This window comes from Microtus oregoni, unplaced genomic scaffold (assembly GCF_018167655.1).
Source record: "Microtus oregoni isolate MIOR12 unplaced genomic scaffold, Mior012 000044F_ref0000062, whole genome shotgun sequence".
In the NCBI taxonomy this organism is placed as follows: domain Eukaryota; kingdom Metazoa; phylum Chordata; class Mammalia; order Rodentia; family Cricetidae; genus Microtus; species Microtus oregoni.
The window spans coordinates 3,594,925-3,654,452 of record NW_024543218.1 but is presented as its reverse complement, the minus strand read 5'-3'; the positions used below and the strand labels follow the sequence as shown (position 1 = coordinate 3,654,452).

Here is a 59,528-nt window from a genome sequence, read left to right as displayed (position 1 = left end):
GAGTTATTTTTTTCCTCAACAAAGGAAGAATGGGGATTTTCCTTAGGATGTCTGCACACACTCATGTAATGTTCTCCCTTTTCTTAAGCATGCTAAATTAACAAATCCACTAGTGAACATGATTACAATGTAAAAACAGATATTTAGGGACATTCTTACCACGAAGTCTTGCAGGAACATATCTAAATTGGACAAGTTAAGGAAAGAAATGTCTCTGGCATGTTCATATTTTACCATAAGGTCTTACTTGAAAATCAAGTAGATGACATTGTGAAAAGTTGATTGTCAATCTTGATGATCAATCTAAAAGATAACTGTACCAACATCATATATCTCACAGACACAAAATATAGAGAACACAAAACCAGAAAACTTCAAGAAAAAGTCACCTAAAAGCCCTCTATACGGTGCTCCTGGATGAACGGTTATGATGATCTCTGTTACTCTCAGAGCAAAGCTGGTTTTGCTCTGAGCAGGGTGGCAAGACAGAAGGCCACAGCTGCTTCCATGCAAGGTAAAGAGTCCATTTTAACTAGACCTGGCTTGCTGTCTGTCTCGGGGTCAGGATATCACTGTAGAGAATTTCATTCTTTCTTTTTTCTAACCTTAAAAAATCTTCAGTTATATGGTGTTTTCCTTGCATGTGCCTATGCACAGTACCTACAGAGGGCAGGAGAAGGGATGAGATACCTGGGACTTGAATCAGAACAAATGGTGAGCTAGCATGCAGGATCCAGGAATGGAATCAGGGTCCTCTGTGAAAACACCCAGTGATGAGCCATCTATCTAGCCCCTCTTTTCAATTTATAATTAATCTTTAAAAATTGTTAATCAATAGACAATACATCACTTTTTTTTATTTCATTATTCCATCCCTGCCACAATTCCCTTCCAACTTCATCCTTGTTAAGTGTGGGTAAATATATATGCTGAAATACATAAATATGTTATACCCAAATCTGCAAAGTCTCCAACAAGCCAACAAGGAGATCAAGTCCTATACATAAAAGCAAAGAGCCTTTATTTTATGCAAGTTTGCAAACTCGGTCTCTCTGCATGTCCAGTGTATTGGAATAACTGGAGAGCCCTGAGCTGAGTTAGAGTTTGGTTTTTATAGTAGTAAAGGTGGGGGTGAGTGGTTTCTAAGGTTCAGGACCCCTGATTGGTTGACATTTGCCTAGGGGTGTCCTGGTGAGTGTGTGCTGGCAGATGATCCTATCTAAAGTGGTTGGAATATTAGGCATTTCCTTTGGATGGTCTATTTTTGGTGGTGCTTGGGTAATCTCAGTTTATATTGATATGGATTTTTGTATATTGATAGAAATTTACAGTTGTTTTGTTAGAAAATTATATATATACATATATTTGTTTCTAATCTCAATCAAAGTATTGTACCTATATACCTTATTTAACAATTCAATGCAAATTCGTAGGCCTTGAAAGTTATTATATCAATTAATTAGAATATCATGAAATATAAATTAGTAGTCATTAATTATAATCCATCTCGTAGTTATATTAGGTATATTTTCAAAGTCAAGCTGAGATATATTTTAGATAACCTATGACAATTGGGCATGACTTACCATGGGTATATTTTTCTCTGTAAATGTGACCAAAAAAAGGGAGTAGAAGTTTATGTTCTGTCTTTATTAGTCAGAGCTGGTGCAATCCTGGCTGTTGGTCATCATAGCTCTTGGGAGAATTACATGACAGGAGCATCTAGAACAGTGGCATCTACCTAGTTCTCTATTTCTGAGTTTATTTTTCCTTTGAACCCTGAATAAATTGTTAAATACACTTTTGTGGGTTCTCACTTCAATAGGAAGCATGGTTGTGTGCACGCAGACTTGGTACTAAAGAAAGAGCTGAGAGTGCTACATCCAAATCACTAGGCAGCAGGTAGTGAAAAATGCTTATTTGTCCCTTGACCCAAGAATGAACAAGGAAAGTGGGCTACATTTACACAACTGAGTAATACACAGTAAAATAATGACATCTTGAAATTTGCAGGCAAATGGATGGATCTAGAAAACACTATATTGATTGAGGTAACCCAGACCCAGAAAGAAATATTGTATGTACTCACTCGTAAGTAACATTTAGACACAAAGTGAAGAAAAACCAGCCTAAAATTCACAATTCCAGAGAACCTAGACAACATGAGGACCCTAAAAGAGGCATACATGAATCTAATATACATGGAAAGTAGAAAAAGATAAAGTCATGACATCTGTTAGTTCTCAAACACAGTGGTGTTTGTTTATACAGCTTGTTGCCATGTAATAGAAAAGAACTTTTTCAATCCTGCTATTGACATGATATTTTCATGAATTATGATGTCATCATCACATTTCCAAACAATAATTATTCAGTTTCTACATTTCCTTATGCTAGAGGACCGGACAGACCCATATGGGATCTAATGTGTGCTATATATATAAGACAAAGCCTATTCCTGATTATATCTTGAACATGAAGAAACAATGGAGTCAATTCTGCATCATCTAGTATAAATTCTGTGGTTTCAATATGCAAATTGCTCTTTCTGCATATTGAAAATCAATAACTATGTTGAAAAGTCCTTTAAAATCCCTTAGTACAGAAAATAGAACACTAAGACAAATAACTATTAAAGCGACTAAAGATAATCTAAGATAAACTATAATTTTGCTCTAAACCTACATCATCCAAACCTCTCCAGAATCACAAAAGTACTAATCAATTCATTGTTCTTGCAGAAGATCCAGTATAGTGGCGTTCTTCTGGGAACAACTGTTCACAGTTGTTTAGTCCTGTGCCATTAGGCAGAAATTCACAATGATTGGAAAGGTTACTGAGAAGTTTCTTTATGACATGGGGACTAGAAAGCAGAAAGAAGGAATACAGGAAAGGCCAGGGAAATATATAACTTGCACGGCACATTTCCAGTGACCTACTTCCTCCAACTATACTCTAAAGATCATACTAACCCCAAATGGTGCCATCATCTGGGAAACAAGTCAATAAGCATACGAACTACGGGCTCATTTCATTTTCAAACTCTAACCATGGCAATGAACTCCTAAACACTAAAGCTAGACTTCACAATTGCTAGCCATTCTGTGTCATCGCTTTATCTAACATCTATCCATCTGTTCACACTATTTTCATAACCTGCTTTCTAGGAGATGACAGTAGGGCATGGGGGGATGTTAAAGTCCTTAGTGCAAGAATTAGATACCTGATTTTGGGTTCCCAGCACCCACATAAAATGTCAGGTTCTGGATGCCTATGCCTGTAATACCAGGTCAGGGGAAGAAGCAGATAAGAATATTCCTGGGATGTATTTGATTAGCTAGAGTAGGAGAATTTGAGCATTCCACTTTGAGATACTGTCTCAAAAAATTAGAAAGACAGATTGATAGGTACATAGATAGGTAGGGAGATAAAGCACTTGGAGTCCAATCTCAAGGCTACATGGAACTATCTGACAAACTAAACCAAAACTAAACAATGCTGACAGAATATCTGTAGTTGAGAGGGCCTGAAAAGACAGGTGAGCTTTTCTTATGAGAAGAAGGAACTCAGTTTGAGCCCAAGAATCCATGCTGAAGAGAAAACGAAAAAAGGTATGGTCACAAGGACTTTTAACACTAGTAATGGGAAAGGGACATGGAGACAAATGAGTACCTGGGGCTTGTTGGTCAACTAGCCTGGTCTACTTGGAAAGTTACAAAGCAATCAAAGGCCTGATACAAGAGATTCACTTCTGTCTTCCAAATATATACACACACATATATACAATCACATACTTATATTTCCACAAGTATATACACACAGAATGCCCAAACATATACACACAGATGTACAATAGCACATACAAATTCATACAATAGTACATACAATTCATTGCTAGCTTTGATTGTGTCTTTCTATGGTTATTTATGCTGGTTTATATTTGTAACACACACATTCTTGGCTATTGAGTAGGTCTGATGTAAAAAAGATATTAGCTTCATGACAGGTTTTGAATATTTTGCAAAGGAAATCCCATGTACAAGGAACATCTGTGGTGGAGTGATTATTCTGTTGTATACTCTGAAGAATTGTCCCTCAATTTGCTTTAATAAAACAATGACTGGCCAGCAGATAGGCCTGAGACAGAGGGAGCATGTCTAGATTGTGTAATGCTAATAAATGTTCTACTATGTGGAGAATATGTGTTAACTTAAAAATGTCACAGGTAGTTAGTAATAAACCTGATATATTGGTCAAGTATTTTCAATTATTAAAAACCTCGATGTAGTTACTTTGAACTGGTATGTAGGAAAGAAATGACAGTTTAAAAATGGCATTCTGGAAGAGCAGAGGCGTTCTGTAGGGCTGGGTTGAAAGCCTCTGTCTAATAGCATCGCCCTGACCCCCAGTTGGGGGGGGGCACCTAGCCAGGGGATAGAGGGTCTTGCTCGGGGGTCAGAGAAGGAGGAGAGTGACCGGTCCTGGGCGGTTCCTGCATACCACGTGGCCACCAGAACTCCAGCCCTAGGGAGTGGGCAGGGCCTCTAGCAGCGCCTTGCTCCCTGCTTTTCCTCTCCTTCAGTGTTGTCTACTAGCTACTTTTCCTGCTCTCTCTCCCAGGAGACGAACGTTTGAGCCTGAGATGGCACCCACCCTGCTCATGGCTGGGTCCCAGATCAGACTTAATGCCAATGCCTTCTCGACATTTCTAACCATGTCTCTAATTTCAAGAAGAAAGGCCGGGACTAAACTCCTAGATGCTAAGTAGCGAGGAAGCATTGTGTGATTTCAGGCCCCTGTGACATTTGAGGATATGGCTATGTACCTCACTCGGGAAGAATGGAGACCTCTGGATCCTACACAAAGAGACCTTTACAAGGACGTGATGCAGGAGAATTACAGAAATGTTGTCTCACTGGACTTTGAGATCAGGAGCGAGAACAAAACAAATCTGAAAGAAGAGCTTAGTGAAGATATGGAGTTTGTGACCATGTCCGAAGAGCTTATTGGGGATGCTGAGAAGAACCCGGAAAGCGAAGAAGTCTTTGAAAGTGGGGACAGGTCTGAAAGACAGTGGGGAGAGCTGACCGCAGAGGAGTGGGTCAGCTACCCTCTCCCGCAGGTCACTGACCTGCTGGCCCACAAAGAAGTTCACACAGGCATCCGCTATCACATGTGTTCTCAGTGTGGGGACCACAAAGAAGTTCACACAGGCATCCGCTATCACATATGTTCTCAGTGTGGGGAGGCCTTCAGTCAGATTTCAGACCTCAATCGACACCAAAAAACGCACATGGGAGACAGACCCTACGAATGCGGCAAGAGCTTCAGCCGCAGCTCCCACCTTATCCAGCATCAGAGAACACACACACGGGCGAGCGGCCCTAGGACTGCAACAGGTGCGGGAAGAGCTTTGGGAGGAGCTCTCACCTCATTCATCACCAGACAATCCACATCAGGGAGAAGCCCCACAAGTGTAACGAGTGTGGGAAGAGCTTCTGCCGGCTCTGCCACCTCATCCAGCACCAGAGGACCCACAGCGGGGAGAAGCCCTATGAGTGCGAGGAATGCGGGAAAAGCTTCAGCCGGAGCTCGCACCTGGCTCAGCACCAGAGGATGCACAAGAGCGAGAAGCCTTACGAGTGTAAAGAGTGCGAGTGTAAAGAGTGCGGACGGGGCTTCAGCGAGCGCTCCGACCTCATCAAGCACTACCGCGTGCACACGGGGGAGAGGCCCTACAAGTGTGAGGAGTGCGGGAAGAACTTCAGTCAGAACTCTGACCTGGTGCAGCACCACAGGGCCCACACCGGGGAAAAGCCGTACCACTGCAACGAGTGCAGGGAGAACTTCAGCCGCATCTCGCACTTGGTCCAGCACCAGCGGACACACACGGGAGAGAAGCCCTATGAGTGTGTGCAGTGTGGAAAGGGGTTTACACAAAGCTCCAACCTCATCACCCATCAAAGAGTTCACACGGGAGCGAAGCCTTACGAATGTACCGAGTGTGACAAGAGTTTCAGCCGGAGCTCAGCTCGTATTAAACACAAGAGAGTACATACCGACTAAGTCCTGTATTCCTGAGTAAGAAATGACTTGTGGAGGTACAGTTATATTTGATTTGATATCAGTGAGCTTCCTTAAGACTGACTTTCCTTATTGTTGGCCACATTTTCAAACATGGAAGAATACGACCCCTTTGAAATTCCGACCCACAGCGTTGGGGAAGTTTTCCCCTTCTCCAAATAGTTTTTTTCACCGATTTTATTACATGAATCGCTTCATCAGAAGCAGCCCCCATTCCTAGTAACTTGAAAGCTGAAGACCAGAGGACAAGATGCTGGTGGATGCTTAGTCCTGGAAATGGAGTAGGTTTTTAAAAAGTTGTTTTTTTCCTCTCGTATCTTTGGCCCCAAAAGACTGTAGTGGGAATGTAGAACTGGACTAGGGTGGCCGCAGCTGCTTTGGCAGAAGGCAGGCGGACTTGTCCTGGGTAGCCACTGTTCACACACCGCAGTGGCCGGGCTCATGCACTTCCCTTCCAAAGGGCTTTTTCCTTGAGTAGCTCATATTGGTATCTTGCCATCTTGCGCACAGGATTCTGCACGCTAAAGGCAGTGACTGAATCATTTCCCTTGTTTCTCACTTGTGTATAGCTTGCACGCTTTTGAAAGCTACACGAAGATACAGCGTGAAAGGAGAAGGGTCCAAGGTTGAGGACCAAGAGCCATTGGATGGTGGTGACCTTAGCAAGAGATACCCATTGATGCTGTCATTAATCAGGTTTATGAATTGTCTTCAGAAATCACTTTAGAGATGGCAGTGTGGAAACTGCCTTTAGGAAAGGACAGGACCGCAGGTGATGATGGAAGGAGTAGGAAGTGGGTTGACTCCTTCAGGGAAGGGAGCACCGAGCCCTTCCCAGGGAGCGACAGTCCTTTCTGTGTCCTTTGCCATCTAACTTTAACAGTTAGGTCACTCGCCCTTGTACTGCTAACTCTAGGGTTTGATAGGGCCACGCCCCAGTCTTTATCATAGCTTGCATAAAGGCACGTGTATGTATAGTGAAGTGTGTATTCTAATAGCAGAGACCGAATTCCTAAGAATCAGCATGTTCTTACGTGATGTAGACCATAAGATAGAACTGTAGGCATACTCCATATGAGAGAATTCCTTTATTTTTCTTGTGTTATGGGAAAGAATTTGAACACTAGTGTGCAGGCATGCACTCTCCTGTAAGGCTTGGTTTTGTACAGAACTAAACTCTTGCTCGTATGTGTCCATCAGTTGTGAGACAATGACTGGACAGTTAGGTCCTTTGCCCTTTCTCAGACTGAGTTATCTTCTCCTGTGAAGAAACCTCTTTGGCCTCATCAGAAGAAATGAATAAACCTAAAGAGGAGTGTGTTTCCCGCCTCCAGGTACAAAGAGTTACAGTGAGAGATGCCTAGTGTCGCCCAGTATCTCAGTTCTCTTTATCTCAGCCCAGGCAGGAATTATGAGTAGCCCGGATATTGGTGCTTACTTTGTCCCGTGGGGATGGAAGGGGATGGGGCCCAGTGCATTTTATGGTGCTTAGTGCAGACTTGCAAATGTTAACATGTTTTTTTTCAAGAAACCTTTTTTTTTTTTTGCAGGGGTGGGGATTGGGGGTGGCACATGCCTTTAATCCCAGCACTTGGAAGGCAGAGGCTGGCAGATCTCTGTGAGTTCAAGGCCAGCCTGGTTTACAGGATCGAGTTCCAGGACAGCCAGAGCTACACAGAGAGTCCCTGTCTCGAAAAAAACAAAAAAACTTTTTTGTTGAAGTTCTTTGGGATTTGGCATTTAGTGCTTTCACTACAGAGTCACTGTGAGCGCAGCTGGGTGAAACCTACCATGTCATTCACTAGTGACAGCCTCAAAAGCAACCAAATGAAAAGCACTCTGAGTGGCCCCTCCCATTTGAGTATGAACTTGGGGCAGGCACGTGGTTTCTATTCTGTACGACATCTAGCCTGCCGTGGGTATTCACATTTTAACCGTTAGGTGACTTATGTATTCTTGGTAACTAAACTCAGATATGTTATGTAGCCAATGACTTGGTTGAGTCATTGTAAGTGTCTGCTTGGGAGTAGCTTGTAGAAGACAGCACCTCTGATCCAACTTCATTTTACCCCTTTCCCTACCCCATCCCTATCCCCCCATCACTGCAACGCCACCTCCAGCCTAAAGGTTTTGCTAGTGTGCCATTTGCTGCTTTTGCCTTGTAGATGAAAGGCCAGGGAGGGTCTCTGATTGTCTTCCCATCTCCCCATACCTGTCTGCACCAGCTGAGTGCCCTCCTCCTGCAGTCATCCGCTGCCCACTCCCAGTGCTGAGCTCTGTGGAAGTCATGCCTCTGTCACACTTCACCAATGCTGTTTGCATGCCTGCTGTTTGCAGGCCCCTGGCTGCTCCTGCACATACCCAGACACTCTGTGCCTGTGTTCTGTGGTTGTGCAGAGCGGATCCTGTTGGTATTGGTCAGCTATCCTAGTGTCTTGTCTATGGATATATTATCCTAACAATATTCTATAATTAAAGGTATAATTTTTAAAGTAAAAAAAATAAAAATGGCATTCCAATGTGTGGCCAAAATTTTCAGATAAAATCTGAAATACCTTGGAAAAGGAATCTAAACACAAAACTACATAGACAAATGCAGCTTCTCGGTAACTGCCTTTTCTTTGGTGGGCTATGCTAGAGATCAGTGATCAGAGGCTTGCCTCCTGTTACAGATGGGTTTCTGAATCAGCATTTGCAGAAAACAGGCAGTTCTTTAAAGAGACATCAAGTTTACTCATACGGTGTCTTCTTTCTCTTGCTGACCTGAGAGCCTAGGTTATGAACCTGCTGATTACACCCCTGTATTTCTGCAAATAAAAAAAAAATCAAAGAATGTGTGGAGCCCTGACTTGATTCTCCAGGATAGACATGCTCAGGTGTTAAGGTCATGTGTTTGTGGCTGAAGCCCACCTTTGGTCTTTTATTCGACATGACTGCATCTTGAATAGTTTCTAGACAGCATTCTTGGTAATTGCCTTCAACACCTTCACAGAAATGTCCTTTCTTAGTCAGTACACTGATCTCCTTTGCTCCTGTGCACTATATCATGTAGAAATTTACCATAAAGTTCTGTGTTCAAAGATATGATTGCTGACTTCTCCTGCGGAATGGTATTTTCCCCATTTTTAATTCTGTGTCAAATTTCTTGATAGTTCAGAATTTTGAGTTATTTAAATGCATGATGATTGATTATGGTCTATAAACAAAAGTCAGGATAAGAGAAAATTTTAAACTTTGAATATAAAAGTGATGTGTTTACTGTCATTAGTAGGTGCCACCAATAAATGATAACAACATGATTGTTCTTTCTGGCCAATCAAGAATGATCCACAACCTTGTAGAATGAACTCAAGCAAGAGTACACCTGATAAGTCAGTCTTTATGTTCCAATTATGGCAAATTGCTTTGGTTAAATAGCCAACTATCTTATTTATTTATTTATTTATTTATTTATTTATTTTTGATTTTTCGAGACAGGGTTTCACTGTAGCTTTGGAGCCTGTCCTGGAACTAGCTCTGTAAACCAAGCTGGTCTCGAACTCACAGAGATCTGCCTGCCTCTGCCTCCCGAGTGCTGGGATTAAAGGCGTGCGCCACCATCACCCGGCTGCCAACTATCTTTTAAAGAGTTACATTTTCAGCTTGTTTCCTGATTATTTGTTTTGTACTTTTCCCTCAGTTGAGGAACATTTGGGCTCAGGAATTCTTTAAGAACAAAGACAAAAAAAAAAAAAGAACAAAGACAAAGTTAGTTTCCAATACTATCAGTCCTTTGTTTCTTCTGGGCCAAGGATGAGTTAAGATGAACTTAGATCATCCTTTTATACCTTACTGTTATAAATGACATGTTCATGAGGCTGAAAACAAGGCTCAGCTCTTAGAACATTGGTGACTCATCCAGAGAATCTTTGATACTCAGCACCCACAAGACAACTCAGAACTGTCTGTACCTCCAGTCAGAGGAGAGTAGACACTGTCTTCTGGTCATCACTAGGACCTCAGATACACTTGCTACACTCACTGGTCAAACTCCTACATCTAAATTGAATTTCATTCCTTTTTAAGGTAACAGACACATGAAGAAAGCCTAGTTAAAATATAGAATCAAATACAGATCTGTCTTTTCAGTATTTGCCCACTTTGTACCCTAAAAGGCCAGAAGAATGTACCCTATCTTCAGGACCTCCAATTACAAGGAGTTCTGTTCAATCAGATATGGTGCTATGAGTCAAACTTGGGTACCCAAGAGGAGCAGTACTCCTGAGACAACTCTCCAGGTCCCACATGTGTCATAATTCTTAAGGGAGAGGAGTCACACTGTTCCTTCTGTCTCTCATCACTTGAAGGATAAAGTCCACTCTAGATGGTTGTCAAAGATTCAGTGGATAGAATGTGAATGGAATTTGTATATTGCTTCCTATATTCATTGTTAAGACAGTTCTTTTTATGTGAGGGAATATTTAAAATGTTGGTCGAAATCAGTCTGAATCCGGGCAGATTTCATTAGGACAACTTCCATAATTTGGGAGTCTTTGTCTTTTGTGATCTTTTTGAGATAGGATATGTCCATGTAGCCATTGATGCCAGGTATGTATTATGTGGAACAAGCTGGCCTCAAACTCACTGAGATCGGACCCACCCACACTCCGTGTTCTGTAATTAGAGTCATGCACCTCTATGTTGAGCTGAAATGTTTGTAAAGGACTTATTGAGTAAAAAAAATATAATTAAAGACTTAAAAGGGAACATCATTGTTTTGATAAATAACAATATTTCTTCAAATTGTATAATTTAAATGGCAAAATAATTTCATATGTTCAAAATAATGAGTCATTTTTATTGCATTGTCAATTCCATCCATTTAAAAATGTTTGAAGTGTGTTTTTGAGAATACATCTGTGAAATGCTATGTATGTAGCACAGATAGGAAAACTAACAGGGGTCTATGATCTACTTCCACTTTGTGAGTTTTAGTCTTTAAACCTAGGGAGTCATTTGACTGCAAATACACTCAAAGACACTTCTTTTGGTTTAAAAATTATTTGTGAATGAGATGATGTAGGAGTATGTATAAGTAACTAATGAAGTCAGCAAATATGAAAAATTTGTAAGAGTATTAGGGTAAACAAGATATAGAAGCCAGGTTATCAGACTTAGAGGCAATGAATTTTAATAAATGATGCAATTTTCTGGCATGTAATTTTGGTTCTGAGAAAGTGTAAATACATGTCTTGTTCTCAGAATGAAGAAATTAAAAAATCTGTGCTGGTAAGAATATTTTCACATGCATAGCAAATTGACTATTCAAATTGTCCCATGGTCCTCTATTCTTGTATGAAATTGCATTTACAATTTGGAAAGAAAATAAGACTCTACTGTTGTAATATTTCTTCTAATTGAATTTGAGCACCAATGAGATGACTCAGTGGGAAAGGACTCTTATGGGCAAGACTAGAATCCCAACCTCGATTACATCTTGAACTTTTCAGGAAAATGGATGGAGCTAGAAAATATCATTTTGAGTGAGGTAACCTAGACACAGAAGACAATTATCACATGTACTCAGTCATTAAGTGGGTTTTAATCATAAAGCAAAGAAACCCAGCCTACAAATCACAGCACCAGAGAACTTAGACAACATGAGGAGACATACAAAGTTCTAATATACATGCGAATTAGAAAAAGACAAGAACTCCAGAGTAAATTGGGAGGATGGGACCTTGTGAGAGTATTGAAGGGAAGGGAAGAGGCAGGAGGGGAGCAGCAAAAAATGTAGAGCTCAATAAAGATAAAAAAAATTTAAAAGAAAAGAACATTAAGTTATGGTGTCAGATAAACAGTTGATTGCTGATTATACTATGTTATTACATCTATAAAAGATAAATGAAAATACTTCTTTGAATACACATATGGTATTTAATGTTTCTTCTTATTTATTTTATCAGTCATTTTAATGTGAATATTGTCAAATTCTGTTGAAAAACCACACACACTTGGAGTTCATCATCGAACCTTGGACTTCTATACAGGGGGCAGACATATGAGAACCATGAGTTCAAAATTAACCCTGAATTTTTACTGACATCCAAGCTAGGATTAATAACAAACAAAAGCTGAAGGGAATATCTGAAAAGATAAAAATCAAAACCAGAAACAACCCAAAATATTTACTCAAAAAGTATGTTCCCTCATGGCCTGACACTTCAATAACCAATGGGACACAAGTATGAAGGGTTTACCATTCTACACATTATAGCAGGAAAATACCCATCACTTGGTAAAGGCACAATAAATGATGAACAAAATCCATAGAAGTAATATAAAGACTACAAAATAGGGGCTGGAGAGATGGCTCAATGGTTGGGAGCATTGCCTGCTCTTCCAGAGGTCCTGAGTTCAATTCCCGGCAACCACATGGTGGCTCACAGCCATCTGTAATGAGGTCTGGTGCCCTCTTCTGTCTGCAGACGTACACACAGACAGAATATTGTATGCATAATAAATAAATAAATAAATAAATATTAAAAAAAATAAAAACCAGTAAGTTAAATCTTTGAAACAATACTAATAATAAAACAACAAAGTGGTATTGCCAGTTCTGCTCACACTATTAAAAAAAAGACTACAAAATAGAATTCACTAAATGGATTTGCACACATATAGCTCACTTTAGTATATACCTCAAATATTTCAATGTAGAAACCACAATGCAATGATCTCAACCAGTCTTGATTAAACATGGTATGTAATTTACTTCCTTCAAGGCTATGATAAAAATTTTACTTAAAGCTAAAGAAAACTGTGATGTCTAAAGAAATTAACCAATTGTTGTCATGAATTGAACTTTCTTTTTTCTAAGAGTGTGTTCCTATTTCCAGACTTCAAAAAGATATAAATAGACTTAAAATATTTAAGGCACTAGAGTCCTGTCTAGGTGAGAACTAATGTCAGATGTTTGACAGCTTCCAGTAATTTCTTCTGCAATAATATCCAAGGTATTATCTTTATGTGGATACAGAATGCACATTCAAATACACACAAGAGACACACACATACATCACATAACTACAATGAAAACAACTTTTAAGACAGTTTTTCACTCATGAACACTTTTCTCCTGTAAACATTCATTCATTTCTGTAAAAGACGAGCTGAGAGTCATCGTACAGCTACTTACACAATGAATTGGTTCATGTAAAGAAAAAGCAAACTAAGACTTGAAGTAAAAGAAATTAATTCTTCTAAGAAAGTTTTCCAGGCTGGACAGTGGTGGTGCACATCTTTAATCCCAGCACTCGGGAGGCGGAGGCAGGCGGATCTCTGTGAGTTTGAGACTAGCCTGGTCTACAAGAGCTAGTTCCAGGACAGGCTCCAAAACCACAGAGAAACCCTGTCTCGAAAAAAAAAAAAAGAAAGTTTCCCAGTAGAAATATCTGGTGCTGATCTCCTCCACTCCCAAGGGAATATTTCATAATATATGTCCAATTCCTCTGTCACCTTCTGAACTAAGTAAGTTCCCAAACAGAAGCATCAATTGTATCTTGGTTCAACTCCAGGAGTTTCTGAAACATTCCAGTAAAAGAGGTATTCACATAAAACTTGAATCAGATTCACTTGAGAAGGAAGAAAACATGAGTATGAATACCTCTGCAAAGTGTGGAAAGGGACAGCTGCATACTGAATGAGCATATGGCTCAAATAGGACTTCTTAATAACAGAGAGCAAAGGAGATTTTGATGATGGGAATTTGCTGGATTTCAATCCCTGATCCTGAAAAAGCTCAGGGATGGGCTTGATTTTATGCAAAGGGATTGGTTGCTTTTGTGCTCAGTTGGAGAAGGATAGAGTTTGAAGGATCTGGTTTGTAGAAGGATCTGGTTTGAAGGTCAAATTGTGTTTATTTACTGGCCACTTTTAATGTTATAGCTGTTTTCAGAGAGATTTTGTTTCTTTAACACTTCTAGATTAAGAGACAAGGTTCTTTCTTTTGGCTCTGGTTTCAGGACCAATGTATGTTTCTTTGAATACCCTTTCTCCAACCAATAATGCTTCATAAAATGCTTGTCCAGGGGCTGGAGAGGTGGCTCAGTGGTTAAGAGCATTGCCTGCTCTTCCAAAGGTTCTGAGTTCAATTCCCAGCAACCACATGGTGGCTCACAACCCTCTGTAATGAGGTCTCGTGCCCTCTTCTGGCCTGCAGACATACACACAGACAGAATATTGTATACATAATAAATAAATAAATAAATATTTAAAAAAAAATAAAATGCTTGTCCATTAGTTTGCTACTTCAAACTAAAATAAAAAGAGGTATCATGGTGCTTGAACAAATTGCTGACACTATAAAATTCTTTTCTACACAATAACTGCTTTTGGTTAAAGAATAATTTACAAGAAGTCCTCAGTTTTTTCCTTAGGTCCAAAGATTATGGCACAAACTTAATCAGATTGATTACACACAAAACATCTTAGTCCTATATGAAGCACAAAACATTCCAACACTGATTTCACTACAGTATGATATTTCTTTTTTTTTTTTTCGAGACAGGGTTTCTCTGTGGCTTTGGAGCCTGTCCTGGAACTAGCTCTGTAGACCAGGCTGGTCTCAAACTCACAGAGATCCGCCTGTCTCTGCCTCCCGAGTGCTGGGACTAAAGGCGTGAGCCACCACCGCCTGGCCAGTATGATTTTTCTTATGTTTTTAATGAACACAGACATTAAACTCAGAGTTTCTCCATAGGATGTCTTATTTTACATATTTGGAGGTGATTGGGGAAAAAAAAATCACAACAGTTTCAATTCACATGTATCTCTCCAGTATGTGTTCTTTTATGCTTTTGAAGACTACTGTGTTGAGAAAAAGCCTTACCACACTGATTACAATCATAGGGTTTCTCTCCAGTATGTGTTCTTTTATGCACTCGAAGATTATCCTGACGTGCAAAGTCTTTACCACATTGATGACATTCATAGGGTTTCTCTCCAGTATGAGTTCTTTTATGCTTTGAAGATTAACACTTGATATTTTACCAGAAAGCAAAAAATATCAAGTGGAAAAAAGAAAGCATATTTCACTAGTGGTGCTGGCATAACTGGATATCAGCATGTAGAAAAATGAAAATAGACCCATATTTATCACCATGCACAAAACTCAAGTCCAAATGGATCAAAGACCTCAACATAAAGCCAGGCACACTGAATATTATAGAAGAAAAATTGGGAAGTACACTTGAAGGCATTGGCACAGGGAACCACTTCATAAATATAACCGCAGTAGCACAGACACTGAGAGAAATGATTAAATGGGACCTCCTGAAACTAAAAAGCTTCTGTAAAGCAAAAGACATGATCAACAAGGCAAAACAACAGCCTACAGAATGGGAAAAGTTCATCACTAACCCCACATCAGACAGAGGTCTGATCTTCAAAATATACAAAGAGCTCAAGATATTGGACACCAGAAGAACTCATAATCCAATAAAAATTGGAGTACAGACCTAAACAGAGAACTCTCAACAGAGGAATCTAAAATAGCTGAAAGACAATTAAAGAAATGTTCAATATCGTTAATCAGAGAAATGCAAATCAAAACAACTCTGAGATTCCATCTAACACCTGAAAGAATGGCCAGGATTAGAAACACCAATGAAAACTTATGCTGGATAGGTTGTGGGGAAATGGAAACACTTCTGCATTGCTGGTGGGAATGCAAGCTGAGACAGTCCCTTTGGATGCCATTATGGCAATATCCCAGAAAATTAGGAAACAACCTTTCTCAAGACCCAGTAATACCACTTTTGGGTATGTAACCAAACGATGCTCAATCATACCACAAGGACATATGCTCAACTATTTCATAGCAGCTTTGTTTGTCATAGTCAGAACATAGAAACAACCTAAATGCCCCTCCATAGAGGAGTGGATAAGAAAAATGTGATACAATTACACAATGGAGTGCTACACAGCAGAAAAAAATAACGACATCTTGAATTTTGCAGGGAAATAGGTGGATCTAGAAAACATTATTTTGAGTGAGGTAACCCAGACACAGAAAGATAATTATCACATGTACTCACTCATAAGTGGTTTTTAAGCATAAAGCAAAGAAAGCCAGCCTACAAACCACAATCCCAGATATGAGACAAAAATGAGGATGCTAAGAGAGACTTACATACATCTAATCTACATGGGAAGGATAAAGTATAAAAAGACAAGATCTCTTGGGCTGGGGAGGTGGCTCAGCCATTAAAGGCTAGGCTCATAACCATAAAGACAAGATCTCCTGAGTAAATTGGGTACATGGGGACCTTGGGAGAGGGTTGAATGGGGGAGTGGAGAGGCAGGGAGTGAAGCAAAGAAATTTGTAGAGCTCAGTAAATATCAATAAACAAAGATTAATCATATCTGCAGAGGATAGTTGCCTAATTGCAAATTCAGTGTTCCTTGACTCAAGATAACCTTCCTAATCTGGACACCCACACAATCTAGTCTGTGTTCATCCACATGACATTAATTTACACATGCTGGGCTATTACAAACCACTCCTGCTACCACGGTCAGGTCCTTTTTCATAGTGGTGGCTCCAACAGCTTATTGCCTATGCTGTGCCCCCCGCAGTGCACACAATAATCTATTCTTCCTATTGTGGTCTGAGGACAGAAGAAATGCTCCATATGCAAACCCTTTTCCTGGGACTGCACTGGGCAATCAACGACATGGCTCAAATGCATTGTTTTATTTTATTTTATTTTATTGGTTTTGTTTGAGACAGGGTATTTCTGTAGCTTTGGTGCCTGTCCGGGAACTAGCTCTTGTAGACTACACTGGCTTCAGTCTCACAGAGATCTGCCTGCCTCTGCCTCACAAGTGCTTGGATTAAAGGCGTGCGCCACCACCGCCCGGGATATCCATAATTTTAAAACTGTGAATTGGACTGCTCTTTGGACTGGAGAAAGAGGGGGAGAGGAGTGGGGGGAGGGGGAGAAGGGTGGGAGGAGGGGGAGAAGGGTGGGAGGAGGGGGAGGGAAATGGGAGGCTTGGAGGAGGTGGAAACTTTTTTTTTCTCCTTTTCTCAATAAAAAAAATGAAAAAAAACTGTGAATTGGTACAGATATTTAAGAATTTTATTTAAACATTTTATTTTTTATTTATTTATTTAACTTTATTATGTTCATTGGTGTGAAGGTGTCAGATCTCGTGGAACTACATTTTCAGACAGTTGTGAGCTGCCATGTGGGTGCTGGGAATCGAACCCGGGTCCTCTGGAAGAGCAGTCAGTGCTCTTAACCGCTGAGCCATCTCACCAGCCCCGACATTTAAGAATTTTGATGGTGAGCTAGGCCTTGTTGGCACAGGCCTTTAATCCCAGCAATCGGGAGACAAAGGCAGGTGAGTTCGAGGCCAGCCTGGTCTACCAGAGCAAGTTACAGGACAGGCTCCAAAGCCACAGAGAAACCCTGTCTCAAAAAAACAAACAACAAAAAAAAAGAACTTTGATGGTGTAATATAGAGGACACTCAAGGTCACTGTTCAGGAAAGCAACAGACAGGGACCAAGGCCACCTAAGTCAACATAACAGAAGTTGTCACAGAAACAATATTTCTATCCAGATGGAAATGCAGCTCTTCTAGAATTAATATGCATTCCCACTGAGAAATCACAGCACACACATAGAAGATTAATAAAGAAAAGTCTCTTTAATGATGTTATTGATTGATCTCTGTCCAATGCTCAAGGGGAGCTACATTCAATAGATTTTGCATTCAATATATGCTGTTATGAATAAGTATCCTTTACGATAATGGTCCAGATTATACTCTGAACAATTGAAATAGAAACAGGCAATTGCCAGTCTAAATATTTAGGCAAGAATATTCTCAGACTATTTTCTCAAGTATGCCCATGACCTGTTAGAGCAGGTCATCGTTCACTGACAGGGTTCTAAGGTGAAGATCACAAGGGAGAAGAAAGACTGGACTGACAAGGGAAAGATAAAAAAGATAGGGTGGGAAGGTATTACAGATGAAACATTTCATGCCTAGTAAGCTTCTCAAGAAAAATAGCGTCTTAGCTGGGCAGTGGTCGGGCACGCCTTTAATCCCTGCCCTTTGGTATTTTTCGAGACAGGTTTCTCAGTAGCTTCGGAGCCTGTCCTGGAACTCTGGTAGATCAGGCTGGCCTTGAACTCAAAGAAATCCATCTGCCTCTGCCTCAAGAGTGCTGGAATTAAAGGCATGCACCACGACCACCTTTAAATCAGTGGTGGCTTCTTTGAAATGGTTTGGAGTCAAATATCTGGACAATCCTGGTAAACAATGTATACCCAGCCATTTTAATCTATTACAGCCTTAATTATCATACACTTACATTTTGGGTGTTTTAGACACAGTTCTCTCTCTGCTAAATTCTACTTTGTGAGACTTAATTGTTTTTTAAGCATTGGTCAATCTACTGTATCACCAATTCTATTCTTCAACATTATGGTACTGTAGTGGAAAGCTACACAACACGTGAGATGCCTTTGATAATCTCCACAAATTTAAATATAAATTCAGATTATATTTAAAGCTTAAATGCAAAGTGATCTATATCGAGAAGATACTGGAGAAACGAGGCTTTTCTGAGTTTGGCAACTTGTATCTATGAATGCATGAACCCTGTTGAAGTTGACTAGGAAGGAGTTTTGGAGTTTCCTGCTCCCAATACTCTAAGGAGATGAAGCCACAGAGCAAAGTTATTCAGGGGCCTGCCCCTATGCCCATGAATTAGCAAGGACCATGAGGGACTTCACATACAGGGAATATGACGGCAGGTTCCCACCCAGACCCATGGAGGTAACACCATAGTGTTTTCTGCACCTCACCCTCTGCTCCTCCCCATCAGGAGACAGCATTTCCTCACTCACCATGTTGTGCTTCTCCATTTTGCCAAAGTTCTCAGCTCATCATCTCTCTGCAACAGCAGCTGCACCCGAGAACAGGAATCCACTGGCACCAGCTCCCCTTCAAAGCCAAGACTTAAGGTGGCTGCCTGGAAGAGACCTGAACTGCTTCTGACTGGCAGTTCACCTGGAGTGTGTGATTGGCTATTGAGACTTGAATGGCAAGAGAACCTCCCATAAGGCTATAGTGTGCTTAAAGAGACAGAAACTGGTTCCTGTCCAATCCATTCACCCCAGCAGAAAACTTCTCCAGATCTGAGGACATATGCATTTTAATAGCATTTGCCCCTGGCTACAAAAGCGGTCAATGTCATCTTCTTGCACTCCTAGGAACTTGCGCTTTTTCTTCCAGCACACTACGTGACTTGTTGGGTGCACTGTGCTATGTGGTTGGAGTAATTTCCTGTCCCACAGAGGTAAGGATTCCTGGAATTCTAAGAACTAAAGAGAGTTTTAAAATTACAAAAGTAAATATTTGTTCTGTGGCTTCATTGTGAGGTCAGATGAATTGAAGGTACTTTTTACATGGTTTGCACAGGGATTTTGTACAACAGCAAAGAGCAAAGGAGGAACCAGATCTCAATCAAGATGATTGGTCTTTCCCCCATCAGAAAGCTGGGTGATGAATCCTTTGCTTTATGGGTTTTATTCCTTAAATTCGAAGCAAATTTCAGGGAAATGAATAATAATAAAAAGATTATTGTTCATGGAAATATGAATATGTAGAGAATAATGGAGGTAGAAAGAATGTCCTTATGAGCATTATTGTTAGCCAGCACATCTCCCTCCATAGTCATGTGAATAAAATATACAACTGCAGTATTTAAGATTCTCTACATCAACAGGACAGGTAGAATAAATCTCACCATTATGTAAAAAGCGAGCTTATTAGAATGTCTGACAACCTGTTGTCCAGGTAACTTAAGAACAGCTGCTAACCAATGGCAATTGAAGAATCCAATAGCTTGCTACTCAGCCTTTTTCTAAGATCATTTGAAGAATCCAGTAGGTGTTCTGCCCACAAGGCTCTGTGACTCAGCTGGTTTTAATTATTCACCAAAATTACAATGCAGTAGACTCTAATGCTAGCACAGGGATGAGTTTGGTAACCAGAGCTAGAGCAGAGGCAAAAAAAAAGACTTTTCTTCTTCTTCAAAATACTTTATATGTGACTTCTGCTACCAGAATGTAAGATACTGATTTAGGTTGGGTCATAGTCTTTGTTTGATTCAGGTTATTTTGGTGATTTCAAAACAGGATTTTTCTGTGTATTTGTAGAATTCATTCTGTAGGCCAGACTGGTCTCAAATGCAGAAAATCCCACTACCTCTGCTCATGAGTGATGGGGTTAAAACTGTGCACAGACACAGGCGGCGAGAAGGCTCACTGGTTAAATGTGCACATACACCAAGCAGCTTAAGGTGGGTCCGATCATCTCAAATTATACAGATTAATGGAGGATTTCTCCATTTCAAAACCTATAAGTAAAATCTCTCTCAGGTATAATCAATTCTTTGTGTATAAGATGATCCCACTGGTAGTCAGTTTTGACTACCAAAAATAGCCATTTCAACAGCCGAGACAGAAGAAATGAGAAAAAAAATTCTTGCCTACAGGAGGCACAAAGAATATGAGAGTTGTTTACAAAACAGTATTGTTCCTCAACAAATAAAGCATGGGGATTTTATGTTGGGAGTCTGAACATGCTCATGCAATGTTCTACCTTTCCTGAAGCATGCTCAGTTAACAAATCCACTTCCATAATCACAATTTAAAAGCAGAGACACATAGGGACATTATGCAACTGAACCAAAAGGCAGAGAAAGAACATACAAATTAACAAAATCATAAATGAAAAGGTGGGCATAGCAACAGACACTGAGGAAATCCAGAGAATCATTTCATCATAGCTCAAACCTGTATTCCATAAAATTGGAAAATGTAAGGTAAATGGACAATTTTCTGAATAGGTACCACATACCAAAATTAAATCAACACCTGGTGAACAATTCAAATACACCTGTATTCTTCAAGTAAATAGAAGCAGACATCAAAAGCCTCCCTTCACCTAAAAAAAAAAGCCAAGGACTGGATAGTTTCAGTAAAGAATTCTACCAGAACTTCAAAGAAGCGGTAACAACTATACTCCTCAAATGGTTACACAAAATAAAAACAGAAGGAATATTTCCATACAATCATTACCATTTTATCATGTTACAGTTACCCTGATACTAATTCCACACAAAGAATCAAAAAGGAGAATTATATGCCAATCACCCTCATGATCATTAATGCAAAAATACTCAATAAAATACGGACATACTGAGTCAAAGAACACACCAAAAATTTATTCACCATGATGAAATTAACTTCATTCCAAGGATGCAGAATGGCTTAACATATGAAGCATATGATCTGTTAATGTAATCCATTATATAAATAAATTGAAAGAAAAATGTAATGACATCATTAGATACTGAAAAAGCATTTGACAAAATCAGACACCCCTTTATGATAAAGGTCGTGGAGAGATCAGGGATATAGGAAAGATATCTTCAGCTAATAAAAGAAATACACAGAAAGCATAGAGCAAACATCAAATTAAATGGAGAGAAACTCAAAATGATCCCACTAAAATTAGGAACAATTCAAGGCTGTCCTCTCTCACCATACCTAGTAAACATAGTTATTGAAATTCTAGCTAGAGAGAAAAGAAAACATAAGAAGATCATGGGGATCCAAACTGGAAAGGAAGAAGTTAAGCTTTTGCTATTCACAGATGATATGATAGTATACATAAGTGACCCCACAAACTCTATCAGGGAACTCCTACAGCTCATAAATACCTTCAGTAATTTGTCAGGATATAGGATCAGCTCAAAAAATTAGTATATACAAGCCGGGCGATGGTGGCGCACGCCTTTAATCCCAGCACTTGGGAGGCAGAGGCAGGCAGATCTCTGTGAAGTCGAGACCAGCCTGGTCTACAAGAGCTAGTTCCAGGACAGGCTCCAAAACCACAGAGAAACCCTGTCTCGAAAAAAAAAAAACAAAAACAAAAAACAAAAAAAATTAGTATATACAAATAAAAAGAAGCTAAGAAAGAAATCAGAGGATCATCACCATTTACAATAGCCACAAATAATTTAAAATATCTTCAGGTAACAGTAACCAAAGAAGTGAAAGACCTGTTATTTCAAAAGTTTAAGTCTTTAAAGAAAGAAATTGAAGAAAATACCAGAAAATGGAAAGATGCTCTTGGATAGGTAGAATCAACATAATAAAAATGGCAAACCTACCAAACGCAATTAATATATTTAATGCAATCTCCATCAACAACCCAAAACTCTTCTTCCCAGGCCTTGAAAGCACACTACTCAAATTCACAGCAGAAAACAAAACACACACAACAGCCAGTCTCGTGGTCAGAACAACTTCTGAATTCTTCACTTGATCTTAGACAAAACGTCGAGAAGCAATGTCCTGGATTTTTCCAATTACCATTGGTAGGCAGCTACTTTTAAGTTACCTGGACCACAGCTTGTGAGACATTCTAATAAGCCCATTTCTTACAATCATGGTGAGATTCATTCTACCTGTTCTGCTCATGTAGAGAATCTTGAATACTGCAGTTGTATATTTTATTTACCTGACCATGGAAAGAGATGTGCTGGCTAACAATAGTGCTCATGGAGACATTCTACCTAGGTCCATTATTATCTACATATTCAAATTTTCATGAACACTACACTTTTTTATCAATATTGATTTGCCTGGAATTTGCTTTGAATTTCAGGAATAGAACCCATAAAGCAATGGAGCCATCATCCAGCCATCAGTTGGGGAAAGACTAATCATCTTGTTTAAGATCTGGTTCCTCCTTTTCTCTTTTCTGTTGTGTGGAATCCCTGTGAAAAACCATGTAAAAAGTACCTTCAGTTCATGTGACCTCAGCAGGAAGCCACAGAACAATCATCTTTTGTGACCTTAAAGTTATCTTTAGCTGTTAATATTCTGTGCACCCTTTCCCCTGTAGGACAAGAAATCACTGCATCCACCTAGCACAGCACAGTGCACAGTACAAGCTAGCTAGCCACATTGTCTCCTGGAGGAAAAGGTGTAAAGTTTCTATGGAGTGCAAGATTAGGACTGTGTCTCCTTTTGGAGCAAAGGGCAAGTGCTATTGAAATGCAAAGCTTGGCCAATTAGAAAAGATCTTTGACTGGGGTGGAGGGAATGGCCAGGAACCACTGTACTGTGTCTTTAAGCACACTATAGCCCTGTGGACACTGTTCTTGCCACTATGACCGCACCAGCCAATCAGGCCCTCCAGGTGACCTGCCAGTCAGAAACAGTGCAGGGCTCTTCCAGGCACCCGCCTTCAGACTAGGCTTTGTGGAGGAGCTTGTGCCTGTTGTTTCCTGTGCTGTGGTGAAGTTGCTGCTGCAGGGAAATGATGAACAGAGAGCTTTGGTGATCTGGGGAACCACAACATGGTGAGCTAAAGAATGCTATCTCCAGATGGGGAGGAGAAGAGGGTGAGGTGCAGGAGACAGCATGGTGCATCCTTGTGGGATCAGTGTGGGAACCTGCCGCCATATTCTCTTCCTCGTGAAGTCCCATGTGGTCCTGAAAATTCCTAGACCTAGTGCTGTGGGCTTAATCTGCTTAGAGAATTGGGAGCAGGGTGTTTTGTCTACAAAAGTCTTTTTTCTCAACTTCAGTATGCCATACTCGAGAGGACTAGTTTCTCAGTATCTTCTCAAAATTGAGCACTTTGCATTTTACTTTACATACAATCTCCATTTGTGTTTAACTATGTGGATGGTCTCAAGGCATCTCACCTGTTGGGTAGTGCTGCACTTCTAAGCTGCCATGTAGAAGAGTTGAATTGCTGTTATAAAGAATTTTCTAATGCCTTGGAAATAGTTCAGTCTCACAAAGTTGAATTAGCTGAGAGAGGACTGCCTCTAAATCACCCAGAAGATAAACGTATTTTTTTTTTTTAAAGATTTATTTATTGATTTTATATTCACTGTTCTGTCTGCATGTATGCCTACAGACCAGAAGAGGGCACCAGATCTCATTACAGATGGTTGTGAGCCACCACGTGGTTGCTGGGAATTGAACTCAGGACTTCTGGAGGAGCAGCCAGTGCTCTTAACCACTGAGCCGTCTCTCCAGCCTGATAAATGTATTTTTATCAGGGCTGTTAGAATTTAGGATGCTCCGGCACACTTTGTTGAACTGGATTGTCTAGATATTTAGTTCTAAACTACTACAGAGAAGCCACCACTGATTTAAAACCAGACATCAGGCACATCCTCATATAAGAAAAAACCTCTAGGGGGTTTTCAAGGAGGGATTACAGGTTTCTAAACAACCTTAAGGCCTGATGTGGCTCAAGTTCCAGTTTTCTTCTTAAGAAAATCACAGTTCTTCCAGATGGACAATAGGACACCAGGTGACATATATTTGAAATGCAAAACATTGTTGTGAGAAGGAGTTACCTGATCAATCAAGGGTTTTATTTATTCCCTCAGGCAGGGAGCTGGGAGTTTCTAGGAGATCTAGTAACAGCCTGGGAGCTGCTAATCCTTGTGAGTCACCTGAAGACTTGATGTATTGATAATAAAACAGAGCTCCTTCTCTAAAGCCAGGAATATGCTTTGGAGAGCTGGTAATGGTCTGGTGGCAAGGCCTTCATGGAGGGGTTCCTTTAGGTCCTACCCAACCCTTTCACTATATGGAGCTGTGGTTATCAGTTCCCAGGCCACTGTGCTCTTAGTAAAGTTCTTGAGATAACCTGTGTTCCAACTGAGTAGAATTGTCTGACCTCCTCCCAAATTCATATGATATTGCTTACTGACTTCTTAAAATTCTCCCATTTCCTTCCATTTCCCCTCTGGAAGTATCCAATATGCTATTCTTCTTTTACTCCATTTATTAAAATTTTTTGAAACAGTGTTTCTCTTAGGACTTGTCCTACATTACACCTTTAAAATCTTAAATTAAATGATTCTACCACCAGTTTCAAAGTTATAAATTTGAGTTATGAAACTGAATATCCATTGCAGGTAAAGGAAAAGGATTTGCATGTGGACAGTGGTTTCTACCTCAGTCCAGAATAGAAGCAACAGATAGGATAGACTTCACCTTAATTTGCCAGTCTTTCCTTTTCACTTACCTAGTTTTTTATCTCCAGAATTCCTTCAGCTTGTATTCATTTACATGCTTCAATTTCAATTTTCACTTAGTGAAATGATTTATTCATTTCTATAAACTGTTTGCTTGTTTGACTTTCTTTAAGGTGTTTATTATTATTCTCCAAAATTTCATTTATCTTTCCCTTGCTTTTTTAAAGAATTCATTCACTTCCTTCTTAAGGACAAGAAACATCTTCATAGTTGATCTAACTTAATTGTACTTTGACTGTGTTTGAATAATCAGGGTGTGCTGTAGTAGGAGAGTTGGAATATGGTAGTGACATATTGTTCTGTCTGTTGTTGATCATGTTATTGTGCTCTTGTCAGGTATCTGGGTCTGAGGTGACTACAGGTCTAGGTGCCAGTATCTCTGTTTGTCTTTGTTGGATGCACGTTTGGTTCCCTGGTTTCTTTTTGCTCTTTGGTATTATGGTCTGTGTTGCCTATGATAAAAGTAGATTTTTCCCCCCATTTCGGGGTCTGGAAGACTTTCAGCAGGCATGACTTTAGTACTGCCTAAGTATTCAAAGTCATTGAATTGTAGGTGCATGAACTTCTTCTTGCTTGTTATGCTTACTTTACATTTTTAAAATTAATATAACTATTTTATGTATCGGCATGACTATGGACCACATGGTTACCTGCTCCTCAACATGATCAAAGGATCTCAGAATTTGTGAACTTGGAATAATGGATAGTTATGATTCCCAAATAAGTACTGGCAATTCTGTTACATCTATTCAAGACCATCAAAAGCTAGGTACTACTCAGTCATCTCTCTCCCAGCCTGGGTTTATTATTTATGCCCAAGATAAATATTGCTAGTGTTTTCATCTGTCCATTTGTAACTGTTTAAACATAAAGCTCTGTTTGTAAAATGTTATTGGTATTACAGTTTAAATAGGGCACTTTGGATGTTTGGAAGATAAATAGAGAAGTGGAGTGAATGCATCCTTCTTTGTAGGAACTTCAGTAAAAACCTCTGAATTCTTCTATTCTTCTTGCTTGATTCACTGATTTTTGCAATGGAGACAGTATCTTTTGTTTGTTTGTTGTTTTTTATTGTTTATTTGATTTTTGAAACAGGGTTTCTCTGTAGCTTTGGAGCCTGTCCTGGAACTAGCTCTCATAGAACAGGCTGGCCTCAAACTCACAGAGAACCACCTACCTCTGCCTCCTGATTGTTAAGATTAAAGGCATGCACCACCACTTCCTGGATGATAGCGACTTACTATGTACTTCCTTCCACCTGTACTGGACCTCATTGCATAGACATGTCTGGCATTTAACTCAGAGAAAAATATACCTGCCTCTGCTTTTGAAGTTCTGAGCTTAAAGACATGAGTCAATACACCCAGTTTGTCCAACTTATTTTTCTATTTGTAGTTAGTTGATCTTCATAAAAAAATTTTCATTTGTACTATGAACTGTTGATCTGTTTCCTTGTTTCTCTCTGCTAATAGATATTTTCTCTTGTAAGGTGACATCTCATTCAAAGAGTACAGAAATGACAGAGAAGACGCTCCAATTCAGTTTCCTTCTAAAATGACTGTTAATGTCTTGGAATATGATTAGGGAACTCCAAAATTATATGACTATACTATCAAAGAAGTATACATTTACAATGTTGTCACTATCATGTCACTATCATGTATGACATTTTAGAAGGCAGTGACCTATGGTGATGTGCATATCTACTTCACTGAGGAAGAGTGGAATTTGCTGGATCCTTCCCAGAAGAATCTCTACTAAGATGTGATGCTGGAGACCTACAGGAACCTCACTACTATAGGTAAAAATGAATTTCCTTCATGTTTCAAAATAAAGGGACAATTTTTCCTTGATTAATGATATTCTTCAACAATTTGATTTAGAAAGGAGAAGAAGAATGAGGTGAATAAAGCAGCCATGGTTCTAAGGTTTACTTAAAATAGCTACTTAAATGTTGCACAGTATTCAATATTATAACATACATTTTCTGGTCCTGCATTTTAGGATACATTTGGGAAGAACATAATAGTAAAGAACATTGTCAACATTCTAGAAGACATGAAAGGTAATTTTCTGATGCATGCTGAAAATAATGATCCTCTGATGAAATGATAATCTGTCCTAGAAGATTAAAGGCAACCGTGTGAATAAGCACAGCTTTAAGTGCATTTATGATTATTAACTTCTGAAAAATCCATATAGAATTTCATGTAGTTGAATTACATTTTCAAGGCATTTTTTTAATTAAAAAGACATGAGAAATGGCTAAACAGATATCAGCATTTGAAGCATACAACCATGAGAGCTATTCTGTAGATCCACCAATCCATTTATTTCTTACTACTCATAATACAAAATGTGTACACATTGAAGTAATGATAAGTATATCTGCAAGACTTTCTACCAAACTGAGAACACATAGTAAATCTTGTATTACTCATATACTTCTTATTGCTATATTAAGATTGGTGACAGAAGCAGTAAGAGTTAAGTGGCAGTTGTTGTGAAGAAACTTTAACAGAATGTCACACCATGATAATTCAGTGTGGAAATTTTTTGTTTGTGATTCTTCCTTTACCTTGTATACCACAAATTACTCTCAATACAAGCCTATGAGCATGGGAATATGGAAAATCACAGCATATCTCTCTCTAAAAACAATTAGAAGATAAGTATTAGTCCCCATGTTAAGTACCCTTTCTCAAATTGATCGAAATATATAAAAAATTAGTTTTCTCACATAACTGTTAATACATAAAAAAGTCACAGTGCAGAGAAGCCACATGAGTTCTAGAATGGTGCAAATACTTCTTATTGTCCTACTTTACTTAGCAAATGTAGTATGATTTACAGTATAGGACAGTATAAGAATACAATAAAGTTGTTCTGAGGTTATTCAGTTGTCTTCAAATATGTGAAATATGTCAAATTGAAAACTGTTTCTGTAAAGGGGAAAACTTAAACCACATAATAAAGGAATTTACCATGGCAATTGTCTTAAAAATGGAAAACAACCCTTAATTACAGAAGAAAGCATGAGTTTAAACAAAGTTATAAAACCTTAATATCTGAATTCTATTTACAATTAGACTAAATTATAAAAATAATACATACAGATATGTAGGTTCATGAGTGTATTGAATGTGGTAAAACTTTTATGTGTTCCAGTTATACTTGCAGGATTAAAAGAAATAATTCTGGAAAGAAATATTCAGTACATCCTCAATGTGATAAAGCCTTGGCATATGATAGTCAGCTTCAGAGGAATAAAAGAAAACATTATAGTGAGAAATCCTATGAATCTAATCAGTGTTGTAAAGCCTTTGCTCATCACAGTTCTTTTCAAATAAACACAAGAACACATACTGAAAAAAAACCCTGTGAATATAATCACTGTGGTAAGGCCTTTGCATATCAGAGTGATCTTCAAAGGCATAAAAGAACACATACTGGAGAGAAACCCTATGAATGTAATCAGTGTGGTAAGGCCTTTGCTCAACACAGACATCTTCAAATACATAAAAGAACACATACTGGAGAGAAACCCTATGAATGTAATCAGTGTGGTAAGACCTTTGTTCAACACAGTGCTTTTCAAATACATGAAAGAACACATACTGGAGAGAAACCCTATGAATGTATTCAGTGTGGTAAGGCCTTTGCAAATCACAGTAATCTTCAATTGCATAAAAGAACACATACTGGAGAAAAACCCTATGAATGTAGTCAGTGTGGTAAGGCCTTTGTTCAACACAGTCATCTTAAAGTGCATAAAAGAACACATACTGGAGAGAAACCCTATGAATGTAATCAGTGTGGTAAGACCTTTGCTCACCATAGTGCTCTTCAAATACATGAAAGAACACATACTGGAGAGAAACACTATGAATGTAGTCAGTGTGGTAAGGCCTTTGCTCAACACAATGCTCTTCAAAGGCATCAAAGAACACATGTGGGTGCAAAAAGGTATGCATGAAATGAGTTTGGAAAAGTCTTTTCATGTCTTATTCATCTTCAAATGCAGAAAAGGACACAGATTGGAAAGAAACTTGTGAATGGATTTGTTTTGCAAATCCTTTGTCACGATAATCTCCAAGTACATGAAACAAACCATCCTGGAGAGAAACTGTAAACTTAAGGATTATAGTCTTCAAAAACATGAGAATAATCATAATGTAGTGAAAAAAATAAACTTAGTGTTGTAAATGTTTTGTACTTTTTACAGGAGTAAAACTTTTTGTGTGTAATCAATCTGATAAAGTTTTTGGGTACCTGAAGAAGACACTGAAGGTTTCTTATTGCAAATTAATTTTAAGCCATCACATTTACAGTCTATACCAACAGTATTTATTCTGTAAAAAAAATAATGATTGTGTCAACAATCTGTTCAAGCATTATGATACCAGCTTTTATTTTATTTGCACCAGGAAACTCATGGACAAAACCTAATTTGTGATCTTATGAAGTCTTTTGGGAAGGAGATAGAGCCAGGGTAAGAATCTCAACCTGGTACTGAAATGAGATACAAAGGAAAACCCTTTGCCCATAATTCCAGAACTAGTGAAAAATACAACATCACCCTGAAAACACAGTCAAACATCAAAACTGGATAGTGAAAGAAATCTGCTTTGTCTCTCAAACCAGAGCAAAAAAAAATGCAATCTACCCTTGTCTCTCTGAGCTCAAAACCAACCAACTCCAGAGCACAAAATCCAGCCCATCTCTGAGCTTGTTCAAGCCCAGGCATTTAAATCTGACCAATTCTCACCTTCTAAATCTCCTTAGAGCTGCTCTGCCTCCAAGAAGCCCTATATGAGTCATATGCTCATTCAGTTGGCAGCTGCCTCTTTCCAAACTTGCAGAGGAACTCACACTCTGGATTCTTCCCTCCCAAATAAATCTCTTGACTGAGATTTATATGAACACCTTCTTTCACTGGAATGGATCAGGAAATCCCTAGTGGAGTTGAACAGAGATACAGTTGACATAACTGTTTGGAAACTCACTTAGCCCAGAAGAGCACAGAAGCAATGGACACCTCTTATGGGAGACTCCCTTAGGAGAGTGGAGCAGATCAGAAACTGACATTTCTGCTGGGAAGCTTTCATGGAAGAATGGAGCAGAGCCCAGCTGTAATGACTCTCTCTCAGAGAGAAAGAGAATTGCTATGCCTAGTGGGGGCAAACTTCTTTTCACAGCTGTTGGTGTTGCCTAACTTTCAGTAGTCAGCGTATCCTTCCTTCCAGAATTTTAAGACTTGCAAAATGAATTTGAACAATAATGTAACCCTTTTAGATTTTATACTCTCTTCAACTGCATGGAATTTGTAATTCAGGTGTAAATATTTATGGATGTGTACTGCCTCCTTTTTGGTTGTGATATAATGTCTCTTTCAACATATAAAAGCATATAATTCAGGCCATGGTTCTAGAGGAAAACAGGATCACCATGAAAGAGCCATGACAAAAAGTGTCAGACATGGCACTAAAGCTGGAACTTAAGAACCCAAAGCTGTAATCTTCCACATGAAGCAGAGTGTTGGAACTGGAACTGGTGTATGAATGTAAATTCTCATAGCCTACTCTCAGTGACATATTTCCTTCAGCAGTGCAGCGTGTCCTAAATCTTCCCAAATGATACCACCAACTTAGAAGGATTTATTTCTCTTACTTCAAGTTTAAATTTGATTTCTCTTTACATGAACCAATACTTCATGAAGAAACACTCTGTAAATGAGCTGTAATATGCCTGGACTCATCTTTTACATTAATAAATGCTTACAGGAGAAAAATTTCCATGCGTGAAAATTTTTTTAAAAGTTTGCTTTTGTTGTAATGATGTGCATGTGTACGTGTGTGTGTGAGAGAGAGATAGAATGTTAATGTGCATTCTGTATTCTGAAAACGTTAACACCTTGCATCTTCTTGTAGCAGAAATTACAGGTAGCTCTTAAAAATTTGACCTGAGTCCTTGGAATGAAGATTTCTTAGTCACCTAGACATGATTCTAGTCCTATAAATATTTTAATGTCTATTCATATTACATTGAATTTTGGAAGTAGGATCAAACTCATAAGCAGAAAACAATTTTTATTGACTTTAGCCATCAAAGTTTTCTTCAGCTTGAAGAAAAATTATTTTTCATCATAACTTTGAAAGAAGTAAATTATGTAACATGTTCACTCAAGATTGATGGTGGAAATCATTGCATTTTGGTTTCTATTTTGAAACATTTGAGGTAGGTACTAAAGTGTTCTATATTGTGACAACTTTATTTACTAAAATTTAATTTTTATACATTATATTCCTTCTATGGCTTTTGTTCAGCTTCTATTGTGCCTTTCCCTAGTAATAGGTATTTTTATGATGTAATGTATGACATCCCCATCATTGAAGTGACCCATTGGTTATTAAAATATTAAAACATGTCTGATAATAATTTTCAAGTAAGGAATTTTCAAGTAAGTGAAAGGGTGGTCAGTTGTTTCTGGTTTTGACTTTCATCTTTTCACAAAATTCCTCGAGGTCCTCATGCTGGCTTGGATGTCAGTAATGATTCAGAGATACATTTGAAGTCATGATGCTTATGTGTCTGCTATCTGAGCACAAGTTCAAGGGTAGATCATGAACTCCCAATGTGTTCTGTTTTCTCAACACAATTTAACAATGTTAATGCTAAAATGACTGAAAACTGTGATTATAAGAAACATTAAATACCTCATGTGTGTATTCAAAAAATATTTTCATTTATATGATATTGATATAATTAAGTAAAATAATCAGCAATCAGTTGTGTATCTCATACCATAGCTTGATGTTCTGCTGGGATGAATGTTGGGTTTCTTGCCTAGTAAACAACAGTTTCTTCCCACAGAACTATATCAGTGATGATCAAATTTGATTTGAAGAAATAGTACATCAGTAAATTATTGTCTTTCAGATTGTAAATTTAAATTCATTCAAGGGTATAAGGACCCAGGATATCTTGAATAATAAATCTTTGCATATGTACTTATTTATACTACCATACATTTCTAATTTGTTCATTCTGAAGGCTAAATATATATTTATAACTCTTTCTTAGAAGATAAATTATATGGCATAGAATTGTCTCATTTAGTAAAGTTCATTGCTGCTAATTCTGAGAACCTGAGTTCTATCTCTGGGTTACCGATAAGACTTCTACAGTTGTTTCCCATATTTTCACTTGGGTGCTTCCATGTGCAAACTTCTATATGAGCTCATTGATGAATAATTTTTAAATACAAAGAAGTGCCATTGAGGTCACTTGCAGCCAAATGGTTCCCTAGGTATCATCACTAGAACTCACGAAGTGGAAGTAGATCATAGACCCCTGTTAGTTTTCCTGTCAGTGCTACATACACATCATGGCACAGGTGTATTCACACAAACACACTTCAAACATTTAAAAATGGATGGAATTAACAATGCAAAGAAAATAACCCATTATTGAGAACATACGAAATGATTTTGCTGTTCATATTATAGAATTTCAAGAAATATTGCTCATCATGAAAACAATGGTGCTCCCTCTAAATCTTATTTCTTTCTCTGATTCAATGATAAGTCCTTTAAAAACACCTATTTCAGCTGGACTTAGAGGTGTATGGCTATAATCATAGCACACAGGAGTATGTGTGGGGCCCACCACAGTAAGTTTGAGGTCAACTTGTTCCCCATCATGAATTCTTGAAATCCCTGGCTATGTGGACTTTTTCTAATCAAATCTGGCTTGACTCAGGTTTATTTTAACCAAGTTTTTTATCTTTTCACATAAGGAGATCTGTTTTATCAATGAAGATAAGAAGCAATATAGAAATTCCATTCACATTCAGTCTATTAGATCCTTTGACAACCATCTAGAGGTGATGTTATCTTTCAAGAGACAAGAGACAGAAGGAAACTGGGACACCTTCACCATCAGCATTATCATGACATATGGGAACTGGAGAGTTGTCTCAGGAGTACTGGTTCTCTTGGGTACCCAAGTTTGATTCCTATCCCACATTTCAGATTGGTCAGAACTCCATGTAATTGTAGGTCCTGAATATGTGGTACATTATTCTGGCTTCTTATGGCACAAGATATGCAAATGCTGAACAGAAAGGTCTGTATGTGATTCTTTATTTATAATAGGTTTTCTTTGTGTGCCTGTTATCTTCAAATAGAATGAAGTTTACTTTAGACGTAGACATGGAGACAGTGTCTAATCACCTCTGACTGGAAGTATATACAGTTGTGGGTGCTGGGTATCAAGGTTGGTCCCCGTGGATGAGTCACCAGTGTTCTAACTGCTGAGTCTCATGAACATGTCAGTACCAGTGTGGTTTGAATGGTTGATCTAAGTTCTTTACCACAGCCTTGATGACCCAGAAGAAATAAAAGAGTGGTAGCATGGAAAACTAACTTAGGCTTTCTTTCTTTTTTTTTTTGACATTTTTTATTTTTTTTTTCATTTTTTTTAATTTTTCCATTCCAAAATTTCCACCTACCCCCTCCCCGTACTTCCTGACCTATCCTCCTCCCTCCCCCTCCAGTCCCAGGATACCCCATCTTGTTGGAATTCCAAGGCCCTCCCCCATCCATCCAGTCCCATGGACGCAAGCATCCAAATAGACCAGAATCCCAAAAAGCCAGTTCATCCAGCAGACACAAGTCCCAGTGACATTATCAATGGCTTCTCCGCCAGCCCTCACCATCACTCATGCCCAGAGATTTCAGCCTGACCACAGCCTCATTCAGTCCCAGTCCAGATGGAATTGGTGAGCTCCCATTAGATCAGGGACATTGTCTCTGTGAGTGGACCAACCCCTCTCTGCCCTGACCTTCTTGCTCATCCTCTGCTTCCCTCAGCCCCTCAACTGGACCCTGGGAGCTCACTCTAGTGCTCCAATGTGGGTCCCTTTCCTCAACCCCAGATGAAGCAACCATGGAAACATGCGAGATACCTGTCAGTGTGACCATGGGACAAGGCAGGGGAGGATGTGGAGAAAGGGGATCACTTGTCCATTGTTGGTGGGAGTGTGGGCATGTGCAGCCACTTTGGAAATTAGTTGGCAGTTTCTCAGGGGATTGGGGGTCAGTCTGCCTCAATACCACTCTTGGGAATGTACCCAGAAGATGCCCAGTCATATTACAGAGGCATTTGTTCAACAATGATCATAGTGGCATTGTTTGTGATAACCAAAACCTGAAAACAACCTAGATTCCCTTTAATGGAAGGAAGGATAAAGAAGGTGTGGAACATATACACATTAGTGTAGTACTTACTCAGTGGTAATAAAAACAATGACATCTTGAATTTTGCATCCAAATGGATGGAAATAGAAAACATTATCCTGAGTGAGATAACCCAGACCCAAAAGATGAATATGGTATGTACTCACTTATTAGGAGATTCTTGCCATAAACAAAGGACATTAAGCCTATAGTTTGCAAGCCTAGAGAAGCCTAATAACAAGGTGAACCCAAAGAAAACCATAAATAGATCCTCTTGGAAGTTGGAATGAAACAATATTGTCAGGCAAAAGTTGGAAGCATGGTGGTGGGGGTCTGGGAAGGGGAAAGAGAAAGAGAGAAGGGAGAAAGGAAAGACTGGAAAGATCTTTGAGGGAGTGGGGAAGTAGAGATGGAGGAAGGGCAGATATAGGAGCAGGGAAGAAGATATTTGTAGAAGGAGCTTCGGGTTGTGTTCCTGCAGCCTGGCTCCTGGCCACCTGGCTAGCTTCTGCCCCGAAATAATAACACAGAAGTTGTATTCTTTTAAACATTGCCTGGCCCATTAGCTCTAGCCTCCTACTGGCTAATTCTCATATCCTGTTTTAACCCATATCTAGTAATCTCTGTAGCACCATGAGGTTTGGCTTACCAGGAAGATTCTAGCCTAAGTCCATCTTGGGCTGGAGCTTCATTGCGTCTGACCTGGAGAGGAGAGGCATGGCATCTGCCTCACTTTCTCCCAGCATTCTGTTCTGTCTACTCCACCTACCTAATTTTCTGACCTATCAGGGCCAAGGCCGTTTCTTTATTAACCAATGAAAGTAGAAGGCCCACCTACATCATTTCCCCTTTTTCTGTTTAAGCAAAAAAGAAAGACTTTAACATAGCAAAATTACATATAACAAAGAGTTACAAGGCAAGAATTAAAGTGACAATATTTACATCTACTTTATCTTTTATCACAACTAAGGAAAACTATAACTATCTATATATTATTTAACTCCATCAAAGACTCCAGAAGGATATAATATTACCTAAGCAAACAAGAAATAAGCAACTTCCAAACTCTAGAAATGACAGAGACATCTCACTGCCTGGACAGTCGCCCAAAGTTCTTTTGGACCATTGGGGCATCCATCTTTGGCCTTTAGGCCCATAGTATCCAGAGACATTTCCATGAATCAAAATATTTTAAAAGAGTTCAGTCACTAACTTCTGTGTCCTGCAGAATGTCTCACAGACTCTTTCATGAATCAGGAACCCCAAAAAACCATCTCACCTTTAAGCAAGTTCAGCTGTCCTCTCTCTGAGGGTTCTCTGTGTCCAGTTCATGCAACAGTCCAGGCAAGAGCATTTTCTTGCCCAAATGGCTGTCAAACTCCATAAGGAGCCTCTTTGATGCCCATCTTCCTCTTGAAGTAAATTGGTGCTGCCATTTTCTTTTTTTTTTAATTTATTTATTTATTAAGGATTTCTGCCTCGTCCCCACAACCGCTTCCCATTTCCCTCCCCCTCCCCCGATCAAGTCCCCCCCCCTCATCTGCTCGAAGAGCAATCCGGTTTCCCTGACCTGTGGGAAGCCCAAGGACTGCCCACCTCTATCCAGGTCTCGTAAGGTGGCCATTCAAACTGCCTAGGCTCCCACAAAGCCAGTACGTGCAGTAGGATCAAAAACCCACTGCAATTGTTCTTGAATTCTCAGTATTCCTCATTGTCCGCTATGTTCAGCTAGTCCGGATTTATCCCATGCTTTTTCAGACCTAGGCCAGCTGGCCTTGGTGAGATCCCAATAGAACATCCCCATTGTCTTAGTGTGTGGGTGCACCCCTCGTGGTCCTGAGTTCCTTGCTCGTGCTCCGTCTCCTTCTGCTCCTGATTTGGACCTTGAGATTTCTGTCTGGTGCTCCCATGTGGGTCTCTGTCTCTGTCTCCTTTCATCGCCTGATGAAGGTTAATATTCCTGAGGATGTCTATGTGTTTGTCTTTGGATTCACCTTATTTAGCTTCTCTAGGAACATGAATTATAGGCTCAATGTCCTTTATTTATGGCTAGAAACCAAATATGAGTGAGTACATCCCATGTTCTTCTTTTTGGGTCTGGCTTACCTCACTCAGGATAGTGTTTTCTATTTCCATCCATTTGTATGCAAAATTCAAGAAGTCCTTGTTTTTTACTGCTGAGTAATACTCTAATATGTATATATTCCATACTTTCTTCATCCATTCTTCCGTTGAAGGGCATCTAGGTTGTTTCCAGGTTCTGGCTATTACAAACAATGCTTCCATGAACATAGTTGAGCATATACTTTTGTTGTATGATAGGGCCTCTCTTGGGTATATTCCCAAGAGTGGTATTGCTGGATCCAGGGGTAGGTTGATCCCGAATTTCCTGAGAAACCGAAACACTGCTTTCCAGAGTGGTTGCACAAGTTTGCATTCCCACCAGCAATGGGTGAGTGTACCCCTTTCTCCACAACCTCTCCAGCAAAGGCTATCATTGGTGTTTTTTATTTTAGCCATTCTGACAGGTGTAAGGTGGTATCTTAAAGTTGTCTTGATTTGCATTTCCCTGATCGCTAAGGAAGTTGAGCATGACCTTAAGTGTCTTTTGGCCATTTGAAGTTCTTCTGTTGAGAATTCTCTGTTCAGATCAGTGCCCCATTTTATAATTGGGTCGATTAGCCTTTTACGGTCTAGTTTCTTGAGTTCTTTATATATTTTGGAGATCAAACCTTTGTCAGTTGCAGGGTTGGTGAAGATCTTCTCCCAGTCAGTGGGTTGTCTTTTTGTCTTAGTGACAGTGTCCTTTGCTTTACAGAAGCTTCTCAGCCTCAGGAAGTCCCATTTATTCAATGATGCCCTTAGTGTCTGTGCTGCTGGGGTTATACATAGGAAGTGGTCTCCTGTGCCCATGTGCTGTAGAGTACTTCCCACTTTCTCTTCTATCAGGTTCAGTGTGTTCGGACTGATATTGAGGTCTTTAATCCATTTGGATTTGAGTATTGTGCATGGTGATAGATATGGATCTATTTTCATTCTTCTACAGATTGACATCCAGTTTTGCCAGCACCATTTGTTGAAGATGCTCTCTTTTTTCCATTGTATACTTTTAGCTCCTTTATCGAAGATCAGGTGTTCATAGGTTTGTGGGTTAATGTCAGGGTCTTCTATTCGATTCCATTGGTCGACTTCTCTGTTTTTATGCCAATACCAAGCTGTTTTCAATACTGTAGCTCTGTAATAGAGTTTGAAGTCAGGGATGGTAATGCCTCCAGACAAACCTTTATTGTATAAGATTGTTTTGGCTATCCTGGGTTTTTTGTTTTTCCATATAAAGTTGATTATTGTCTTCTCCAGATCTGTGAAGAATTTTGATGGGATTTTGATGGGGATTGCATTGAATCTATAGATTGCTTTTGGTAGAATTGCCATTTTTACTATGTTGGTCCTCCCAATCCAAGAGCAAGGGAGGTCTTTCCATTTTCTGGTGTCTTCTTCAATTTCTTTCTTCAAAGACTTATAGTTCTTGTCAAGTAGATCTTTCACTTCCTTGGTCAGGGTTACCCCAAGGTATTTTATGCTGTTTGTGGCTATCGTGAAAGGTGATGCTTCTCTGATTTCCCTCTCTGCTTCCTTATCCTTGGTGTATAGGAAGGCAACTGATTTTTTGGAGTTGATCTTGTATCCTGCCACATTACTAAAGCTGTTTATCAGCTGTAGGAGTTCTTTGGTAGAATTTTTGGGGTCGCTTATGTACACTATCATATCATCTGCAAATAACGAAAGCTTAACTTCTTCCTTTCCAATACGAATCCCCTTGATCTCCTTATGTTGTCTTATTGCTATTGCTAGAATTTCAAGCACTATATTGAAGAGGTATGGCGAGAGTGGACATCCTTGTCGTGTTCCTGATTTTAGTGGGATGGCTTTGAGTTTTTCTCCGTTTAATTTAATGTTAGCTGTTGGCTTGCTGTAAATAGCTTTTATTATATTTAGGTAGGACCCTTGTATCCCTATTCTCTCCAAGACCTTTATCATAAAGGGGTGTTGAATTTTGTCGAATGCTTTTTCCGCATCTAGTGAAATGATCATATGGTTTTTTTCTTTCAGTTTATTTATATGGTGGATTACATTGATAGATTTGCGTATGTTGAACCAGCCCTGCATCTCTGGGATGAAGCCTACTTGATCATAATGGATAATTTTTCTTATGTGTTCTTGGATTCGGTTTGCCAGTATTTTATTGAAGATTTTTGCGTCGATGTTCATGAGTGAGATCGGTCTGTAATTCTCTTTCTTGGTTGGGTCTTTTTGTGGTTTTGGTATCAGGGTAACTGTAGCTTCATAAAAGGAATTTGGCAATGACTCTTCTGATTCTATATTGTGAAATACCTTAAGGAGTATAGGTATTAATTCTTCTTGGAAGTTCTGGTAGAATTCTGCATTGAAACCATCTGGTCCTGGGCTTTTTTTCGAAGGGAGATTTTTGATAACCATTTCTAATTCTTCGCGAGAAACCGGTCTATTTAGATCATTCACCTGGTCTTGGTTTAGCTTTGGTATTTGATACTTATTTAAAAAAATGTCCATTTCTTTTGTATTTTCCAGTTTTGTGGCATACAGGCTTTTGTAGTAAGATCTAATGATTCTCTGAATTTCCTCTGTGTCTGTGGTTATGTCCCCCTTTTCATTTCTGATCTTATTTATTTGCGTGTTCTCTCTGTGTCGTTTAATTAGTTTGGATAGGGGTTTGTCGATCTTGTTGATTTTCTCCAAGAACCAGCTTTTTGTTTCATTGATTCTTTGGACTGTTTTCTGTGTTTCTATTTTGTTGATTTCAGCCCTCAGTTTTATTATTTCCAGTCTTCTACTTCTCCTGGGCGCGTCTGCTTCTTTTTTTTCTAGAGCTTTCAGGTGTGTTGTTAAGTCCCCAATGTATGCATTCTCCGTTTTCTTTAAGTGGGCACTTAGTGCTATGAACTTTCCTCTTAGCACTGCTTTCATTGTGTCCCATAGGTTTGAGTATGTTGTCCCTTTATTTTCATTAAATTCAAGGAAGACTTTAATTTCTTTCTTGATTTCTTCCTTGACCCAGGTGTGGTTCAGTAGTTGACTGTTCAGTTTCCATGAGTTTGTCGGTTTTTTGGGGGCAGCGTGGTTGTTGCCTTCTAACTTTAATCCGTGATGATCTTATAAGACACAGGTGGACACTGATATTTTTTTGTATCTGTGGAGGTTTCCTTTGTTTCCGAGTATGTGGTCAATTTTTGAGAAGGTTCCATGAGCTGCAGAGAAGAAGGTATATTCTTTCCTATTTGGGTGGAATGTTCTATAGATGTCTGTTAAGTCCATTTGCTTCATTACCTCCAATAATTCTCTTAATTCTCTATTAGGTTTCTGTCTGATTGACCTGTCCCTTGGAGAGAGAGGCGTGTTGAAGTCTCCTACTACTAGTGTGTGTGGTTTGATGTCTGCCTTGAGTTCTAGTAATATTTCTTTTACATAAGTAGGTGCTTTTATATTGGGGGCGTATATATTCAGGATTGAGACGTCCTCCTGATGAATTGTTCCTGTTATGACTATAAAGTGACCGTCTCGGTCTCTTCTGATTGATTTTAGTTTGAAGTCAGTTTTGTTAGAAATTAGTATGGCCACACCTGCTTTTTTCTTAGGACCATTTGCTTGAAACACCTTTTCCCAACCCTTTACTCTGAGTTGGTGCCTGTCTTTGTGGTTGAGATGTGTTTCTTGCAAACAGCAGAATGTTGGATCCTGTTTTCGTATCCAATCTTTTAGCCTGTGCCTTTTTATAGGTGAATTGAGCCCATTAATATTAAGTGATATTAATGACCAGTGGTTGTTTACTCCGGTTATTCTTATTGCTTTTGGTAGTAGAGATTGTGTGTCTCCTTTCTTTGAGATGTGCTCGTGAAGGGTCATTAGATGCCTGGGTTATTGTAGGCAGTGTTGGCAGTGTTGGATTCCTTGGGTTGCGATTTTCCTTCTATTACTTTCTGTAGGGCTGGATTTGTGGCTACGTATTGTTTAAATTTGTTCTTATCCTGGAATGTCTTGTTTTCTCCGTTGATAGTGAACGATAGCTTGGCTGGGTATAGTAGTTTGGGTTTGCATCCATGGTCTCTTAGCTTCTGCAGAACCTCTATCCAGGACCTTCTGGCTTTCATAGTTTCCATCGAGAAGTCAGGTGTAAGTCTGATCGGTTTACCTTTATAAGTTACTTGCCCTTTTTCTTTTGCAGCTCTTAATATTCTTTCTTTAACCTGTATATTTTGTGTTTTGATTATTATATGGCGAGGAGATGTTTTTCTTTGATCCAGTCTGTTTGGTGTTCTGTATGCTTCTTGAATATTTAAATGAATATCTTTCTTTAAGTTGGGAAAGTTTTCTTCCATAATTTTGTTGAAAATATTTTCTGAGCCTTTGAGCTGTGACTCTTCTCCTTCTTCTATTCCTATTATTCTTAGGTTCGGTTTTTTTATTGTGTCCCATAGTTCCTGAATGTTTTGTGTTGAGAATTTGTTGGCTTTGCTGTTTTCTTTGATCTGTTCGTTTATTTTCTCTATGGTGTCCTCAGCATCTGAGAGTCTTTCTTCTAGCTCTTGTATTCTATTGATTATGCTTGTTTCTGTAGACTCTGCTCGTTGGCCTAGATTTTCCATATCCAGCTGGTCCTCAGTTTGTATTTTCTTCTTTGCCTTCATTTCAGTTTTCAATTCTTGAACTGTTTCCATTACCTGTTTGATGGTTTTTTCTTGGTTTCCCAGGGTATCATGTACGTATTTACTCATTTCTTCAAACTTTTTGTTATACTTCTCATCCATTTCTAAAAGGGCATTTTTTACATGTTGTTTAAGGGACTCTATTATCTTCATAAAGTCGATTTTTTCCACGTCTTCTGTGTTAGGTTGTTCAAATACTTCTGTTGTAAGATCATTGGGTTCTGATGTTTTCATGTTGTTTTTCGGATTATTGGGTGAGTTCTTGCCTTGGCGCCTGCCCATCTCCTCCTATTGATCCTATCCAATGGATCCTTTAGAAACCGGATCAGGTTTCCCTGCTGGCCAAGGGCTCCGCTTACAAAATGCCCTCACTCTCTTTCGTGGTTCCTGCTGCAGGCCAAGAACCCTCTCACCCCTCCGAAGGATCTTCAGGACAGGACCAGGCTCCCCTTGTGCCAGTGACCTGGCCAACCAAAGGCCTACCTCTTTGATTCAATTGTAGTAGGGCGATCTGCTCTCCTTATTGCATGCCTGTCCTAGCCGCTTGGGTCTGGCCGCCGCTGCGCCTCTGTGCGTCTGGCGCCGCCGCCGCTGCGCCTCTGTGCGTCTGGCGCCGCCGCCGCTGCGCCTCTGTGCCTGGTGCTGCCATTTTCATTGTCATGAAAAGCCCTAAGTTATTAAAACATTAAATATCATATTCTGTAGTCTTTAAAAGATATGAAGAATTTCTATCTAAAATATATCTATGTACATCTAGAAAATCTAACATGACTGCAAACTTGACTATTATAGATGACTATCCATTAACAACCTATATAGATTACATTTTCACATGAACTACACAATCACAATACCTCAGTCAAAGGTCACAAATACATATACATATAACAAGATTGACCTAAAATTTAAATCACTAAAGTCAAATCCATACCAATGCAAATTATTCATATCTCTATCATATCTCTCTTTAAATGTAAAATGAACATTTATAAGCAATATTTGGGAATATGGGCACTGTTATTTCATTCCAAACTGCTTCGTGCTGAATGGGGGCACTCTTAATCAGGTCTTTCAAGGTGTAACCTGTGTGCCAGGTTCATCTCAGTCAGCAGTTGAGTGAAGTAATTTTTTGAGGGTTTTCACAGCAACCTTTCAGGAGGGCATAGTCTATCATACCATATTGGGATAGAAGCAATCCGCAGGGTCTCATCCTCTGTGAAAACAAAAGAAGAATCTTTTTTCCAAAGCATCATATCCTTAGATCCAAATTCTGAAGTCAAGGTATTTTCAAAATATGTATGTTGGATTAGTTCAGCAGGATTCATAAACAAATATCTTTTAGCATCTGTTGCTCCATCCTCAGCATTCAAACAATTCAATGAGAGCATAATAGCATACAGTATTAAGATAATATGTATATTTTCCATCTTTGTGTGGCTTTATTTTTAACCTCTATTTCATTTATTTTTACTTTTTGAGACAGGTTCTTTGTAAATCTTTGTCCTGGAATAACTCTGTAGACCAGGCTGTCCTTGAACTCTCAGAGATCTGTCTGTCTCTGCCTCCCAGGCATTGGGATTAAAGGTGTGTGTTACCACACCTTGAAGTCATAGAGGTCAATCTACTTCTGCCTCCCAGCTGTTGGGATTAAAGGTGTGTACTACCACACCCAAGTACTCTTTTTCTTTTTCTTTTTACTTTAAGAACTTTAACTTTTAGCCGGCATATATTTTTAACACACTGTAAATCATCTAGAGGTTTTCTTTGTCTTTGAAACTCTCTTTACTGTATAACTGTCTTTTTCTGACTACATGAGTCCTTAAGGAGAGGATTAAAGCCGTGGCTTTGCCGCCTAGATTCAGCCCATTCCTTAGCATTCCAGCATCATTTCAGAGGTACCAGCTGTAGCCGTGTTTACCGCTACAACTCTATGGCGTTTCAAGGTCCCTGCCAGCAAGCAAGCTGCAGCATTCTGCTCACAGATCACACTCAGTCAGAATGTCTGTCTTACAGAGTCAGAGTCTGTCCTGGCAGCACGGCCCAGGAAGCTGGCATTTTAAAACAACACAGCTTTTTTTCATGCTATGGCTGAAAACCGAAAAGCATGTATTCAACTTTTCATCAACACCATTTAAGTGTTTCGTGGCAGAACCTTTTAAAGAAGCTGCAGGGTTTTGCAGCTAAGACTGAGTCAGGAAGCCTCTCTTAGATGAGAGTGCTTGCTTGCTTCTAGGAAGCAGAACGGACCCAAGAAATTGCTGCCAGCAAGAAAACATGCTTTACTCTATTCTTTTCCAAGCTTTCTCAGGCTTTCTGTGGATGCAGTTATCCACGTGGGTGCCATTTGTCAAAGGAGCTTCAGGCTGCATTCCTGGTTCTTTATTAACCAATGAAAGTAGAAGGCCCACCTACATCAGATATCTATATTAAGGGAGCCATTTTAGGGTTGCCAAGAGACTTGGCTCTTGAGGCGATCCCCGGTGTCCATGGAGATGTCCCCAGCTAGGTCCTTGGACAGCAGAGGAGAGAGTGTCTGAACTGGCCTTGCCCCACTAACACACGGATGATTATCTCGAATATCACCATAGAATCTTCGCCCGGTGATGGATGGAGATAGAGACAGAGATGCTCATCAGAGCAATGGACTGAGCTCCCAAGGTCCAATTGAAGAGCAGAAGGAGGGAGATGAGCAAGAAAATCTGGACCGTGAGGGGTTTGTCCACCACCAAGACAGTGTGCCTGTTCTAATGGGAACTCACCAAATCCAGCTGGACTGAAACTGAATGAGTCTGCAATAAAACTGGACTCTCTGTGGCTGACAATGGGTGTTGACTAAGAAGCAATTGATAAAGGCACTGGGACTTGTTCCTACTGCACGTACTGGCTATTTAGGACCCTAGTCTATTTGGATGCAAAGCTTCCTAGTCCTTGGACTTCCCACAGATCAGGCTTCCTTGCTCTCTCTTAAGGAAAGAGAAGGAGGGAGGAGGGGGAGTGGGTAAGCGGGAGGGGAATGGGAGGAGGGGAGGAAGTGTAAATCTTTGAATGGAAAAAAGGTGTCAAACATGTACACATTGGAGTGCTGCTCGGTGGTAAAAAATGGTGACTTCTTGAATTTTGTATGCATGGATGGAAATGGAGGACACTGTCCTGAGTGTGATAACCCAGACCCAGAGAGATGAATATGGTATGTACTCACTCATTGGTGGATTCTAGCCATAAACAGAGGACATTGCACCTATAGTTCAGGAGCCTGGAGAGGCTGGATAATGAGGTAAACCCAAAGAAAGACAGATATAGATCCTCCTGGAAACTGGAAGCAGACAAGACTGTCAGGCAGGAGGGGAGAAGAGGGGGGAAAGAGGGGGAGGATGGGAGAATTGGGGAGAGCTTGGGAGGGTGGAGAAGGAGGAGGGGTGGATATGGGAGCAGGGAAGAAGATATCTTGATTGTGGGATCAGTTTTGGGATTGGCAGGAGACTTGGCTATGGAGAGGATTCCAGGTGTCCATGGGGATGTTCCCAGCTGGGTCCTTCGGCTGTGGAGGAGAGAGAGCCTGGACTGGCTTTCTTCTTAATGAATTTTAGAGCCCAAGTCTCCCCCAAATGAGGGAAAGTACAAAAAGTAATCAGAATATACACTAACAGTAAAGTTTTTAAAAGTTGATTAACCATTTAATCAAAGCAATTGGTTACAGTTGGTGCCTAGAAGCTCACATACCAGGTGTTACCGTGCTGGAATTCATTCCTCTTAAAAAGAGAGAATCATAACTTGCAGGCATGAAGCCTGCCTTGTAGGAATGTTATCATATTCTCTTTCCCAGGTGCCTGAAAAACATTCAGTTGGGAGCTCTAAGCAGTGATGACTCAAGATGACATCCAGGTTGTGAGGACTTCCAGAGACATAAAACTGAAGTCAGTATAGGGTTAAGGTGATCAGGCATTGACAAAGTGGTGTGGAATTTGAGTGAACTGATAGGAATGGAGGTTTGTGAAAGCACGAGGATCAAATGCCATAGTGTTGGTGGGTGGGCTATAGAATTAACCAGACTAGCTTTACTATAAAATATTCAGCTTTAATAAGGGGGAAAAGGGAAGCTTACAAAGCCAGAGTTCCAGCAAAGCACAGGAAACCAGAGGAGGCAGGGAGCACACCTGCAAGTTTTAAAAGTAAATATTAGCCTAAGGGGAACACGCCCTACAAACAAGGTGATTGGCTGGGCTTCCTCTTCATCTCCCCCTTTTTTTCTAAATAAGACAGAACCAAACCAAATAAAATTATATACAATAGGAACAAATAATAAATATAAAATTACAAATAACAAACAATATTAAGCAAGAAATATGTAACAAAAGTTTTACTAAACATTCTATTTCAAGGAGTCTAAATAATGTAGAGAGTAACTCCAATTATCTAATCTTCAACTCCATCAAAGATCTGAGAAGGGAAGTAATATTATTTAAGCAACCAGGAAGTACAAACGAGAAACTTCCAAAATGTGCAACAAATGACAGAGACAACTGACTACCTGGGCAGTCTCGTTTGCAATGTTGAGTCAACCAACTTTGGCTAAGGCCTAACATAACTGACATACCATTATCAAAGGCAAGGAACTTTTTTAGAACTATCCTACCCTGTCTTGGCAAGATAAGAAAATCCTGTTTTATCTATGGATAGTCTGTATCTTTCTCATTAGTCAAAGTATGGGCTTTTCTTTACACAAAGTCCATTTTGCCCAAGAAGACAAGCTTCCAGTAGAGTGCCTTTGGTGCTCAATGTTCTGTCGGGAGTAGAGCGGTGTTGCCAGGAGTGATTGTATCTGGTTGGCATGGAATTCTAGGTTAAACTAAAGGCCAATTTCTACAGCTCCTTGAAGAGGTCGAAGAATATACTATCTATACTAAATATAATCTCTATGTATCTAAAAAACCTGATTATCCTAAATATAAAGATGCCAAACATATATGCCTGTTGATTTATAATTCTCGATACCTATCTAACTTGAGGACTAAGAGAATAAACAACTGTGCAATATATGAGGACAATGATCTCCAAATGTAAACAATGTCATTATTCTGTTCTTTATTCTGTTTCTATAAAAACTTCAAAAACCACATTCTTCCTGGAATAAGGAATGTAGTGAAACCTGTAACTGGGCCATTGATCATTTACATTTTGTTTAGAAATGTAAACCATCAGTTGTCCTTTCCATGGTTGGAGTAGTGTTTCTATATTGACTTGATCATCGACTTGACCTACTGAATACCTGATCTCTTTCTGTACTTGAGTTGTTCTCATGGGTACTTTTGTCACATGTACTGGAAACCAATCACCACAGCTGTTTATTTTATCTTTATCCATTATCCAGCTATTGAATGTTAACTATTTATTGTATGTTTATCTCAATTTTTTATGTGTTGAAAATTTTTCACACCTACACACAAAAGAAAGAAATGAAAGAGAGGAAGGAATAAAGAAAGAAAGACAGACAGACAGACAGACAGACAGACAGAATTGGCAAAACTGAAGGCAAACTAGGCAACTGTTGAACAGTGGATAGGTAAGGAGAACTTCTCATGTTGCCCTTTAATGCAGCCCTTAATTATATGACCAGGAAGAAGACACAGCATGATTCAGTTGAAATCCTGTGAGTACTGTATACTGTCTGTTCTCCAAAACTCAGCAGTCAATGTTAGTATACTTAGCAAACAAAATGTGACCTTATTTACACACTGAAGCTATATCTATTTCTTCTTTCTGCATTTCTGTTATGGTTGCTAAGCAGCTTGAAATGTGACTGTGATTTCTCTTCTACTTGTGCCTGTTTTCTACTGTTGTTATTTCAACCACAATGTCCAGAGCAGCTTGAGGAGGAAAGGGCTTGTTTGTCTTACATTTTCCTGTCACATCCCATTATTGAGGAAATCACAGCAGGAACTAAAGCAGAGGAATGCTGCTTAATGGCATGCTCCTTGTGTCTTGCTTAGCCTAGCCAGGGGTTTCAACATGCTCAGTGGTCTGGGTGTTTCCACTTAAATTATTAATTCATAAAATACCCTTACAGGAAAGATCTGATGGAGCCTTTTCTCTGTTGAGATTCACTTTTTCCAGATGTCAGTAAATTATATCACACAAGTGAAAAATGAAATGACATATTATTGGGCAGAACCACACCTCACACCTAGTATCCCAAGCTGTATTTTGTTCTGGAGAAATCAAAGATGAATCCAACAAAGTCACTGAAGTCAGAAAGCTGAAAATGCAGGAACAAGTCAAGGTGGATAAATACAGTTCATTTCTGCTGCTGTGAATCACATTGACTGCCTTGTTGAGAATAAGGTTTGATGTCTTCGGTCAGGCATAGGGATTTTCTTGGAAAACACTTTTTTTTTTTTTATTTTTCGAGACAGGGTTTCTCCGTAGCTTTTGGTTCCTGTCCTGGAACTAGCTCTTGTAGACCAGGCTGGCCTTGAACTCACAGAGATCCGCCTGCCTCTGCCTCCCTAGTGCTGGGATTAAAGGCGAGCGCCACCACCGCCTGGCTATGGAAAACACTTTGAAACATAAGTATGTTTGAACTTGCAAGCATGATAGAGTACACACTGTTTAAGAATCAGAGGTCACTAAGTATCTTACAAAGGAGTGACTATCCTCATGAAGGTAGACTGATCCCCTCCAAAGTACCACTGGTGCAGCTACTAAGAAACCTTAAGGTAGAGAAAAGCCAACACTCTCAATTTTGCCTACTGCCTATGTGATCTGAAGCCTATTCTACAACCTATACTGAGCAACATGATTTTCTTTTCTATTGCTTATGGTAAGGTCAGGGAATTTCTTGGAATCCAAGTCACATATTGTTGGGAGGAACAATGATTGCACTCAGGTGAGAGCTTGGGTCTTAGCAGGATGTCTGTATAATTACAAAGATCATCAAAACAATGACCAATTAGTACAGTCTAATTGACCTTCTTGGATGTTGATCCTGGAACTCAGCATGAAATTCCATAGCAACAGAACTCTTCCAGGGACAGTACTCAGAGAAAATAATATGGCCTTCCTGTTGAACCTTTGGAGCTGGAGCTGTGGGAACTGAGAAGTATGAGCAGAAGACCCTTAAAACTTTGGTTTATGTACTTAGAGATCCCCAAAGGCCTCAGACCACAGGAAGCCTTGGCTAAAGCACAAGTCATGGATTGAAAACTGAGAGGTACAGTATGGATTGCAGATTGCCCAAGGATTCTGAGTCTCTTCCCATAACACATGAATATGAAGCTGGGAACTCACATCATGCTATGTAAGAAAATAGAATTGGGGCTTGGGGGATCTAAAACCTAGTGAATTCATGAGGTATTTTAAATTTCTTGATGGTAAAAGCAAGGAGAAGTCAACTATACTACTTCTGTTCCTGTCTTTACCAGCAGCAAGGAAAAAGATTAGAGACAATCTAATGATAGAATACAGAAAAATAATGATGAAAACCAATAAAGTCATAATATGATTCTTTTGAAAAGAGTAATCATATTGTAAATCTTTAGAAAACAAGACTCATTACTAGAACCAGAAAAGATATGGGAGACAACACTCCCAAATTTATACAATAAAATATGACATGCATAAAGAGACAAATCTCACCTGAATTCACTTGTGTGAAACTACCAGGGTTTCTCTGTGGTTTTGGAGCCTGTTTTGGAACTAGCTCTTATAGACCAGGCTGGTCTCGAACTCACAGAGATCCACCTGCCTCTGCCTCCCAAGTGCTGGGATTAAAGGCATGCGCCACCACCGCCTGGCTAACTTCACTTGCATATTGTGTTTAAAGAGTTCCCTTAGAAGTTGGGGGTATCATTATGGTTACTCAAATCTTGGGAAAGGTGATGAGAAAGGTGGATGGAAGGTGGCTATAAGTAATATATTTTGAAAGAGAAAGATGCCACAATTCATGGGTAAATGTAGGGTTAGAGGAATGGCTCCACAGTTCAGAGCACTGGCTGCTCTAGCAGGTGATCCAGGTTCAATTCCTAGCACCCACATGGAAACTCACCACTGTTTGTAATACTGGTCTTGGGGAACTCACTGCTCTCTTTTGGCCAGCAAAGTTACCAGGCTTGTACTTGGTAATTACTTGTAAGCAAAATACCCTTATGCATAAAAGAAATTATTTAAAAAAAGAAAAGTGTAAAAATAGTAGTTATAATGATCTATTACCCCAAATATGTGAAGGAATGTGTTTTATAAGTAGTTTAATTTAACATTTTACAACGTATTTGTATAGTGTATATATTTTATACATCACATTATATAAGATTAAAACATGCTGCTATGTATTTAAGGTATAGTCTAAAAATTTAGGCAACTCAGACAAATGGAACATTTTCTATAAAAATTATTAAAGCAATAAAAAATTTCTCAAACTTAGGCCTCAGCACAAATCTGCAATATCTGCTAATCTGGGAGGCAGGAGAATTCTAACTTAAACACCTTCCCAGAATACAGAGTGAGTATAAGGCAATCTTGAGTGAATCAGTTAGAGCCTTTCTCCAACCAAAAGTGGAAAATAAGGCTTGACATATAGATCAATAGGAATGTTCTTACCTAGTAACGATGAGAACTCAGCTTCAGTTCTCACTCCAAGAAAGAAAAGGGGAAAAGGTCTGTGGACATGGCTTGATGGGTCAAAGCACTTGTCAAATAAATATAGTGTCCATAACAGTGAGTTATCAAAACCCAAACAAAAAAACTGACTGTACTTCTCATGTCTATAACCCCAAATTTGTGTCTGCCCAGGGAGTTAGGGAATGGACACGGGAGGATCCTGAGAGGTAGTCAGCCAGGATGTTTGGGATAAGTAACAGAGGAACACAGCTAAGAGGCCACATCTCAAACCAGGAGGAAGCTAAAGATCCACATCTAAGCTTGTCCTTTGACCTCCACACATGTGTCAAGGTGCATGTAGAGTGAAATGACCAGTAAAAAAAATCCTATTATGGCCCCAAAATAAGAATTAGTGAAAGAAACCAACCTTGGCCCTGGAACCAGAGAAATCCAACCTTGCCCACTAGAACCAGTGAAAGAAGCCCATTCTAGCTTTGAACAGAGTCAATAAAAGGAAGGCACCCCGACTCTAGACACAGTGCCAGTGAAATAAACTCACCGTGACACTGAAACCATAACCAGTGAAAAAACACACCCTATCTCTGAGTCCTGATTCACTGAAATAAACTGACCCTATTCCTGAAACCAAAACCAGTGAAAAAAAGTATACCCTAACCCTGAAACCAGAACTAAGCAAACACATCCTGAGCCAAAGAATACACTGGAATTAGAACAAAATAAGACTCTGACCAACTGAACATAAAACTAAACACTCCCATAGCAGAGAAACCATCAATAACTGAGCATAAAACCAGCTAATCACTGAGTATAAAGTCTATCCAATCTGAGCTTGTCTAAGATCAAGGAGATTGAAACCTGAACACTTCCCTTCCTGAAAATCTTCCTGGAGAAACTCTACCCTTAAGTATCCCTAGAAAAGTTTCTGTGTCTGCTTAGTTCAGAGTTTCCCTTCCACACTCTTGTAGAGTCACTCAAATTTCTGGCTTCCTCTGCTAATGAATCTTGAAATCATTTTAGGTGAAGATTTTCTATTGCTGGCACAGATCAGAATCTCTGCTTGGCAGCTCCTTCAGGGGAACATAGCTGAAGAAATAACTTTTTTTTCTATAACCACAGTGGATTGCTACATTTCTTCAGGGAATTCTCTTAGCAGAGTGAGGCAGAAGTAACAACTTGGGCAGTAGTTGAGAGGAAAAGGTGCTTCTGATGTGAGTCTCCATTGGGAGCAAAGTAGTGATCAGCTGTCTCGAAGAGAAGAGCAGGTTTGCCATATTTTTTGGGAGACCATCCTACACTGGATCCCAGCTGCAGTTATAGCCTGACATCCTGACAACAGGACAGCTTTTTCCATACATTTGTAGGTAAACAGGATACTTTCCCTTCACAGTTGTAGGTATAGCCTCACTTCCTAATAAATCAGGATACCTTTCTCCTCACAGCTGTAGGCATACACAGGATATTTCCCTCCACAGCTGTTCATATTTCCTGCCTTTCTTACAAGTCAAGATACCTTTCTTCTTATAGCTGGATGTACCCAGAACACCTTCCCTTACTGCTGTAGGTACAGCATGAGTGGATGAGATGTTAAGATACTTTAGTTCCATGTCTATAACACTTGTAGGCATATCTGGACTTCCCAACAAGTTAGGATAACTTTTTCTCCAGAGTTATAACACTTTCAGGGATAACCTGACATCCTGACAAGTTAGGACACTTTTCTTCTGGAGCTGTAACACTTGAAGTGCACACACACCAGCATTCATACACATTTAATCACACCCATGCATATGCATGTATGCATGCATGTTACACACACCCAAACTCACCCACCCAGAAGAAATAGAAATTCTGAGTAGACTTTGTTCTGATTGTTTGTCCATTAGCTTGGCACAAGCTAGAGTTGTCTTGGTAGAGAAACCTAATTGAGAAAGCACCTCTATCAGCTAGACTGAAGACAATTCTGTAGGGCATTTTCTTGATTAATGATGCATATGGAAGGGCCCAGGCCATTGTGGGTGGTTTCATTCTGGGTCTGGTGTCCCTGGGTGCTGTAAGAAATCAGATTGAACAAGCCCTGAGGAGCAAGCCAGTAAGCAGCACCCTACCATGGGACCTGCGTCAGTTCCTGCTTCGAGAACATGGAATAAGTTGTTTCTTCCCCATGTGCTTTGTTGGCATGTTGTTTCCTCAAAGCAGTTGGGAGCAAACTATCCTCAATAAACTTATCCTCAATAAAAAGGTTGAATTGGCAATAATAAAAAGCAGAAGCCCAGTTACTTTTCTGGTCAATTTACCCAGCATTTAAAGAAACAATACCAATTGCTCATAAACTGCTCAAAATATTAAAAAGAAAGATGCGAAGGAACCTTTAAAGACATCTTTATGAATTTCAAGGAACCAAAAATCTTACACACAGCTACTGAGTTCGAAAATTAGGCAGCTGCTTTGAAATGGAGCCTAGTAGCTCTTCAATACATGAACCAGAGAGAAATATCTAACAGTATTGAAAAGGAGAAGAGAAGAGTAGTTATCTTTGTGCAGAGTGGAAGCAACTGTGAGCATCTCACCACAATTTTCCAGAATTTTCTACAGACTTTTTGTAGGGGAGACTTAGCCAATCACTTTACTTGGGGGCAGGGTCCCCCAAGGATATTTTTTACTTATAAAGATTGCCTGCATGCTCCCAGCCGCCCCCTCTGCTTTCCTGTTCTCCGCGGGAACCTGTGGTTCTGTAAGTCTATTTCCCCATTAAAGCTGTATATATTTTTACAATCTGTCTGCATTCATTTACGCCATTACAACTTTTCATGGGAGAGATAATTTATAAAATAAGATTAGGACAGAAGCTAATGCAATATTTGATGATTTGCCCTTTTGCCCTCCCACTGATTAAGCTATGATAATTTTCTATAATCCAATATTTCTTTTAAAATGTTTTTTCATATCTGTTGAAAACCACCATTGAATGCCACAGAAATTTATTTAAACATTGTTTTCAAATTGCACATCAAATTTTCATTATTTTTTGTAATGTGGATTAACATATATTGTGCTGTAAGTAAAATTTGTACATATTAATCATTGAATTAACGATATCTTTTTTCTATGTCTCTGTGTGCGTGTGTGTGTGCATATGTGCATGCATGCACGCATGTGGATGTGTGCATGTGTGAATGTATTTCATGTATTCCAGGCTGATCTCAACCTTACTTTGTGCTTGTGGAGTTTCTTTAACTTCTAATCTCTTCATCTCTGTCTCCTAAGTATGAGAATTATAGTTATGCACCACGATGCTATACATGTGCCCTTCATTTTTTCCTAAACTAGATTCCTAGTGATGGCAGAGGATGAAAAGATCTGACATTTAAGGTCGTCTGTTCATTTCGCAATTACTGTTTAAGAAGTTTATATTGATTTATTACCCCTTCCACTTCTTTTTTTTTTTTTTTTTTTGCTTCAGCTGCTGTTTATTGACACTCAGGTGGGCACTATAGCAACAGGCCTGGAGATGCTGCACAGTAGAACGGAGGTGGAGAGTGCAGGGTGTGACCGCAGTGACAGCTGAGAAGTGCACAACGAGCAGTGGGGGAGGCCAAAGCTGTTGGGGAAGCAAGTCCGGCCTGGGGGCCAGAGGTTATTATCTACACAGGAACCTGGGCCCCACGCCCTAAGCCCCTACTTTTGCTGTCTCCTGACTCCAGGCCAGGGCTGGGAGTTCTCTGGACAACTTTCTACAGGAGCAAAGTACACAAGAGATGTTGCTGCCCCTTTGTGATAAAGCCAGAGGGTTTCCAATTCTGCATTCCTCTGTCACCCCTGGTTTGGGTAGGGCCATATGATAGACAGACAGCTGGGCTCTATTCCATGTTTCAGCAACAGTAATTTTCCGGGGTGTCCCAGCCCACCAGCGCCACACTCTGGCCCAGAGTGAGCACTACAAGCGTTATTGGCCTAATGGATGGGATGGGGGAGGGGATGGGACAGGGGCTAGAAGAGGGGCTCCAGAGGGCCATCAAGGCACAGGCACTACACGCATGGTGTTGGTGAAGCCAGAGCCAGGGCACCACCCAGTCAGCACAATGACCACATCTCCCTTCTTGAAGAAGCCTCGGGCCTTGCCAACATTCATGGCCAAATTCACACGGAGGTCTACATCCTCAGCCCAGGCGTCCTGCACTGCATCCTTACACAGCACAGGGAAGATGCCTCGGTACAAATGGGCCTGGCGAGCTGTCTGGGGATTGCGCGTCACAGCAATGATGGGCGCACGCGGGCGGTACCTGGCCACCTGGTGAGCACTCCTGCCAGACTTGGTGAGCACGATAATGGCCCCACTGCAGCACTTGAAAGAGGCCTCCACAGCACCCACGGCAGCAGCTTCTGTGGGGTCGCTGGTGATAGGCGCCAGAAGGCGGAGTTCCTCGAATAACTGCAGGTGGTAGATGGCAGCCTCTGCCTCACGGGCAATCAGGTGCTGCATGCGAACGGCTTCCAGAGGGTAGTCCCCTTTGGCGGTCTCTCCAGACAGCATGATGCAGTCTGCTCCATCTAGGACTGCATTGGCCACATCACTGCCCTCAGCACGGGTGGGGCGGGGCTTCTTGATCATGCTCTCCAGCATCTGTGTGGCGCAGATGACTGGCTTCCCAGCTCGGTTGCATCATCCAATCATCACCTTCTGAGCCAGGAAGACCTTCTCTGCAGGAATCTCAATGCCCAAATCGCCACGAGCCACCATGATCCCATCACTGGCCTCCAAAATCTCATCAAACCTGCGGACGCCTTCGTGGTTCTCGATTTTGCTGATGATCTTGATGTTCTTGCCCTTCTCTCCCAGGACCTTCCTAACCTCGTGCACATCAGCTGCCTTGCGGATGAAAGACGCAAACACCATGTCTACATCCTGCTCCACCCCAAACTTCAGGTCCTGGATGTCCTTTTCTGACACAGCAGGGAGGTCCACAGCGGCTCCGGGGAGGTTCACCCCCTTCTTGCTGCCCAAGGAACCACCATTCTCCACCTCTGTTATCAGGAAGTCAGCGCCTTTCTCCTTCACCTGCAGTGAAATGAGCCCATCGTCTACGTAGATCTTGCTGCCCACTTCCACCACCTTACAGATGTTCTTATAGTCCAGCCACAGGGTGTTCTCGTCACACTTTTCAATGTAGGCATTGTCCAGGGTGATCTTCAGGGTAGCTCCCTTCTTCAGCTCCACTTCTGCAGTGCCGCTCCCTTTGATGATCTCAGGCCCCTTTGTGTCCAGAGCCACGGCAACAGGCCGGTATAGAATGGGATCAGAGGCGAAGCTTTCTGTGGCTGCACGCACGTTCTTGATAGTTTCCGCATGGTACTCATGAGTTCCATGAGAGAAATTGAGACGAGCCACATTCATTCCCGACTTGGTCATCTCCTTCAGCATCTCCACAGACCGGGAAGCAGGACCAATGGTACAAATGATGCCAGTGTTGCGGGCCGTGATGGGTGCGGAGTCAATGTCCAGGCGGCACATATGTTCCAAGAAGGTGTCAGCCATGGCCGCATGCAGCTGCTGGGTTTGAATGAAGGCAGTCCCTGCTTCGCTGTGTGGCTTCGGCATGGTTCCTGAGGTCCTCGGGCGTACTCCGAATCCTGCAACGATACCCAAGACGGACGACGGAAGGGTCGAGATGAGTCTCTGCTGTGCCCCCCTTCCACTTCTTAGTTAACAATAAGCACATGATCAAGAAAAGCCGATTCACTAAGTGTGTAAGGGAAGATGGTATCTTGTAAGAGACTGAATAAAAAGTAGCATAGCCACACTGCTGCCCCTAATCGTGCATGCTCAGAAGATATCTATGAGCAGTGGTATCTTCCCCTTGGGACACTGTGTGTGTCAACTCCAGTGGGGGAGATTCAGTCCAGCATTGCTACCAATCCCTTGGGGAGATCTCTACTTAGGAACCACCACTTGGGTAAAATTAAATCCTTGGCTATACAAGAGAAAACCATTTTCACCAAAATTCAAAAAGACATAGAGGGAAAAAGTATGTATAACTAAGATAGATACAACATAGAGAGAGATACTGTGCTTAGGTGTCCTTACAATAGATGCTTAAATATTTGTCAGATAGCTTAATGGATGTAATTCATAGTTGGGTATAGTGGTATATGCCTTTAATCCCCGAAGTTTGAGGCATCTGTCTCTGGTGGCAGCTACATGGTTTCTCCTCTGACTCTGTCTACTCTTTCTATATATCAATTCATTAACTAATAAAAGCAACTGTATATTGAGGGACTTCCCATACCACAAAGGCAGGCTGACACTTGTCTACATAGTGAGTTCCAGACAAGCAATGGGCTACAAAAGTCCTTGTCTTAAAAAATAAAAAAATAATGTAATGTAATTTATAAAACTTAAAGATTTAGTACAAATTGAAAGCAGAAGTATACAAATTTAAAAATTACTTATTTATGCCTACACACACACACACACACACACACACACACACATATATATATATATGTGTGTGTGTGTGTGTGTGTATATATATGCACATCATATTTCTGCAGAGTCTGTGGAGGCCAAAGAGGGCAGTGGGTCACCTGGATCTATGTTGTGATCTGCTATGTGGGTGTGAATCCTCTGCAGAACAGTAAGTGCTCTTAACTGCTGAGTCATCCTTCCAGGTTTTATTCCTCATCGTCAGGTATTTCCTTTTTAAATGAAATTGTAAGGTGTATTAATTAGATTTAGAGATGATTATGGTATGCTAACACAGTAAAATGCAAGACATAGACATTCTGGCCCTAATTAAAGAGAGTTGTTGATTGTTTTGTAATTAGGTTTTTATACATTTATTTTTATTCTGGCAACAAGGTTTCTCTGTGTAACCACTCTGGCTGTCCTGAATCTTTCTTTGTAGACCAGTCTGGTCTCAATCTCATTGAGATCTTTGTGCCTCTCCCTCCTGAATACAGGGATTGGAGGCATACAACCCCATTGCCCATCTTGAGTTCTTGATCATTTTGAACATTCTCTTTGAGATATCTTTAGAATGATACATACTGCCTCTGCAGAAAATCCGTGTTTTATCACTTGTGTCAAATTTTCTTGACTCTTAGTGAGGAAAATATACCAACTAGACCCCAAGGAGAGCAGCTTCTATCCCTTGCCCTGCTCCTTTATTTCCTTGCTATTTCTAGCCTGCCTCACTGAGTCCCAGTGGACAGAGGCCAACACAAAAGGGCAGACAGAGTGCTTTTGAGGGGCTGTGGTGGCCTGGAGTCAGCTAGCAGGAGGGCCACACAGATGTTTTGCATTCAATACACTGACTGTACCTCAAGCAGCTTCTGTCCCAAACAGCAATTGCAACTCCACACTTATCAGCAGCAGTTTATGCTATGGGATACAGTGAGGAAGGAATTTTGTTCCCTCAGACACTGGCCTCAGACTCACAGAGATATGAGATAGGGGATCCCAACAAGACACTAAGTAAATCTATATCTAAATCTCTTATCCTTCTATTGAACTCAGGATTTAAATGTTGAGGGAAATTCCTGCTGGCTCAGAAAGGTTGAATAACAAGTTCCTAATGTGTCCTTGTTGTTGGCATTTATGAAAAATGGAGTGTCTTTCTACACGGTCCCCACTTAAAAACTCTCACTAGACTTAGTTTCTCCCTACAGCTTCCTGTCAGATGGTTGCTGATGTTGCCTGTTAATCACAGGTTAATTTTATTTAATCATAAAATGTAAAACATGCTTGCATCATTAAAAAGGCAGCAAAAAGTGTAGTGCACCTTTACACAGTGAAAATAATTTTCTACAACAGCAGACCACTATTGGACATGGGACCACTATTGCTGGTGGGAATGCAATCTTGTGCAACCACTGTGGAAGTCAGTGTTTCGGTTTCTCAGGAAATTCGGGATCAACCTACCCCTGGACCCAGCAATACCACTCTTGGGAATATACCCAAGAGATGCCCTATCATATGACAAAAACATTTGTTCAACTATGGTCATATCAGTATTATATGTAATAGCCAGAACCTGGAAACAACCTAGATGCCCTTCAATGGAAGAATGGATGAAGAAAGTATGGAATATATACACATTAGAGTACTACGCTGCGGTAAAAAACAATGACTTCTCGAATTTTGCATGCAAATGGATGGAAATAGAAAACACTATCCTGAGTGAGGTATCCCAGACCCAAAAAGATGAACATGGGATGTACTCACTCATAATTGGTTTCTAGCCATAAATAAGGGTCACAGAGACTACAATTGTTGAACCTAAAGAAGCTAAATAAGAAGGTGAACCCAAAGAAAAACATATAGTTGTCCTCTTGGCTATGGGAAGTAGACAAAATTGCCGGGGAGAAAATTGGGTTCTTGGGGGTGGGGTGAGATGGGGGTAAGGGGAGATGGGGAGAGAAAAGTGAGAAGGGAAGGAGGGGGGGGAACTTGGGCAAACAGGAGGATTGGGAAAAGGGAAGGTTGGACAAGGGAGCACGGAACCACAATTCTTAGTTAAGGGAGCCACCTTAGGGTTGGCAAGAGACTTGACCCTAGAGTGGATCCCAGGAGCCCATGGTGATGTCCCCAGTTAGTCCCTTGGGCAGCTGAGGATATGGAACCTGAAATGACCCAGCAAAACTGACAAATATCTTGCATACCACCATAGAACCTTCATCTGGTGATGGATGGAGATAGAGACAGAGACCCACACTGGAGCACTGGACTGAGCTCCCAAGTTCCCAATGAGGAGTGGAAGGAGGGAGAACATGAGCAAGGAAGTCAGGACCACGAGGGGTGTACCCATCCACTGAGACAATGGGGCTAATCTATTGTGAGCTCACCAAGGCCAGCTCAACTGAGACTGAAAAAACATGGGATAAAACTGGACTCTCTGAACATGGCGAACAATGAGGGATGATGAGAAGCCAAGGACAATGGCACCAGGTTTTGACCCTACTTCATGTTCTTGCTTTGTGGGAGCCTAGCCAGTTTGGTTGTTCACCTTCCTGGACATGGACGGAGGGGGGCGGACCTTGGACTTTCCACAGGACAGGGAACCCTGACTGCTCTATGGACTGGAGAGGAAGGGGGGAGGAGTTTGGGGGAGGGGGAGAAGGTTGGGAGGAGTGGGAGGGAAATGGGAGGCTGGGAGGAGATGGATAGTTTTTTTTCCTTTTCTCAATAAAAAAAGAAAAAAATGTAAAACATGTTTGCATAATTAAAAAGGCAGCAAAAAATGTAGTGCACCTCTACACAGTGAAAATAATTTTCCACAACAGCAGACCACTGTTGGAGGTCAGACCTCACTCCATATGGTGTGGATGATGTGTAAATAGAGACTGTACTTTTGTTTCCTGACCTCCCAGGCTTGAATAATCACACAAAACTATATTAGTCACAACACTACTTTGTCAACAGCACAGGCATATTGCTATATAGTTCTTACATCTTAAATTAACCCATTTCTGTTATTTTATATTTTACTATGAGGGTCATGGTTTCTTACTTCACATCATGACTCTTGGGTGGCTACATAGCATCTGCATGACTCTGCCTTCTTTCTGCCCCCATTCAATTTAGCTTTCCAAACTAGCTATAGTCTGCCCTGCCATAAGCCAAAAAAGATTCTTTATTAAACAGTGGTAATAAAGCATGTTCTTACCATACAGAAGGGAATCCCAAATCAATGATGCCTACCATTGAGGCTTGTGTGCA

At 40.2% G+C, this 59,528-nt stretch overlaps 3 pseudogenes; 2 read left to right on the top strand and 1 right to left on the bottom strand.

The window, feature by feature from the left end:
* The first annotated feature begins 4,642 nt into the window (after positions 1 to 4,642).
* Positions 4,643 to 6,066, top strand: LOC121434620 (annotated as a pseudogene).
* A 12,794-nt stretch (positions 6,067 to 18,860) lies between these two features.
* On the top strand, positions 18,861 to 53,378 carry LOC121434685 (annotated as a pseudogene).
* A 427-nt stretch (positions 53,379 to 53,805) lies between these two features.
* Positions 53,806 to 55,474, bottom strand: LOC121434781 (annotated as a pseudogene).
* Positions 55,475 to 59,528: the final 4,054 nt, after the last annotated feature.